The sequence below is a fragment of the Sapajus apella genome, unplaced genomic scaffold (assembly GCF_009761245.1).
Source record: "Sapajus apella isolate SASKATOON/1434 unplaced genomic scaffold, GSC_monkey_1.0 scaffold13, whole genome shotgun sequence".
In the NCBI taxonomy this organism is placed as follows: Eukaryota; Metazoa; Chordata; class Mammalia; order Primates; family Cebidae; genus Sapajus; species Sapajus apella.
This window is the reverse complement of record NW_022436953.1, coordinates 26,789,455-26,861,091: the sequence shown is the minus strand read 5'-3', so window position 1 is coordinate 26,861,091 and position 71,637 is coordinate 26,789,455. Positions and strand designations below refer to the sequence as shown.

At 47.4% G+C, this 71,637-nt stretch overlaps 1 protein-coding gene across 1 annotated transcript; it reads right to left on the bottom strand.

The window, feature by feature from the left end:
- Nucleotides 1-36,835: 36,835 nt before the first annotated feature.
- On the bottom strand, nucleotides 36,836-60,592 carry GPR26 (G protein-coupled receptor 26). Its single transcript, XM_032281932.1, has 3 exons — nucleotides 59,427-60,592; nucleotides 51,603-51,716; nucleotides 36,836-38,215 (listed from the first exon to the last, which is right to left on the bottom strand). Exons 1-3 carry the CDS (start codon nucleotides 60,092-60,094, stop codon nucleotides 37,984-37,986), a joined length of 1,014 nt encoding a protein of 337 aa, XP_032137823.1. The 5' UTR covers nucleotides 60,095-60,592; the 3' UTR covers nucleotides 36,836-37,983.
- Between the last annotated feature and the right edge of the window lie 11,045 nt (nucleotides 60,593-71,637).

Genomic DNA, 71,637 nt, shown 5'->3' with positions numbered 1-71,637 from the left:
GAGGGCATCTTTATTTGAACTTTTGTTGTTTGATACAATGTTTTTAAAGCATGTTAAGTCAGTTGCAGCTTAAGTTAGTCCCTAAAATGCTGTCATTTTAAGAAATAATGAGCTCTAAGAGATTAGATTACAAAGATCACTTTTTTAAAATTAACTTTTGGGAGAACAAGTTGCATTCATCTTAAAGCAATTCAAAGAAAGAATGTTTTGTGTTACCCCCTTTTTTTGGGTAACTCTCACTGTTTACCAATTCTCAATAGGAAAAACTGTATTGTACATTTGTTGGAATTTTTAATTTAATTTTATTTTTTGCCTTTTTGTCCAAGAAAATGTCCGTAAGAGACTGTTGTTTCTACCTGGCTTTCCTCTCCTGGCAGGGGGGCTGGGTGGGAAGGGTGTCCCCTGTGGCCCGGGAAGGGAGCAGGAGGGAGGCCTTTCCCAGAGTTGTGGTATCTGGCACCAAAAATCATTCTAAGGGAAAGGGACAGAGGCAGGTACATCTGGCAAAGTAGAAGGACCTGAACAGTTAGGATTCCAGTGAGGGCCAGTCTGGGAGGAGAAATAGCACTGGTTTTGGGGGAATGGAGAGGTGGAAACTAAAGCTGGGGGTGGTCTAAGTATAAGTGGAAAACTGGGGTACCACAGGTGGGAGGGGTTTGACTTGTTTTTTGACTTTGCTTGCCAAAGGAGGCTCCATCTGAAGGGGAGTACCCAGGGTCATTCTCATTATGGAGGTTAGGGCTCTTTCAGTTGGAAGCTACAGAAAAGCAACTGAAACAGGCTTAAGATACAAGGGAATTCATTGGCTAAGGCAACAGAAACTTCAAGGGGTATGCGGACATCAGGCGATGGATCTGGGCATAGATGATGTCATTGAAAACCTCTATTTACATCTTGTCTTTGGTTTCCTTAGAAGTTGCTTCATACTGAACGAATTCTCAAAACATAGCATTAGATATAAGTCTTAGCAGCACTAGACTTTCATCCTACCGTCTTAAAAAGACCCAGAGAGGAAACCATTTCATTTCAGTAATTCCAAGAAAGACTTTGGGTTGACCGGGGATTCTCCAAATGTGACCCATCTCTTACCCAGTTTCTTTGGCACAGAGATTGCAATTTTCCAAGTGGCCAGGCCAGAGTCATGTGCCCTCCCCTCAGGGCTGGTGAAAGGAGGTTACCCATCCTAAGAACATGGGTGGAGGAGAATGGGAAAGAGGGTGCTTCTACAAAGGAGCATTGGAGCGTTGCTCCCAGACAAAGGTGATTGCTGGGCTGCAAAAGCAGCACACAGCTCTGTGGAGACAGGGATTCTTGTTGTCTTGTCCACTGCTGCGTCACTGGTACCATGTGGTCAAATGAGTGTGTGTTTCACTGACAGCGCACTTGACTGGGAGCAGGGACAACGTGATCTGGTCATTGCTGCATCACGTTATTATAAGTGATCTAGATAAAACTACCTTACATAACAGGCTTCTGTGTTCCCTTTAAGCACTAAGTGTTTGAGTCTGATTCATAAAATTTTATTAGCACCACAGGGGAGTTTGTCTCCTGCCCTGATGGATACGCCCCATGCTATACCCTGTTATGTGGGGGGAGGGGGGGTGTCTCTGTACTGATCCCTAAGTTAACTACACTTTCCAAAATTGAATGACACCATATTGGGTACACAAGAGCAGCACCTGTCAGCAGACAGTCCACCCTATTTTATCTCTGCTGGCCCCCTTACAACCTAGGGAAAATCATTTCCTCCTTTGACTTTCTGTGGCCTTAAAGGAAATGCTGCATTGAGGGGAATGGGCAGCCGGACTTGGGGACTGCTGGATGCAAGGGACCAAGCTCAGCCGACACATTTCTTTGATTTTGATCATGCGTATGGCTTTAGCTCACAGATGCACTTAATTTGCTTACGTTTTCCAAATCCCATCAATCTCTTCATGAGCCTTTGTGTTGCTGGTTAAGTGTCCTTCCTCAGTCTGCGTCTGAGAAAATGAGAAGAGGAGAAGAAGCCCTTGTACATGTAATAGTACACTTTTGCTACCAAAACTCAGGCAGTGGGGTTTCTTTTTTCATTAAGAACATTTGTGTAAAACTGTACTCTGCAATGTCAAGATGACTCTTGTTCTGGGTTGGGGCACAGGAGGGTCTGATGGAAGACTTTTCTCGAGGATCTAGTGAAGGATAAAAGCATAGGCATGAATGATAAGGTAGGTCATTCTGTCCTCCTCTGATCATGTGATGATTTCTCTTCTTATTACCTGACCCTGAACGTGATCAACGTTTTAGGTTTAGGCACTAGAAACACAGCTTTTTCATGATCCCTATGGAGATGTCTTGGCCATGTTCAGGAACGCAGGAGTCAGATATTCCAGGGCAGGGAGGTCTGGTGTTACCTCTGATTTGGAGCCAGCTGGTCCCTACAGGAGCCTGAGATTCTGGCAGTCTTTGGTGACAGATGATAGTCTGGGTGCTTGTTTATTTTCAACAAAGAGCCAAGTCCAGGGAGTCTGGGAAGTGGACATCCGAGGTGTCAGCATGCTGGACCAGACTTCCCAGGAGCACATGGACCTAACTCCCCCAAGCAGGAGAGCCTGACTCTTCCTGAGCCACCAGAGGACACTTCATGCCTGAGGCTGGCTTGCAGCACTTGCAGCAGTGAGTCCCAGAGTGAAAGCTCCATGTCACCCACCCTTCATGCCAGGCAGCATGACCAGAGACCTAGATACCCTATGATATGCTCCCAAATTCCTGTTCCCCTCTTCCTGTGGAAGCGGCTCACCCACTCTCAGCCACCCCATTGCATCCTCTGCGCCGCCCACCTGTCTTCTGTGGGCTCCCATTCAGTCAGGGCTGTCTTCTTTCCGTGTGAAATAGGGCTGTGTCTGCTTGGCCCTGGGAGCCTTCCATTTATACTAGTGACTTTCATCACACTTTAGGGCAGAAACATCCCTTTGGTACAGAGGAATGGTTGAATTTGAGTCTGGATTTTATACTTCGTTAAGCCTGAGATCCTAACCTCTATGAGCTTAAGTGTTTTCATCTTTTAAATGGGAATAATAACACCAACATTTCAGGGCTGTTAAGAGATTAATTGTAATAATGTTTATAAAATTATAAAATGCCTGCCATGCAAAACACTTGTTAATTACTGTGAATTCTTCTCTGAGAAAGGTATATCTACAGAAAGTTCTTTAGGACTAGCGTAATCCTGACGAAAATGCCATGTACACAAAGGCAGGCACTTATTAACAGTGGCTCCTCACATACTTCACCCCTATTGCACTTGTGTTTGTCCGCTGACCTCTCTTGAGATTTCCCCGTTAAGGGAACCCTTGATGTTCTTCTTCCCTTCCCCTTCCACCAGCTTCCTCCACAGACTCCCCATCTGTGCCCTCCTTTCCCTTTCATTTTTCCCTTTCCCTTTCCCTTAAATGATTAAGACATCTTTTAACTACTTTAAGGCTAATATGTTTACCTTATTTACCTTATCTTATTTAAATAAGATATTTACCTCTATTTCCAAACCTCCTTTCAGAATCGCCTTTGGCACTTATCTCAACCTTGTTTCTTCTGTACAGGAGCTGAGTGGAGAGGACTGTGTGGGAAGCACTCAGGTTTGTTTCTTAATCCTGGCGCTCATCCCCAGGGGCCAACCTGGCCAACTCTAGAGGGTAAGCCCGGAGCCTCAGAGTGGACTCTGCACTCACAATGAGACCCAACTTTGTGCTGAGGAATTAGAAGTAAAGTTAGGGAGAGGCAGAGAGGTGGATTCCTCCTCCAAGGGACCTTGCTGTGGGTGTCAGAGGGAGTCAGCCAACTTTACCCAACCAAGTCTTTCCTGGCAATTCTTCACCAGACAGGCTTAGAACTTTGGTCATTTTCACCAGCAAACACAGTGGAGGCCTCGGTGACTATGAAGGAAGACACCCCTTTGGAAGGCTTGGTTGGAAGCCATTTCTCTAAAGTAGACCTCACCATTTCTTTCTAAGGGGCTGAAGGGATTATTATTTTTAAGGGTTAAAAAAGTAGAGACAGGGTCTTGCTATGCTGCTCAGGCTGGTCTCAAACTCCTAGCCTCAAGCAGTCCCCCTGCCTTAGCCTCCCAAGTAGCAGAGAAAACAGCTGGCACCCTGATGATACAATATTGAGTATATTGATGAAGTTTTTCTGAGTATTTAAGTTGTATGTGTGGGTGGTTTTTTTTTCATCCCTTAAAAATGTGTTTTTTCAAAAAAAAAAAAAAAGTGTGTTTTCTTTTTTCTTCTCTTTTTTGATTTTGGAAACATTTCTTAGTGTTTTGCCCTCTCTGAGTTACTGGAAAGTAACTTACAGAGCTGCTCTCATTTTCTAAAGAAATGGAAGCCTTTGTACATTTCCAAGAAACACTAGAAAATAACTAAAAGCATGTAATTTGGAATGATTCAGACCCAGACCCAGGCTTGGAGTCTCATTTCCTAGGTAAGTTAAGCAAATCTCTCAATCTTTATACAACTCAACATATTCACATATAAAATGAAATAAAAATAGTGTCAAGTTTTTGTTTTCTTAAAATTTTCCTCTGAAAAACAATTTTTAATTTTGATGAAATTCAGTTTATCAACTTGTTGTTTAATGAATCATGCCTTTGGTTTTGCAGCTAAGCAATGTTTACCTAACCTGAAGTCCCAAATATTTTCTCCTCTGTTTTCTTCTAGAAGTCTTATGGTTTTAGAGTTCACATTTACATCTATAATCTATTCCTGGGAGAAAATCTTTGCAAAGGATACAGCTTATATATATTTAAAAAACTCATAGAACCCTCAAAACTCAACAATAAGAAAACAAAGAGCCCAATTAAAGAATGGGGAAGAATTTGAACAAGCTGCACTGTATGGAAGGCAAATAAGCCCGTGAAAATAGAATTAATCCTTAGGAAAATACAAATTAAAACCAACTAAGATGCTGCGAAACAACTATGATAATGACTATAATTTTTTAAAAAACTTTACCATACCAAGTGTTGGTGAGGGTGTAGAGGAGCAGGACTTTTCATATACTGCTGGTGGGAATGTAAAATGGCACAACACTTTGGAAAACAGTTTGGTCATTTTTTAACAAGTTAAATATAAACCTACTAAATAATCCAGCAATTCTACTCATAGGTGTTTAGCCAGGATAAATGAGAAGGTATGCTAATACAAAGAGGTGTATGGGAATGAATATTCAGAGAAATTTTGTTTATAATATCCCCAAACTGAAAAGAACCAATATGTTCATTAAGAAGTGACTGGATAACAAAATCGTGGTCCATCCAAACCATAGAATACTACTCAGTAATAAAAAGGAATGAACAATTGATTCGCACAGCAACCTGGGTGGACCTCAAGGTCACTGTGTGAGTGAAAAGACCAAGCCCAAAATTACATACTGTATGATTGTACTTATATACTATCTTGAATTGACAAGCAGAAGCATGGTAACTGCTTGCACATTGGGACTTGACCTTTTGGAATGCTTGATCTTGGAGCTCACTGGCCAAACTATGGAGCCCAAGCCACATGGGGAGGCTACATAGAGAACAGAGAATCTCCTGTCAGCAGCCCCGCCTGAGCTCCCAGCCAACAGCCTGCATCAACTGCCATCTGGTTGCTCCAACCCAGGAAAGCCCCAGCATGGCTGCAGCCCAACCCTCATGACATGCAGCAGATGAACTTCCCATCTGATCCCAACCAAGCCACAAAATCATGGAAGTTAATAATGGAGTCGTTCCTTTAAGCCACTAAATTTTGGGGTAGCTTGTTACAGAGCAACAGTTAAATAAGTTCCTAGGAATTCCAAACTTACATCCTACTAGCTTACTGACTCTGGTATAACACAAGGCCTACTTATAAATATTATCTACAAATATCCTGGTGTTGCTCTTCACAGGATTGACTTGGGCCAAGTGTTCATCTGTGAAATAGTATGACCATGACCAAGAAAGGTGCTAGTCAGCCAGACCTTGGCCATACATCCAGCCATGGAGCTGGGTTGAAGTCAGCTCCCAAACAATACCACCCAGTGAATGGGGAAGAGCTTTCCCAAAAGAAAGTAAAAGTGCAGTTACCAGAAGAAGGGCAAATGGGTGCAGGACAGAGAAGCCCAAAGCAGCAGCCCCAGAACATCTGGACCACAAGGAACTGTCAGCAGAGGGAAGAAATGAATGGATTTGGGAATCTGAGGATATTTACAGAAAGAAAGATTAATATTTTGTGTAGATTACAGAGGATAATTTTAGGTAGAGCCTTTTGCCCAATGGCTGGCACATAGGAAGTGCTCAACTAGTCATAGCTATGATTATTTTATTTTTATTTATTACCAAAGGGTGGTCCTATAATATTAACAGATATTCCTACCTCTGCAGGCATCAGCTCATATTTGGTCCCAGCGCTGGCTATGTTGACAGAGAAGTACATTTGGTTCTACGTGAAGGAACTGTCCCTAGTCTACATGGCCCCAGTATTTAAAGGTGGAGAAGTGTTGTGTATGTCTATTTGAAAAGTTCTTGTCTTATTAACTCATAGCCCTAGGGGCTGGTCTCTGATGTAGCTCCTTATTTAGAGACAAATAACTCAGCTTGGCCTAGTCCTGTCTGGTTTCAAGGTTTCCATGGAGACTAGGATGAAGACAGACTGAGCTTCTGAAGCCTTGACACCTTTCCTCTGCAGTCAAGGGAGAGTCAGGGACTCTTCTGCGAGATCGCAGATAGGTGGTGTGTGGTGTGTGGTGTGTGTGTGCAGGTGTGTATGTCAGAGGCTTGACAGTATATACACACATGTGCACAGTCCTCTCTTATGAGAAACAATGTACCCCTGGAAATCACAGTGAAAAGCCACCCCATGTACCCGGGGTTAACCCAGGACAAACCTCCAGGGCAGCCTGGGCTCCACCAGGCTGGTTGACCACAAATCCTCCTGTGAATGGGACCTCACTGCTCAAGGCTGGATGGGGCCACTTGGTGGCTGGCATCTGCTAACCTTTAAGCTCAGAGGCTAGACTGCCTCAGAGCTTCAGCTGTGTGAATGCAAATGGCTTGGGTGCAAGTACTTGGGCTGAAGCAGAAGCAAAGGTAGGAGCTATGACCTGGGTCTCTCGGAGTTTGGTCTTAGTGCCATCACGAGTGTGAGGCACTTCTCCTAATGTTGGAATCCCTTTGACTGACTTGTTTGGGAGAGGAAGTTAAAATGAGATGATATCTGTGTGTCTCTACTATGAATGTCTCTAGCGTATATTCTCTATCTAGGAATCTATTTCTGCTGTTTCTCTGTAAACCTTTATACTGAGCACGTGTCCCTTGCTGGGCACTAGTCCACATGCTGTGGAACATGATGCAGTCCTTTTCCACAAGAAGCTCACAGTCTAGGTAGGGAGGTGGATAAGTAAACCAGGAATTGGAGCATATGGAGCCTAATACTACAAAGTTCTGTAGAGCCACAAACAGAGCCACCTCTGATAAAAATAATATTGTTACCAAAGATTGGCCCCATAATATTAACAGATATTCCTACCTCTGCAGGCATCAGCCCATATTTAGTCCCAGCACTGGCTACGTTGACAGAGAAGTACATTTAGTTCTACGTGAAGGAGCTGTCCCTAGTCTACATGGCCCCAGTATTTAAAGGTGAGACTCAGACATTAGACCTTTTCTCTCTGACTCTACTCAATCTGTGTGGCATTGATAACTTCAGAATTTGTCCCTGTGCCCAGGCCACTCTTCTGACCTCAGGCCTGCCCATCCATTTGCTTCCTGACGTGTCCACTTAATTGTTCGGGGGCTCAGGAAAGGCTTGGGCTGTTTGGAGAGACCTGCTTAGCTTCCTTTCTGCCAAGGCTGGCTCCTTCTAGCCACACAGAGAATGGGACATTTGTCTTCCCATAGCGCCCATCCCCTGGTCAATGTTGATGGCCATATGATCCATGACCTGGCCAGGTACCTCTCCTTCCTATCTGTGGTTTGGTTACTTAAGCCAGTAACACCCATCTTCCACTCTTGTCCCAGCCTAGGTGGAGTTTGTCTCCTGATACCTTCAGCCCCTGCAGTTCAGCACATCCAGGAGGTGTCTGGTGATCTACTTCTCAAAAAGGCATCACTTGCCAATCAGTGAAATGGGAAGAGCCCTTTCAGGAGAGGAAAGAGAGTGTGCCAAGAGAAGGAGGATCACGTGGAAATGGCCTGATCAGAACTAGACAGAAATCGACTTGGTTGGTGGGGGCCGGGCAAGGCTGGGAAGATAAGTTAGGACTGAAATGTGGAGCTTTTTATCATTGGCCACACAAAAAGTATTCCAGTGGTGTCTGCCAAAATAGTAGTTACAAAGACCTTTGAATTGTTTTAAATGAAGACTATACCCATGTCCAAGTACTATTATTGCATTAGGCTCTTGAAGCTCATATCGCAAGTAGGTGTGGAGTGGGGAGGTCAGGACTCAGACTTTAGACCTCTTCTGTTTAACTCTACTGGATCTTGTGACATTGATAACTTTAAAATTTGTCCCTGTGCCCAGGCCACTCTTCTGACCCCAGACCTGCCCATCCATCTGCTTCCTGGACATGCCCACTTAACTGTCCTTATGTATCTCAAACTCAACAAGCTAAGCCCAGACCTCTCCTTGTCCAGTCTGTTCCTCCACAGTTTTCCCTCCTTCCACTGTTCTGGCAAAAACCCTAGAGCTGTTCTACTGGACTCAGCTCTTTCTGTCATACCCCCAACCAATTTCTCAGCTCCTCTCCTTGGTGATTCTTCTCAAATAGAACCAGAGTCCCACTGAGAAATACCACCTTGCTTTGAGCCTCCATCAACCCTAGTCAAGACCTTGGTTTCCCTGACCTCTCCCCCTGTTTCTACTCTACTTTCATCTATTCCCAATCCAACAGCCAGAGGAATTCCATTAAATCTAAGTATACGGGGTCACTCTTCTGCCTCAAACTCTCCAGTGGTTCTTGTCTCATGCAGAGGAAAACCCGAGTTCTTGCCATTGTCCACAGAGGCTTCACAGTCTGGTGTCCTCTGACCTCCCCAGCTACACTCCCTCACTCCTCCATTCCAGCCTCAAGGATGCCAAGCCCACTTCCAGCTCGGGGCCTTTGCATATGCTGTTTTCTCTTCCAAGACATTAACATGGGCCATTGCCTCACAGGTTTTAGCTTAAATGGCATCTTCTCAATGAGGTCTTTCTTAAGCACCTTTTGAAATATGTGCCATCAGCAGTCTGAAAACCCTTTTCTAGTTGAGTTTTTTCTTAATATATTTCTTGCCCTAAAACCTCCTACGTAATTTCTCCATTCATTTTGTCTTTCTTCTCCTTTTAGAAAGTAAGCTCTATAAGCATAAAGATTTTTTTTTCAGGTTTGTTCACTGATAGATTCATTTGTGTCTAGAAAATGTAACTGTATATCACAGGTGCTTGATAAATTTTTATGGACTAAATGAATTGGGACCAGAAATACAGGCACGGTTGACAGATTAGCTCTTAGTTATGTCGCCAACTCAGTTTCAAAGCTCTTGAACATTTTGCAGTAGCAAAGAGTTCCTAAGGCTAGGGATAGGGTGGGAGCTGGAGAGCAGGCAGATAACAGAGCACAGCATCGCTACTGCTGCTCACTTGGGGTCACCTGTTGCTCCATGTGGTCCACAGCTTCCAGGCTCCATGCAGGGCAGGGCCCAGACTGAGATGTTCCCGCTGGAAGACTGGGCTCAGTAAAGCCACGCTATGAGATCATGTGTGAGCTAGAAGAAAACCTGCCCCATGGGACTGAACACTGTGGAAATCCATCTAGTTCATACTTGGCTCCAAGAGGGACTATCTTTTTTAAAGCTTCCCCTAAAATATCGTTGCCAGAAGCTGACCCTTGGAGAAATTACATCGTTGGTGTAATTCAAGAGACCTAAGGGAGAATGTTTCATTTAGAGTGCACCCAGGTCCTCAGTGCCCCCTAGGACCTTGGCAGAAACAGACACAAGTCCTCCCAGGAGGGACATGCTATGTGATTGCTTGGAACTCCCAGAAAGAGAGTGCCAGTAAGTATGAGTCCCCTGTTTAAAATAATTACAAAATATGCAAGATAACAAGCCCTTTGAGCCAGAGTGAGACCAAACAACACATAACAGAACAGAGCTACGATGACTCTGAATAATGAAATTATCAATTCCAGAATATTCACTAAGTATATACAGAGGGCACAGTTAACATGAGTAAGGCTACAAGAGACTATCCAAAATGACCAGAGGCAAGTATAAATTTTGAAAAATGAAAATATAATAATAGGAATTAAGATCATAATGGAGAGGTTTAAGACCAGAATTGACATAGCAGAAGAGATCACTGTGAAATGGAGGCTAGATCTAAAGGATTTACCCAGAAACCATCACAGAGACAAAAAGAGATAAAAAATACATAAAGGGAAATTAAGATCTGTGGAAGGTAAAGTAAGGCTAGTAAACAGATAGGTTTTGAAGTTCCAAAGGTGATCATGGCAAGACTGGGGGAAAGATGACATTCAGTGAGATCACTGCTAAATATTTTCAGCAAATAATAGGAGGAAAAAGTCTGAATTCATAAATCCTTTAAGCTGGTCTACTAAAAAGAACTCACTTTTAGATGTGTGGCAGTTAGACCTCAATACCAAGGACAAATAGAATGGCTTAAAGCAGCCTGAGAGAAGAGACAAATTACTAACAACAGAAACAAAAAAGGTTATACTGAGAACAGATTTCTCAATAGCAACAAAAATATTATTTGCCATCTTTGGAAACCAGAAGATGGTAGAATAATATCTTTGGATAAATAAAAGAAAGTTAACCTTGTATAGCCAATGAAATACCTACACTTACCACCCAGGGCTGGAACTAGGTGAGGCAAGTGAGGTGCCTGGAACATACAATCTGAGGAGGAACTCACTCTCAGTGTTGTGAAGTTTAGGGTTAGTGCCTGAGAATAAGAGTTAACACTGATATGGTTTGACTGTGTCCCCGCCCAAATCGCATCTTGAATTATAGCTCCCACAATCGCCATGTGTCATGGGCGGGCCCCGGTGGGAGGTAATTGAATCACGGGGACAGGTCTTTCTCTTGCTGTTATTATGACAGTGAATAAGTCTCATGAGATCTGATGGTTTTATAACGGGGAGTTCCCCTGAACAAGCTCTTTCTTGACTGCCATGTTAGATGTGCCTTTGCTCTTTCTTCATCTTCCACCATGATTGTGAGGCCTCCCCAGCCATATGGAACTGTGAGTCAAATTACCCAGTTTCAGGTATGCCTTTATTAGCAGCGTAAGCAAACACATTTCCTTTAATTTTATCCCCTAGGTGCCTCATTCTAGTCCTGACCCTGTTACCACCAAAATATCCCCAGTGAGGAACTTCTAGTGGACATATTTCAAGAAGAAGGCAACTAACCCCAGGAAGAAGATATGAAGCATAAAAAGAAAGAAGTTAATGAAATACAAAATGTCTAGACAAGTGTAGATATTTTGAATGTATAAAAATTAAGAAATGTTTAATATTTGGGCTAAAAAGGAAAAGATGGAGCTAGACAGCCAGATGACAGCAGCATCTGAGCCAGGAGGGGCTGACGGCTGTTAAAGCAGTCTGAGATTCTCATATTGTACGAGAGGGTGATGATTGACCTAAGACATGTGCCTCTTGGAATTTCTCTGGCAGCTGCTTCCTGCTGTGACCTTCCACTGTGACCCTTGGCTTTCTCTGTCTTGCATTTTGGCCTCATGGGAACCCAGCTGCTCTCTGACCAGGGTCTACTGGGCTCCTCCACATGAGAGGCCACATGACCTGCATCTTCAAGCCCTCCTCAGTATCTTTGTAAAGAGCATGTACCCAGAAAATATGTGCTTTAACACCTTAGACTCACAGTTTTGGTGTTTTTTTTTCTTTTGGCCCAAACTGAACAAAATTGTTTGTTCTAGACTAAAAGAAGTAAAAAAGAAAAACAAAATTATTTGTTCTTCTGTGGTGAAAAAGCTTTGTGAGGGTAAACTGAGACTCTTTGCTACTGAAATTCTATTTCCAGGCACATCCCTCAGCCCACAGTAAGTACTCAAAATATCTTTCTTGAATGGCTTTATAACCATTTTTTGATGGAGAAATGTAACATATGGTTATTACCCTTTGGTTTTTCATTTCTCTAGTCTACATATATTTGATGAGCACTGATTGTGATGGTTAATTTTAGGTGTCAACTTGTCTGAATTAAGGCATACCTAGAGAACTGGCAAAGCATTATTTTTAGGTGGTTCTGTGAGAGTGTTTCCAGAGGAGATTGGTACGTGAGTCAGTGGACTGAGTGGGGAAGATCAACCATCAGTGTGGGTGGGCACCATCCAGTCATCTGGGGGCCGAGAGAGAAAAAAAGGCAGAGGCATGGTGAATTCTTTTTCTCTCGCCTGGGGCTGGGAAACTCTTCTTCTCCTGACCTTGGACCTCAGAACTCTAGGCTCTTCAGCCTTTGGGCTCCAGGACTTACAGCAGCCCTCCCTGGGTTCTCAGGCTTTTGTCCATGAACTGAGAGTGACACCATCAGCTTTCCTGGTTCTGAGGCCTTCGGACTTGAACTGAGCCACACTAGTGGCATCCCTGGGTCTCCAGTTTGCCCGATGGTCTATTGTGGGAACTCTTCATACCCATGTGAGCCAATTCTCCTAATAAGTCACCTCTCATGTATCTATATCTATATTTTCTATTGGTTTTATCTTTCTGGAGAAGTCAAATACACGTATTACCTTCAAGTGGTATTCTAAGCACTGCAGGGATAGGCAATGATGAGCAAAATAGAGACATGATTCCTGTTTTTATGACCATTGCTGTCCAGCCTCATGATTTTTAAACTTTCAACTAGTACACACTCACCACACAATAATAAAAGTTTGATGTATCTTTAGTACACATAATGTACTCTGATATTTTCTATTTTACTCTTTTTTTTTTTCCTAAAGAAAAAGGGTCATCACAACCTGCTAAGTTGATTTTATGACCCATGACTGCTAGGATTATTCTTGCAGTTTGAAAACCATTGATCCAGTGCAGAGGTTTGAAGTCTCTTCTCTATCATGGATTCCTCAGAATCATATTTTACAATGCACAAAACAACGTACATAGGTTTAGAAAGGAAACCCATTACCTTGAAATGCAATTATAAGAATATTTTAATAAACAAATGTGTGATATAGTAGTGTGCTTCATTATTAATGCATTATATATAAGATCTGACAGCCAACTCATATTGCTGTAATTTTGAAGTAGTGATGAGCAGAAACACTATTTTTAGAATTCTGCAACTGTAATATTTGAAAATACTCATGATTATTATTAGTGACAAAGTCATAGGCACTGCTAATACTACTGTTGAGTGTTGCCTACATTCGTGATTGAAGGAATAGCTACATTTCAAGTTAGCGAAAACAAAGAAGGGTTTTTTTCACCATCCAAATTCATAAATCCTAAAATGTCTTTGGATGCCCAGATAGGAATCCCTGGTCTAATGGATCCACATCTTATCTCAGTAATCCCCACTGCTTTGTTTTTTTAAAACGGGTCTCACTTTTTCACCCAGGTCAGAGTGCAGTGATGTAAACACAGCTCACTGCAACCTCGACCTCCCAGGCTCAAGCTATCCTCCTGCCTCAGCCTGTTGAGTAACTGGAACTACAGGTGCACGCTACCACATGAAGCTAATTTTTGTAGTTTTTGTAGAGACAGGGTATCACCATGTTGTCCAGGCTGGTCTCGAACTCCTGGGCTCAAGCAATTGGCCTGCCTCAGACTCCCAAAGTGTTGGGATTATAGATGTGAGCCACTGTGCCCAACCCTAATCTGAAACTTTATTGCAACAGGATCAGAGGTGCTACTCTTTTCTTGTAATGCTGAAATGAGAGTACCAAACAGGAGAAATGTTTGCTTAGCAACGGTCGGAATCAGCCAGGGGCGCCCTTAATTGCCCAAGGTTAATCATTTTCCCACAAGCCACTGAGTCTTTCCGGTAGGTCAGATTGAGAAATGAAGATCCACGTCCCAGGTAGACCCACAACCACACCCCTTGTGGGTGCTGCTCACTGGGGACCTACTGATTTTAAAAGCCAGGAAAAGAAGAACAGCTGCAAGGAGGTAAAGGCAGCAAGCCCACTGGTGAGGAGCTCCCGGGGAGCTCCCTGCAGCCCCTCCACCTGCTCCATCCTGGCCTGGAGCCAGTGGCCCGCACAAGGTGGAGCTGGTCCCGCTGCCTGGTTCACTCCTGAGTGGCCAGGTTCAGTTGGATGAAAGAGCATCTTACGGAGGCAGCTGTGTGGGCATCTCAGCGGCGTCTCATTTCCATCGTGATAATACCTGTGTGGCCCTCAAGGGACATCCCTTCAAGCTGCCAATAGGTTGACATTAAAAGAAGGAGGGGAAATACCAACAAGCACTCTGAGCCAATTTAGTGTTGTTAAATCCACCACAACAGCCGAGCATGGGAGAGAGCGTTTTATCAGCTCCCCGATGTTTGTCACTGAGAGGGCGCCTGCCTGCTAACACGTGGTGGAGAAAGTCATTTTGAGAGTATAACTGTTGGGTACATAAGAGGTTTCCTTGTGCCTTATAGGCCATGGGAGGTGAGTTCCAAAGGAGCTGAACGTTGTCTTAGAAAGCACAGTTATTGCAGCCTCCTCTGCTATCCCATGACTTATTGAGGGACCAGAGGAGGACCCTCCACGCCAGGTTCTTCTTCCATTTTCCAGTATCTTGTTAAACAGAAATGAAATTGTCAGTGATAAAGCTTAGGTGGGAAGTTAGCAGTTTGCATTATTTGGAAATTATGAAGTTTAGTTTTAGGCATTAACTTGGCTAGGTGATAGTAGCCAGTTGTTTAATCAAACAAGAATCAGCCAGCGGGGTTTTAACTGCACAAGGTTGATCATTTTCCCACTGAGGGATCCTTGCCACTGTCTTTCTGGTAGGTCAGATTGAGAAATGCAGATCCACATCCCAGGGAGACCCACAACCACACCCCTTGGGGGTGCTCCTCACTGGGGACCTGCTGATTTTAAAAGCCGGTTAAAGAAGAATGCCCGCACAGAGGTAAGCGTTAAGATGCTGTGAAGGTGTTTTGTAGATGTGGTTAGCATCTATTCTCAGTTGACTGTAAATCAGAAAGACTGTTATCCTCAATAATGGGGCAAAGCCTCACCCAAACAGTTGAAGGCCTTAACAGCAAAAACTGAGGTTTCTTGGAGAAGAAATTCCGTTTCAAGACAACTGCATTAACTCCTGCCTGGGTTTCCAGCCTAAGTCTCACACTTGCCACCCCCACAATCACATGAGCCAATTCCTTAAAATACATTTCTTAATATATATTGGTTCTATTTCCCTGGAAAACCCTGACTGATACAGGATGCATTACTTTTTTTCCCCCCTGTTTTAAATAGTTTTAAGGCAAGAACCTGAAAGCAAAGTGACTTAAACACAACACACAGGCTCACAGACACACACATACGATCTATGAGGTTAGACGAAGAGGCCTCCGGGCCAGTGAGGGGCTGGAAAAATAGGGACATTTGTCTTTCCTTTTCTTTTTCACTTTATTTAGTGTGCAGAGAGGAGAGGTCAGTTTTTATCCATCCAATGACCGATGAGGAAGGACCTCACGTCTGTCTTCTGTGCTGACTTTCCCCGCCACCCTGCTGCTCAAACCACACCTGCCACAGTCCCGTAGTCCCCACCATCTTCTTTCCTCTGTCCAACATCATCGAAGTGGCCTGACCTGACTGATGCTTTCTGCCTCATTTTCACTGTCCTGGAGCTTCTCCATCCTGGGTTCCTGTGGCCCTGCTCCTTCTAGTTCTCACCGAACATCTCTCTGCATCTTCTCCATCTCCACCTGTTCTCCTTCCACCCGCCTCATCAAAGGCTCTCTGAGTCTCTCTCGCTGGACACATAGTTGCTGGGCAATTTCTTCACTTGGACAGTTTCAGCCACCTCCTAAATCTATATGATTCCCAAATCTTTCTCTGCATCCTACAACTCTTCCTCATCCTTTAAAACCATCAACCAACTATCCCCTGGACTCACCCACTTCAGACTCAAGGTATCCCCAGATGGACCCATCATTCCCACCTCCCTCTTCTTGATCTCGGTGGGTGGAATTTCCATCTGCTAGCCACCCAAGCTACTCTCCCTAATAATAACTCGGTCATTTCGTATGCCTGATCTTAAGAGAAATATAAAGTCTTTTACTTCGCTCAGGTGAATGGGATTGGATCACTCTGAAGCACAATCATTCCAAGTACGTGTTTCTGCAATGGGATAACTGGCTGCCCCTGGTCTTAGCCGACACCTGAAGTAAGTAACAAGTACAGCTGTGTTTTTAATCAAAGTGAAAAAATAATAACCAAGAATAGTCAAGAGGCACAGTGAATGTGTTAGTGGTGCTTCTGATAAATCTGTGGCACTAAGCAGTTGGACTCCGACTTAATCTATTTGAGCTGCTAAAATGAAATATCAAAAACTGGATGGCTTAAAAACAACAGAAATGTATTTCTTACAGTCCTGGAGTCCAAGATTAAGGGAAGTCCAATATCAAGGAACTGGTAGATTTGGTGTCTGGTGAGGTCCTAATGCCTAATTTATAAATGGCCATTTTGGTGTGTCTTTACATGGCAGAAGGGGACAGGGGAGCTCTCTGGGTCTCTTTTATCAGGGCACTAATCCCATTCATGAAGTTTGCACCCTCAGGATCTAAGTACCTCCCAAAGGCCCTGCCTCCTAATACCATCCTCTTGGAGATGAGGATTTCAACTTGGGAATTTGGGGGTGACATGAACATTCAGGCGATAACAGAACACATCCTTGTGAGTGAGTGTGACAAGATGTGACTAAAAAGGCCGCAAGAGGACTCAAGGCCTTAGTAAGGATATCATCTTTGTCCTGAGTGCGATGAGAAACCATTGGAAGGTTCTGAGCTCCATTTGGAGTAAGATATGAGATGCGGCCAGAGTAGAGCTCATATTCCTTATTATGGTTCAGTTGGTCTGGGGTGGCCCTGGCACCAGTGGGATTGACAAGTTCCCCACATGATTCCAGCTGCTGCCGGGGAGGACTTTCTGCACTGAACAAAATCCTTCAGAACCTGATACTCTGCTGTGACCCCCATCAGAAAGGTTCATCTGGTCTCTGCCTCAATAGCCCCAGCAGCCAGGGGCCATGCACTCCTCACTGGGACAGCCTGGTTCTTCTTTAGGCGGCTCTGATGGTCAGAAAAGTTTTGTCTATTTCAAGTACAAATCTTCCACATTGGTTCTGTTCTCTGCCTTGGGTAAGCATTCCAGTTCCTTTAACAGCCCACGCATGAGCTGGGTTCAGGGACTTTGCTCCCCCCTTTTTCAAATTCATGAAGTTTGCACCCCAGAAAAACCCACCAAAAAACCTTTGTATCTTTCTTTACTAGGTAAGTTCATGGAAAAAGAAAATGCAGAAGACTGTAAGGGGAAGGGCAAATGACATCTCATCTGCCATGCCCCCGATCCCTCATTCTCCTTCTTGAGCCAACTGTGTTCCTACTTTCTTGTGTGTCTTTTCAAAGGAACTCTATGCATTTACAAAGTCTACAGATTTTTTTTTTGGACAAAAAGAGTAAGCACACTATTCTGTAACTTGCTTTTTAAAAATACAAATAATAAAATTTGGAGATTATTCCGCATCGGTGTATAAGGCTTCATTGGTGTATAAGGCTCTGCTTATTTTAAAGGCTCCATAATGTACCATTGTTTATTAAACTAGTCCCATGTTGATGGGCATTAGGTAGTTTCCAATCTTTTGCTCCTACAAACCAAAACCAGGCAGTTATAAATCTCTTGCATTGTATGTGCTTCTTTGAATAGCTTATCTGTGTGATAAATTTGGAGCAATGCAGTTGCTAGGTTGAAGGATATGTGTGTTTAAAATTTTAATGCATGTTGCCAAATTGCCATCCAATGAGGCAGTACCAATTTGTCCTCCGCCAGCAAGATATGAGTGCTACTGCTCTCTCACAGCTCTTAGATGTGCCGGTGTGTAATGCCCCGCTAGAATTGTTTTGTCCTGAACTGAACCCACTATTTCTGTGACCCAATGACTTTGGCAAATGTGGGCCACTTCCTCTTCTATTCCAGTCGCTTCTCATGGAAATCTCAACTCTAAATCTGCCATTGTGATCGCCACCACATCACGACACATGGCCATCACGCTCTGTCCTGAAGCTCAGCTGTTGAACCCATTTTATCCCATTTTGTACCTGCGATATTGGATTTCCGTACACAAGCTGCAGAAGCTTTCATTCATCTATGAATTAATTCTTTTTGCTGCTCTAACAAATAGCCACAAGTTTTGGGCCTTAAGAAAGCACATATTTATCATCTTACAGTTCTGTTGTTCAGAAGTCCAAAATGAGTCTCACTGGGCAAAAACCAAGGTGTTGCAGGGCTGCATTTTTTCTGGAGGCTCCAGAAGAGAATCCCTTCCCTTGTCTCTTCCAGCTTCCAGAGGCCATCTGCATTCCTTGGCTCCCAGCTCCTCCTCACATCTCAAAGCCAGCAGCACAGCGTCTGCAAATTTCTCTCTGATTCTGAGCTGTGCTTCCATCTTCTTAGCTCCCCCTCTCACTCTCCTGCCTCCCTCTACCATCCTTTAAGGACGATGCAATTACATTATCCACCTTGATAATGCAGAGTAGTATCCCCAACTTAAGCTCCTTTGCTTAATTATAGCTGCAAAGTCCCATTGCCTTGTAAGGTAACGTGTTCACAGATTCTGGTGAGTGGGGCATGGACATCTTGAGGGAGCCATTATTCTGCCAGCCACGATCTTCATTAAACATTGCCTTGTTAAGGCTAATTGCTTCAAATGATGCTTGAACATAAGTGGGTTTTCAGTGAAGATCTGTGTATCTTTCCTTCTACGGGAGTTTTAAATTAAGTACCAACAAGTGAGTAATGGTGAAAGCAGAATTCCCTGCGGTTAAAGAGTTATAAGAACAAGTAACATGTGGACATGGCTTTGTAGTTCATAAAGAACATTTACATTCCTTATCTGGATATAATCTCCACGATCAAGTGAGGAAACCGAGGCTTATGGGGTTTGGGCCACGGCTGAAGTTGCACAGTGGGTTAGTGCCAGCATGGTTCTTCCAGCTCCAGAGCCATCACCCTCGCCACTGCACCAGTTGCATGAAAGTCATGTTGCCAGCCCTCAGGAAGTCCCCAGGAAAAGTCCCTGAGAACTCTTCCTTTTTGGGTTTCCAGAGATGTCCTAAGGCACTAATTTGGGATGGAGTTAGGGCTCGCCTTTAACAGTTGATAGAACTTGTTTTCAAGCTTAACTCCTCAGAATTCATGGCAGCCTGATCAGCTAAGCTGTGCAAGCAGACATATAGATGTCTCTGTGTATCCCTGATGGCCCTGGGGAGACATGGGTCCAGAGACACTGGGGCCATGACCAAGGTCACAGAATTAGCAACCAGAGTCTCAAACCCATGGGGTTCCTCTCATGGACCACACCGCCTCATGCTGCCCCAGGAGGGCTAGAAGTTCTGAAAACTGTGAACACCGCCCTCACCTCAGAGAAACTAGAGGCTAAGTGTTAAACTAGCACAAATGCTTCCAGAATCACTCACTTAATCTAAGGGTTCAGCTACTGTTGTCAACAGTTTGCTGATGAAGGTTAAGGCCAAGAAGATGGCAAGCAAGGGACTCCATTCTAGGTCTTTCTGCTTCTAAAGCTCGTGGCTTTTCCACTCACCCATGCTGAAGTTGCTTCTAAGCACGTGTCCATGTTAAAAACAAAACTAGCACCTGCTACGTGATAGTACTGTATAGGTTTAGGAGCCCCACGTGTCCTGGGTGGGTTTGCAGATGGTTAGATCAAAGTGCACACAGCTGGTAGGAGATGCAGGGAAGCAAAGTGTAGGAAAACAGTCTCTTGGATGATGTCCTGTGACCTGCAGCCCCAGAAGCAGTTGCCAGAACTCTTCCCCCACCAACAGGAGAGAGAGGAGGTGCAGCCGAGTGACATTGGGGTTGGAGAGAAACAATAGAGCCAATTAACCAGGTAAAGTCATGAAGCAAGTAACTAGCTGGAGACTTGTCCAGAACTTCTCATGGCTTGCTTTGATGATCGTTTGTCTGAGTTGCATTTCATTTCGATTTCTCCTTCAATTGAGATCCCATCTGCTGCTCTGTGTGCCTGAGCCCACCGCTAGAGACACAGGCATGCAATTATCCAGCTCCTACGCATTTTCTTCTTCTCTTCCCTTTCTCTTTAGGTTTAATTTCTCTGAAAGGCTCTGCCTTGAGCTTGCGTTTAAACCTGCAATTATGAGGAGACACCTAATGAGACCAGGAGGAGACTTCTGTACTAAACAGCTATTTTTAAAAAATGAGATTAACAGGGGAAAATGTTAATCAAACAGGGGGATCTCCATGTTTCTACACTGCATGACAGGATATCCAGCATTCCAAATAAGCATCCTGTCCTTAGCATATGTCTGGGGGGCTTCATTCCTGGGGTCCCTGGGCTGCCTGACCTTGCTGAGGTTTGTGACTAGATCTCAGCTGGCTGGGGGCCCTCTGGCTGGTGCTCCCAAGCCTGGAATGCCTCCTGGTCATGATCAACAGAGAAGTGCTCCTGGAAATGTCGTGGAATTTGGAGGCAGAGCTTTGACCCCAACCACTCCACAACAGCATTTCCAAGAGAGGTTTGTTTTCCTCCCCAAGCACATTATGGGTAATGACTTGGATTGGGGAAATTGCAAACAGCATGTGTCATAATGAATATTTTGACTTGGAACACAGCATTCTCTGTGAATACTAATGTCTACAGAAACTTAAGGGGTGACGGAAAAATCTATCATGAAAGTATCATTCCCACAGTGTAGCTATTAATGGGAATTCAATTAAAGAAACATTTATTTAGTGCCTGCCGTGTACCTAGCACCGTGCTGAGCACTTAGGATATGAGGAGGAGGGTAGGGGTGGGAGAAGAGACAGACTTGGTACGTAAGCATGTGAGTAAGCACAGGTGCTTCTGCACAGGACAGTGAAGTAGAACAATGACCGATGTGGTAGAAGCGGATTGGGACTCAAGACCTAGTGTTTTCCAGCTGAATCAGCAAACACCCCAATCTGGTGGCTCATTGCTGATCAGTCTGCCTCCATTAATTACAATCCCCAGGGATCACTGTCTTCGTGGCGGAAGCAAACCCCAAGAGTGCAACTGCTCTAAGCTAATAACTGTGCTCCCCTACTTCTGGGAAGGCAAAACCAAGAAGGTGAGGACATGTGGGGAGGAGGATGGGGTGGAAGAGAGGACAGAGAGAATCAACATATAAGTAAACACAGTGGCCTCTGCACAGAACTGAGGATAAAAGTATTTGCGTTTTATGGGGCTTCTGTATGTGTTTTGCATTTGGCCCTCACAAACAACCAAAGTAGCTATTACTGTTTCATTTATACAGTTGAGAAAAGTGACATTCAGAGAGGGGAAGTAAATTGTCAAGGTTCACATAGTCAGCAAACCTCCAAACCAGGGCGGAAGCAGGTTTCCTGTCTGTGGCCTGGCAGGCTGCATGCTCCAGCGGGGAGCTCCGAGCTTCCTCCATGGTTCCCAAAGTGTCTTTCCCCATCCCGCCTGCCCAGGGCTCTTCCTCTTTCCTGGGGAGAGCTCACCACAAAGTCAGTGTCATCTCACATGTTGAGGAGGCGAGTGCCCCTCTCTTCTACCCATGACATGACAGTCCTGGTTTGTTATCTGATAACTGATTTCACTCCCATCCCTTCATTGTCAATAACTTAAGACACACACAAAATGCCCTCCAGCTGCTGAAAGCACTACGAGGGCAAGAAGGCCAGGTGAATTGGGGGAAACAATGTCCTACTCACATACCTCCTTGAATTTCTATGCTAGCCACTCAAGTTTTATGGAGCTAAGATGTATGCCCTGCATTCATTCAAAAGGCTTGACATAGCAAGTTTGGATGCGTGATAAATTGATATTTAAGGATGAAATAGAATAGATATCACCTAAAAGCAAGAGGTCCATGAACTGATTTCTGTCATCTAATGCTAAGCTTTTTGGAAACCAAGGAAAATTTTGAAATGTCATCTTTCAGTGAAAGAAGAAATTCAAACTCATGTCTTGGAATAGGGAGTAAACTCAATCCTGGACTCATCACAAGGGTCTTTGGATAAAAACTGGTCTCTAACCCAGGGGACCACAGCTTGGAGTGCATGGATACCCCTTGTATCCCATTCCCCACTGGGTGCCTCACTTCTCCATAGACAGCCGCACTGCAGGAAGGAGTTTTTCACCTGAGGCCTTGGTGACACTAACACCACAAGAGAAAGCAGAGCCTAGAGCAAAACAGGAAGCTGGGTCCCAGTGGGTGATCCAAGGAGGAGACACAAGCATATTGCAGCCCTAGAAGCTGAGAGGCAGGGACCTGGGGGTGGGAGCTGTCAGTGAGGAGGGCATGCTGGGCGAGGTGGAAGGGCCGAGCTGTGGGACACATTTGATTCCATGGACCACTGTGGAGATGTGATGGGTGGGGAGCTAAACTGAAACTCAGAGGTGCCTTTCAGTTAAGACTGAGCAACAGAATCCCTGGCGATTGAGTCAGAGTGAAGACAGATTTTGGAGAACACAAACACTGACCTGCAGGTCTGGCTGCACTCGCCCCACTTATGTGTGGGCTGAGTCCTAAGGCCATTGATCCAGCCCAAAGCTCTGCGCAGTTTTGCCCCTTGGGGCTTGAGGCCACAAAGTCCAGCCCTGTGACCAGGTTGCCATCTCTGATAGCCACTGAAGGGCAGGATAAGGGTGGGGCAGGGATGGGAAGTCTGCATGCTTCTGCCCCAAGTCTCAGGGCACACTCAACTTGGCCCCGAGCTCACCTGAGGCTAAATTCTGGCACCCAACCCAGCCACCCATCCTTAGTTTTAGATGTAACCAATCAACAAAAAGAAAGGGTGAATCAAGTGTCTTGAGCCAGGAGCTCTCCCTGATCTCTTCCCTCCCTCTACCCACGGCTCAGGACCTCTTCTGAGGCTACACTTGGGAATGGCTCAGTGCCGTAGGACCTAAACCTGGCCCCACACTGGCGCTATCTGGGCTGCTCATTCAGGGTGCTGGTGCTAGGCCCCTCTGCAGAGCTGCTGATTCCGTAGGGTCAGGCCTGGTGCCAGCAGGCATGTTTTGAGTGAGCAATCCCGGTGACTCCGATACATGGTCAGCTTGAAACCACGGACCCAAGGGCTAATGTGCAGTTTCACCACCTACCAGCTGGTGGTGTTGACAGGAGCCTGTACTCTTTGCCTGGCCACATTTTTCCCATTTATGAAAGTGCCCTGGATGATGTCCGGTTGAGCTGCCTCTGACTACTTGCGTGTCCCCAGGGTGGCCTCACTGGTGCCTGTGGTCCTCCTTTCTTCACATTCCCATGGGAGCTGGTCTGAGGGGAGGAGAGGGCAGAAGCCCAGGCTTGGTGGGGCACCAGCATGTTCCTGACCTCCTGGTGACCTCAGCCAGGTCCCTTCCCCTCTCTGGGCCTCGGTTCAGGGTAAACCGGAGTTCAGCAAGTAACCACCCCTTGTCTTTCTTTTCCTGGGGTATTTTTTCTGGGCAGAGAGCAAAGCACCCCGAAGCAAAGCCCAGAGTCCTGGGTGGAAGTTCACCCTTGCAGGAGTGAGATCTCAGAGGACAGCTTGGGGTTTTGCCCTGCCAACAGCGGCAGCTGACTGGAACTGTGTGAGTTGGAAAAGGGGTTTTGCTCTGTGTCCTGCCCAACCCTGGAAGCCTGGGCACAAGGGTGTGCCCATTCCTGTCTCTGCCCATCCATCCTTCCTCTAGTACCTCAGTTAGGGCCCATAGGAGCTGGGCACTCCACTTTGGGGAACCCAAAGAAAACCTTCCCTTTAGCTCTGTCTCTGTAGAGCTGTCAGGAGGAGGAGAGACGCTAAACCAGGCCCCCCACCACCACATCTGTGAAAGCTTGAGGTGGCTCCTTCCCATCTTGACTTTGCATCCATTCTCCAGCTCTGCCCGCACTCAAAGCCCACCCTGTCCTCCCCATCCTCCCTACCTGGTGCTACAAGCCTCCTTACCACCTTCATGTGGGTGTGGGGCTAGTCTCAGAGTTAACTGAAATAAATCGTATTAAAAATTTCACACTAGGTATAAATCACTCATCAAACTAGGGGTTCTAGAATTGGGTTCCATAGACATAATTCAATCTATGAAGTTGGACGGAAAATGATGTCTTCATTCTCATTAACTCCTAATTAAAATTTAGTTTTACTTTCCATTACAAATGAGGAATATATGCATGTCATCTGGCCTGTGACTTCATCACCAACAGGAAGCATATGCATCTTTATATCACTTAATGGTTGCAGGCATTTGAAATATGTTTCAGCTCATGTTTTGGAATGATGGTGATTTTTAGACTGCCATTAGATCTTGTCATTTAATGTGCTAACAAAGCACAAATATTATTATATTGCAAATGCAAATATTTAAAAATATGTTGATATCTATATTTTAATGTAATTGGCTTCCTTTGAAATCTTACGTATTTTACCTCCTTCTTTGAAATGAGTTATTTGGAGAAGTCCATTGGTTTCACAGGCTGGCAACAGGCTCACATAAAAGGTTGAAGACCTCTGCTCTAAAGGAAGATGAGTTTGCATAGATGAATTTCATTTTATTGGGAGAATTTGAGGCAGTGTGTAAAAGCGAAGAATTTTCGTAATGAGGAGAAGGTAATTCTGCAAATTTGCTGAGGTTTCCAGGAGCTAGAAGGAAGTGTAGAGAGAAACAACTTTCCTTGTTGTTAAATCAACTTTTTTTTCTGCCATAATTTATATGCAATAAAATGCACCCATTTAAAGTATTGCAAGCCTGTGAGCTCTAACAAAATGCTTGCATAACCACCAGTACAATAAAAGTACACAAGATTCCCGTCACCCCCAAATCTCAGTCTTGTGCCTCTTCACAATCTCTGCCATTCCACACATAAGTAACCATTGATTTATTTTTTGTTACTGTAGATTAGTTTCATCTTTCTTTCTTTTTTTTTAAACATTTTATATAAATAGAATAAAACAGAATATACCCCAATTATTTGATGGACATTTGGGTTGTTTTCAGTTTTTGTTTTTTATAAATAAAGCTACTGTGAAATTCTTTCTGCAGACACATCTTCATTTCTTCTGGAACAAAACCTAGGAGTAGAGTTATTGGGAATTACAGTAAGTTGATGTTTACCTTTAAGGGAAACAGGTTTCCTTGTTGTTAAATCAACTTTATTCTGCCATAATTTATATACAATAAAATGTACCCATTTAAAATGTTGCGACCCTATGAGCTCTAATAAGTGTATATACTTGCATAACTACCAGTACAATTAAAACGTACATTTGTTTATTACAAATAAAGCTACTGTGACCATTCTTTCACATGATATAAAATGATTGTATCATTTTGTATTCCCAAAAATAATGTGTGGGAGCTTCAGTTGTTCCACATTCTTTTCAGCACTTGGAATTGTCGATCTTTACTTTTAGCCATTTCAATGGGTATGTACTGGTATCTCATTTTGGTTTTAATTTGCACTTTTCTGATGGCTAATCATGGTGAGACCTTTTCATGTGCTTGTTGGCCACTGGCGTATCTTCTTTTGGAAGTGTCAGTCTAAATCTTTTCCCCATTTTTAACGGGTTATTTGTCTTATGTATTCTGGATACCACTCTTTTAACAGTCGTATAAATTGCAAATATTTTCCCCATTCTGTAGCTTGTCTTTTCATTTTTAAAACGATGCTTCAAGAGCAGAAGTTTTTTATTTTGATGAGGTCCAAGTCATCGATTTTTAATTTTACAGTTATGCTTTCTGCATTCTATCAAAGACAACTTTGCATGTCTCAAAATTGCAAAGATTTTCTCCTATGTTTTCTTTTGGAAGTTTTATATTATCCATTTTACATGTGGTTCTTGAGACATTTCAAGTTAAGCTCAGCATATAGGGTGAGTGATGGGTGGAGGTGTGTTTATTTATATTTGTATGTGGCTATTCCAGGACTACATGATGAAAAACTATCCTTTTCCCCCACTGACTTGTCCTAGCATCTTTGTTGGAGTCAATTGGTTATCTATGGATCAGTCTATTTCTGTACTCTATTGGTTACTATGTTGAATCTTACACCCAGCTTTATTTTTAAAGTTGAGAAAATTGCAGCTAAGAGAGTGAAGAGCCTTGTATCAGGCCAAATGAAATAAGTTAGAAGCCAAGATGGAATGCAACTCTGTAAATACCGTCTTAAACTCTTGTTGAAAGTCAGCAAAGAGAGAGTAGTAAGTCGCAGCGTGGATATTGATGCTGGGACAGTGGTTCCCTGGGTGCCCTCCAGCTTGGCTGGGGAGTCCCTGCAGAAGGAAGAGGCCAGTAGGAGCAAGAGAGATGGAGCTGGCCTTTCCGGGAGCAGTTGTGTGACCTTGCACAGGTTGCTTCATCCCTGGAGGTTCCTCAACTGTAAAATGGGATTAGAATGACACTCATCTCATAGGAGTATTGAGAGATTACATGAGAGGGTGCTTTTGGAGTATTTAGTGCAGCTAAATATCTGGGACCACGTAGGAGTTCAGGGTAGGCAGCCATGCACAGCCTTAGTCAGCATAAGGGTCTTCCCCCGGAGCTGACAGTAGAGATGCTCCCATGGTGGGGAGAGTGGCCCCCCACAGACTGAAGCATCCCATTCCCATTCCCAGGCACAGCAGCTTTCCTGCTTCCTTTTTTCTGCTGGGGGCTGGACTGACCTACAAGGAATGTCACAACTCCCCTGAAGACAGCCAGATTCAGCACTGGAGAGCAAGACAAGGTCCGCCTGCTCTGAACAGTGGCCTGGACCCCACCCTAAGAGAATGTTTGTGGTGCCCCTGCCAACTCCTTCACTTCCCAGGAGTGAAGCCCCATATACAATATCCATTCTCTATGGGCCTAGTGAAGTTAGAACCAGGTGTGTCAGTCCCGGGTGGGTGCTGGGTTATCGAACACCACAGGATGCCTGGCTGCATCACATCTGGATCTTCTTGCTCAAAGACCTGGCCCCAGTGTCAGGCTTGAAATTGCTGTGCAAATTCACTCAAAAATGGATCAAGCTGCAGTGTTGCAAGCACTATGGGTGTGAGCAAGTGTGGGAAGTAAAAAAGTTCCTCTTTAAAGCTTCCTTTCTTGTTGAGGGATAAATCACAATGTGCTTATAACTCTTTTGTTAAGCCCTATCCTATGTAGCTATTAGACATACCATGCTTACAGGCACATAGTACCTTCTATGTCCTTGTACTTTAACCAAGATATCTGTGCTGGACGTGCTCACAGGCATGTCCCAGCTTTCCAGTGCTTTTACCTGTTTAGAAAAGTTTTAAGTTGTTAGCCAATCGGGTTTTAGTTTAGATTGTGAAGTCTGGTTCCAGCAACGGAGATCAGACACAGCAGTAAGGACGACCCCAAATGCGTAAGAGATAAGTATGTCTGTTTTCCTTTGTTCAGTGTACTCTAGTGGCAAGATGTCTAGCTCGGGTCCTGCAGTCCAAGAAGTAAAAATTGCATTGCTGAAAGATCTTTTGTTTCAGTGCTAATTTTTCTTTGTGGCACCGAGCATCTGTTTCCAACAACAAGATTAAGGAGCCCCAGCCCAGTTCCCTCATCCACAATCTCTCCCATGCCTGCCTTTATGCCCCCTCTATGGAAGCAGAGTGCTATCTAAAAAGGCAGCGCTAAGGCTAAGTGGCAGTGTTGACTGTGAGGCTTTGTGTCAAGTGCTGTTTTGAGTGCCTGAAACATGATGACTCAGTAGTGCTGCTAGCCAGTGTTATCCACGAGGAAACTGGGGCATAGAGAGGTTAAATCAGTCATTCTAGGTGGTACGGTCAGCAAGCGGCAATGCTGGTAATTGGGTCACGTGTGCTCTGGCTTTTAGTTGCTGCTCAAATTAGGATGTTAATTTTATGTTAGTTCTTTGGTTGAGCAGGAAGTAGTGTCCTAAGGAAGCAGCAGCTGAGGCCTGGGGGATCCCCGTCCCGTGAGAGCCACTGTGATGTGGACTGGGCATCTGGTGTCTGCAGATGTGAGGCACCTGCCATGTGCTTTATGTGCTGATTTAATCCTCACAAGACCTTGAGAAATACAGAGACCTCCCCATTTGAGGAGGAGGAAATGATACCACAGAAAGGGGCAGAAAGAGGCAAATCTGATATTGGAACCAGAACATAGTAGAGAGTTTAGAAAGAATGGAGTGACTTGCTTAAGATCCTAGGGCATGTGAGTTGTAGTATCTGGTGTCAGGTAGTCAGTTCCTTCTCTATGCATCCATCTCCCCAACTGTAAGAGACGCCTTTGCTGAATCTTCAGGAAGCGTCTTCATGGATTTGGTAAAAATAGGAGTTTAGTATCAGTCACACCTGGGTTCAAATCTCTGCGCCCCCTTACTGTGTGATCCTGGGCAAGTCATTTAACCTCTCTGAACTCAGTCCCTGCATTTACTCATTGAGAAGCCCCACCTCTGGAGCTCTTCAATGAGAAACTGTAGCCAAGACCCCTAGCAACATGCCAAGCACACAGCAGGAAACCAAGAAGTCTGGTCCTCCTCCTCCTAGGCCCCTCCTACTCTGTTTCTGAGATCCAAGGAGTTAATTAGTCATCTAACAAAGCCTGAGGAACTGGGCCAAAGTGGCAAAAATTACATGGTATTTGAGATGGTGGGGCACACGCATCCCCCTGGCCAAGGTGTTTGGAAAGGGGAGGGCTGCTGTGGTTTTGGGCAAGTTAAGAGATGCCCCCTCAAAGGATGAATACCTATTACTCAGAAGGCTGCAGGGAGCCAGGAGCACCTGGGGCAGTGGACATGGGGGAGAAAAGGGTACAATATTGGAGGACAGGAAAGAGAAGAAATAGAAACTTTGGTGTCACCATGAAATTACGGGAAACTAACATTTCTGGCAATTAACCTGTACCTAAAAATGTATTTACATCAGGTCATCAAAAGTGTGCATGAGATTTTATAACAGGAGGTTTTATTGGACAGAATCACAATATATGCTTTTTCCCTGTATTAACCATCAATTCTATCATAAAAATATATTACAACATTTGATATGTATTCACGAAACACAAACCATTGTAAACAGAGCAGGCAGCATTGGCCTTGGATTCAAAACTCTTGAGTCCCATTACAACAGGAAACAGCTGTTGGCAAGTGGATTACACAGAAGGTAATACTGCCATTGTGGGAGGGCTTCTGGTAATATTTAAAAAAATAAATGGAGCCATACTTACGTTTCATAGATTAGAAGAAGGCAAACGTAAAACCACAATGTTAACACACACGAGAGGATGCTAAACTCTTGAATCATTTGTTTTCTGCTCCGTGTGCAGCTATTTGTGTTCACGGACGTTCACCCATATGCATATAATCACAGGCACACAGTCTCATGAAAGCGCAGGGTTATGGGAACATTCATTGCAACACAACACACAGATGTCCCACCCATTTTCCTAAGAATCTGACATTAAGGGATTGCAACGTTGTACAGAAGCCAATCATTTGCAGGTCACTTTGTTCCCAGGAATGAAATATCTTTTATTTTTCTAAATCCTGGTTTCCAAAAGTATTCTTCAAGTGTGCAAATATAAAGTGCATTTCCATATGGAATGCTAAACCAGCTGGTACATACCTTAGGTTTCCTTGATGTGGATTCCCTTCTATCATCTGTCAGCCACTCTCTGGATCCTCCAAGCTATGGTTGGTGTGAGGTCCCCCACCCCACTTTGCACAGACGTGAAAAAATGGAATCTATGAACATTCAAAAAAAGTATACAATTGGAGTTCAGTGCTCTCATTACTAGGAGCCTCCAGGAGCACGGAGGATACCATTTAGCCTCTCACTAAAGGGAAAAGATGGTTCTCCCATTGGACACTGGGCAGAGTGAAGCCTCTGTGTGGGGAAATGGGCATGTTCCATGAAGAAGGATGGGAGTTGTCTACTGGCATCCACTACACACAACATACCAAGGCAGAAGGAGAGATCTATGCATTCTTAGGAGTTTCCTCAGCAAACACCAGCATGAATAATGCACATCCAGATGGCAGGATTTGATTCTTCTCCCAGATAAGCCTGAGAAAATTAAGTCTGGCCTACTCCAGTGTCTAAAAAAACCACCCTGGGTGGTAGTGGGGGTCAGGCAAGGCACCTTTTCAATTTGTTGCTGGACTTCCAAGGCTGTTTGTGATCCAGAGTTAGCCACTTTGCTGTGGGGAAATCCTGATGAGGCTGGCGGCACACCAGACTCCACAAATGTCTCTGCATGCCAAAAAAAAAAAAAGTTGTATTTACATGTTTGTTGTAAAACAGGAGTGTTGAGGTTTGGAACAATTTCAGCTTGCAAGCGAACTTGACATTCGAAGGTTGTTAGAGCAGGGGGTTTGGTTACTATTAATAACTCAAGCAAAGATTTAGTAATACATGAGTTGAGAGTAATGCAATGTCAGGCTGAGTCTTTGGGTGCAGGGTGTTTAGTATTTTAGCGGATGCATGAGCCATCACTATGGTCTAGTTCTTAGGAAACTGACCATGTTGGGTCATCCAATCAACTGAGTGTCAATATGATGACATCCAATGCTCCCCCAACACCAAACCCAATCCCTGAGGATTGTCCTGGGTATGACTGAAGCCTTGGGCCTTGATGGTGATATTCTAAGTCTCACAGTTGAAAGTAGACTTCCTGTCTCCACATACAGATTTTAGTCTCTTGAAACCAACAAATCATGGACTTTGGCTTCTATTAAAGCTGTGCAACAATTCTTCCATGCCAGGGAATGAGTACAACACTGACATGCTGAGCATGCGTGAGAGGACACAGGAAATGCCACACACTGGTGTTCCTAAGAGCTCACGCATGCCCCAAGGGGTACACATCCTCTTTTGAGTCAAAAATCCAAATTACTTTAAAAGTCCTTAAATATAAGTATACGTGATGAACCAGAACACTGCTAAGACTGATTAGACTCATAAAATTTGACCTTTAAATGCTAGATGCTATTTACATGACACACTGTATGGGCAAACTGTGCAACACTCGGAGATAGGCGTGGGAGTGAAGGAAGGGTGACTGAATTGCCAAGTAGCATGAGGACAGCTTTTGCCAACTGCTTGATTCTGCTGCGTGGATCTTTCCATTTGTCCCGGGGGTATGTGGTAGTGCCCATTGGGGCCCTGCATTGATATTAAACGTGTGGCAAACATAAACATTCGCTCACCTCAGGATATTGTCAGATGATGTGCCCTGGCTGATGTGGTTGGTTTCTTGAGAGTGAATTATGCTTCCCTCCCCAAGCTGTGTAATGAAGATGCTCCTCAAAATGAATGAGATTTGTCTTCCTTCCTTCCTTCCTTCCTTCCTTCCTTCCTTCCTTCCTTCCTTCCTTTTTCTTTTCTTCCTTCCTCCCGCCCTCCTTCCTCCCTTCTTCCCCCCTCCTTGCTTCCTTCTTTCCTTCCCTTTTTCTCCTTCCTTCCTTTTTTCCCATTCTTCCTTCTCTCTTTCCTTCTTTTCTATCTTGCTTTTCTTCTGCTTTCTTTTCTTTCTTGCCTCCCTTTTTTTAGTAGCTAAGAATAGAGGATTTTCTCCATATCCTCTTTTCTAAAAAAGACCTAATTCTGATACTCCCAACTTCAAGACTTCTATTACCTCCCACTGGCCACAGATCATCATCATCTTCAGCCCATCTCAGGAGGCACTTGCCCTCCCTCTCAGCCCTCACCTGACACTGTCCTCAGACCCACATTGAACCCTGTCCCCTCTCCAGGCAGGCCCCCATCTCTTCTGTGTCTAGCCACATGTTCTTCCCTACTATAAGTTCTGACCCAATGCCACTGCCTCTGAGAAGCCTTCTAGAACCCTCCTTTCCCACCAGCCACATTCTCCAGCCCTTCCCCTGGACCCCACAGCACTGAGTACCCACTTCCAGGGCAGCCCTGCTTCCTACACTGCAGAGGAATGACTTCTCTCCCCCAGAGCGTGACACAGCAGAGGGCCTGGCACATAGTAGGTGTTCAGTAAATGTTTGGAAAGCAACAGGCAAGTCTGTTCACAGCTTGCCTGGAACAGACTTCAGGGACTGGAAGCCCCCAGCTGCCACATGCCGCCGTCTCAGCGGCTCCAGGACTCCACTCCTCCGGACCCCTGACAGATCGCTGCTTCTGCACAGTGATGCCTCGGCCAGGCTGAGCGAAACCACCATGTGTTCTAGCCGCTTCTTTCTCCTGATGCAGATTCCCTAGGAAGTTGCACAGTTGTATTCCTTGAGACCTCTGATTCCTCCTTTCTAGATAATCAACTTCCAAAAGTGTCTGGCTCCTGCCGTTTCACTCCATGTTTGTGGAAGGAGATGCGAGGAGGCAGGCGCAAGCCTGAGGTTCCTGCCACCTTCCTTTGATCAGGACGGTCTTAGGCCACAGCACAGCAAAGGCAGCTGGCCTGGGGTTGGACTAACTTTCTGGGGGCTAATAAGCCGTTGGTCTGGGAGACAGTGTGAACCACCTGGGAAGGTGGGGAACTTGCAAACTATAATGCTCTCAGACCACTTTCTCCCCTGAATCTGTAAGAGCAAACTGTAGAGGCCAAGCTCCACCTAGCCTCTCCCCAAATCCATCTCGGCTCAGGTCCCAGAGCCAATACCAAAGCCCTGTAAGTCAGTCCTCCTGGCTGTAAGGCACAAAGAGATCCACTTTGGTGCCAGGGAAAGATGCTCCTAGGGGCTGCTGGCCCAGAGTTTCAGGGAAATCCAGATTGACAATGAGCCTCATACACCAAAACAATTGGATAGATTCCCTGTCAGCACAAAGGGCTTGTGAGCCGTATGTTCTGGGCACAGAGGTTGCTGCAAAGCATTGTTCCTCAGAATTCCCCTAGAAACACATACAGAGTAAGAGAAGTTTAGAGAAGTCCTTTCCAAGCAAGTGGGAGCCATCTGACGGGAGAGGTCCCAAGGCCCAGCTGGTGGGTATGGGTGTTAGCCCAGGAGCTGAGAGTGAGGGGCTGTTTCCTGATGACAGAAAAACATCTGCTGATCCTAGAGTTGCCCAGAGCGGGGTGCAGGTGAGGGTTTCCCCATGGTCACTGGTCTGGTCTGCCCTCCTTGAGAGCATTGCCCTGTTTTGCAATCTCCCTCAAACCTCCCTGCCTCCAGGACATTCAAATCCTCCCAGATCTGTAAAATGGAGATAATGACAGCACCTACATCAAAAGATTCTGATGAAGATTAGTGGAAAACATTACCTGTAAACACTGATCTCAGACAACTTTCTCCCTTGAATCTGCAAGAGAAAACTACGGAGGCCAAGCTCCACCCAGCCTCTCCCCAGGTCCGGCCTAGCCCAGGTCCCAGAGCCAATCCCAGGGCCCTCCATGTGAGTCCATATCCTGGTATCTAGTATTTCCTCCATACTCACCAGATGTTAGGACACTGTCATTACTGGCAGCCCCACGGGATGTACTGGGAGCCAATGAGAGACTCACACCCAGGGACTGGCATGCAGAACTGTCTCTCACTGACCCTGCCTCAGCCTGAGTCAGCTCCTGTGTATGAGGCTGGCTGGGAAGAGAGCAGGGCAAGCTCTGGGTAGTGGCAGAGGTGTCAGATGTCATAACCTCCCACAGCCAGGCTGCCCCAAGCAGAGTTTGATCTAAGACCAAAGCAAGTGCTCCGAGGGGACCCCTCTGAATGCCATGATCCCTTCCTCTAACAAGGCTTCCTGGCTCAGAACCAGTCAGCACTGCCACCTTCTGCCAGTACCCCAAATACGTCTCATCCCATGACCTGGGAGCTCCATAGAAAGGAATGAAGACGGGTTTTTGCGATTTCATGGAGAGATCAAGATCGTCCCTCTGAGAACAAAATGCCCCAGCCCTTGAATAAAGCTGTAGATTGAACTGTTTGGAGAATTAGGGAAAGATATAAGACAACTGAAACTTAGATACTCATTAATAGAAACACTCAGTTTTCTATAGAGTTTATCCAAGTGTCTAAGATCATTTTTCCATAAGGGATGGTTTGAAGACAGCTCCTATCAGTCACCTGGGCATCAATGATTAAAAGTGCCAAAACCCAGGTCCTGCCTGGCCCTGCTGAAATTGATCTCTGAAGAGGCGATGCTGGAATCTGCATTTTAAACAACCTTCCTTGGTGACTCTTGAGAATAGTAATTTAAGAGCCAATGGCTCCCTTTCAGACACGTGAGACCCTAAATATATGGTGTTCCCAGTCCAGAGGATAGGAGCTGACCCAAGGGATTCCTGGCACCTGATAAAATGTCCTCATTAAACTCAGGCAAGTTAGTTTAACCTGCATCTAGGTTAAATTCTAACAATGCACAGTCTTTGGTTCCTCCAAGGGTCACATCACAGCCATGGGAAGGCCTCATCTGCCTGTACCCAGGCAAGTAAAAGGCTGACAACCAGGACCTGAACCTGGCCCCACTCTTTCCATATTTTCTTAGAAAGAAAGGCACCATGAAAAGTAAGATGAATTTCACAAACACGAATAGAGAGTTTTATTGCTCATGGGAACAGAAGGCTGAGCTGAGTCCTAGAAATGTATACAGTTGGTCTGAGATGACTCCAATCCATTTCCCCTCCTGCCCAATCCCAGTTTCTAAGTAAAAACAGGCAGTCGATTGGAGAGCCATCTTTGAGAGGAGAGCTGACCACGAGACAAACCCTAAAAACCACAGCACCAATGCAAACGGACTTTCCTTTGGAGGTCCCATGGCTGTCAAATCCCCTCCCTCAGAAAGGTGCCATAGAAAAAGCTGGAATAGTTGCAGGGTGACTTAAAAAGGCAAATTCTGATTGTATAGGACTAGGAACTCAGCCCTATATGTGGATTTAGGAATTTGAAAGCCTCTCTTTTATGGGCTTTGTTTTCAAGCTTCTTGAAAGGTTTTCACCCAGTCCAACTGTTCAGAATTTGGGCCTTAAATGTCAAGTCTCACCCTGGAGTGAAGTCAAGCAAGTAGATTTAGTTTGATTCAGATGCTGAAAATCTTGGTGTTTCTATGTATCTCAGGTGTTTGATATCTCGGAAAACAATGTTACCTTTGATAAATTAAATTAACAAAATGAGGTAGTTAATTCAATTGGGAGTAAGAAAGCCGGGGGCAAATTTGATAGACTGTATAGTGATGAAAACAAACATTTCTCTAACTGTAATTACAGCAGAGTTGGCTAACGCTGGCTGCCAATACAGTAATTTTCTTATCACTTTCCCTTGGTATTTAATTCCTGTGTCCAAATAATAATGAAAATGCCCAATCAACGGACTTATCTGGAGTTTTTGTCTACGTGATGCCAGTACATTTAATTGGTTTTAGAAGTATAGTGAAAATTATCAAAAGCATCTTTTCCAGATATGTGGTGTTGTGGGTGACAGATTTTGCTTCTTGGCTAAAGAAGAGGTAAAAGAGGCCAGGTGCAGTGGCTCATGCCTGGAATCCCAGCACTTTGGGAGGCCAAGGAGGGTGGATCACGAGGTCAGGAGTTCGAGACCAGCCTGGCCAATATCTCTACTAAAAATACAAAAATTAGACGGGCATGGTGGTGCGCGCCTGTAGTCCCAGCTACTTGGGAGGCTGAGGCAGGAGAATCCCTTGAACCCAGGAAGTGGAGGTTGCAATGAGCCGAGATGGCGCCACTGCACTCCAGCCTGGGTGACAGAGTGAGACTCTGTCTCAAAAAGTTAAAAGAAGAAGAAGAAGAGGTAAAAGACATCTAGTTGCTACTGGGAGTACAACATGTGCCTTTACAGCACAGAGAAAGCAAACAGAGGATGTGCCACAGTTATTCTCCCAAAGTGATATTGATGCACATGTATTTTGCTGTCGGCTGACCTCAGGCACTGGGCCACTACTCCTCTTTTGCCCAGCTTTGAAAGCCTTTGTGTGAGAAGTGAGCTACTGTCCTCCGATTCAGCTAAGCATCCCGTCTTGGCTTCTGCTGGTTTCCATCCCAGTGGTACTTCTGGGGTTGGGGCGATGGAAGGTGCAGGAAGCAAATGTCTGTTGCTATTGGAACATGAGTGGCCAAAGGAACTCTGAACCAGAGCAATTTTGTTTCAGTGATACACAGAGTCATGTCTAGCAGTGAAGTGATAGTAGATGTTTCACAAGCAGCTCTCTGTGGGGCAGATGGCATGATTTACAGCATTTGCTAATTTTCATGGTGTAAGCACTCCCACCGTGGCTGATTTTCAGCTGCAACATGGCACCCCAGATCAGAAAGCTGGGAAGGGTCGTGCCCCACTGGCTTCCCCAAGCAGGTATGAGCACATCTCTGACAGCAACAAGATGCCAAAGCATCCTTGAAAACTACACCTGTCTCCATTCTAGTCTCTTTGAAACTTTGAAACTAGACAAGACTAAGCCAGGTGAATTGCTTTCTAACGGAGGCACTAAGGGTTAATAAGACATCTTTTCAAATAAACACGCACACACTTCTCTTTAAAAATTGGGGCTGCCTAGAAGAAAAAACAATAGACCCTTTTAACTTCCTTCCTGTTGGACCACACCCTTCCCTCTATACCTACAGAGTTAGGACGTAAAGAGCTGGAAGGAGAGAAGGAGCCGTCTGATTCCATTGCTTTCCATGCTTCCCACCCTGGAGGAATCACTTAAGAATCGAGGATTGAAAGGTAACTGCTCTGAGTATTCGCAAGTCAATTTGAAGTGGTAGACAAAGAAGAGAGGGCCAGAAAGCAGGGGCTGCTCTCCTTGGTTTTTATTAAATCAAGTCAGGGCTGCTAACAGATTGGCATGTGTATTACAGGTGCAGTACTCTATAAAAATTTCATGGTCTCATCATTAGCACAGGGCACTCTCTTGAACAGCCTCTACTTTCTGTTAATAGGCTTACAGAAACTAGGGAGATGGAGGCGCCAGGACAATGGAACCCAGTGACTTAAAATCAAGGCAAAAATCCCTGCTCAGGCCAGCTCTTGCTCATCCATCTCCCAGGACATGCCAGACAAGATGCATAAGACAAGGTGAAACACTTCATGAAAAACCAGGTCACAAACAGGGGAAGGGGGGACCAACTAGCCACCTTCCTCCTGCCTTTACTGAGCTCCAACAATGAGGACTTGTAAATCAGAAGGTGACCTCCCAGTCAAACTTGAAAGAACCTAATACGTGTAGGACCAGCCTGTTTAAACCATTTTCATGCTAGGATTGTCTGCACACATAAACATTCGCTTTTAGGGGGAAGGAGAGGACAAAGTTGAATCCAATTGACCATTTCTAAGACAACTGGCCAGCAGCAATTGGGCAGCCACTAGTTGTGAAACATTTTCCCTCAGGCACAGAGCCCAAGAGTCCCAGCTGGGCACAATGTCGTTAGTACCAGCTGAATAATATTTGGATTGAAGCAGTCACCACTACCCTGTGGAGAAGAGGTGCCATGTTAGATCCGGGCCAAATGACCACTGCCAGCCTCCCTTTGGCATGGCTGAAATGTCCCCTGGAGACTATCACTTTTCTTCAGCATGGAGCAGCATCCAGTGGTCAGCAGGCAGGTGGACACCATGCTTCCCACCTGCCACCAGCTCTTTGCATCCTTGACAGTGACAGAACTGAGTGTCATCCCCCAGGGAGCCTCAGGTGAGTCCAGGAGCTTCTTAGAAAGGCTAGCACATGGCCCATAGTCATCCTTTGGTGACAAATAGGGACTGTCCAATGTCTGCCCTTGAGGAACCAGGAAGCAGGCTCTGGAGCCCCTACAAGCCAGGGAACCAGGATCACTGGGTACGCCAGGGGCTGGCGGCCGGTGGTGTTCACCCAGGGGCCCCCAAGCCCTCCCTCCCTTCTTCTCACCGCTGCCTCATTCTAAACTCTTCAGCAGGAGCGTGGTCCTTCACTCAGACACCGGCAGAATGTTCTGGCTGTGAGAGTCGCCGGTGAGGCCGGAGGAATGGATGGAGCGTCGGTGCAGGAGCCTGTTCAGAATCTCCTTGCAGCTTTTGCGGTATTGGTGTCGCAGTAAGGAGTACACAAAGGGGTCGGACGCGGCCTTGCTGTAGGCCAAGCACTTGGACAGTACCCCCCAGTGGGAGCCGATGGGCACCGTGGAGAAGAGCTCCACCAGCCTGCGGAGAAACAGGGAAGCCGTTACTGAGGACACAGCGAGGCACGGCCTGGGATGGCCATGGACCAGGGCTCCAGTCTGTGCCCCTGTGGACCATCATTTCCCAGCCCAACCCTCAGTTCATCTGAGACTGGCCTCTTTTTTTTTTTTTTTTTTTTTGAGACAGAGTCTCACTCCATCACCAGGCGCCAGGCTGGAGTGCGGTGGCGCGACCTCGGCTCACTGCAGCCTCCGCCTCCTGGGTTCAAGCAATTCTCCTGCCTCAGCCTCCCAAGTAGCTGGGACTACAGGCGTGCACCACCACGCCCAGCTAATTTTTTTTGTATTTTTACTAGAGATGGGGTTTCACCATGTTGACCGGGATGGTCTTGATCTCTTGACCTCGTGATCCTCCCACCTCGGCCTCCCAAAGTGCTGGGATTACAGGAGACTGGCTTCTTAAATAACAATCATAGCAGTTCACACCAATAACGATGATGGCAGTGAACACTTATCAGGCTGTATTTTATTCTACACACTGTGCTAAGCACTTTCCATATGTGATTTTGCTGAGACCTGGGAGATACAGCCAACTGTGTTTTACATGCAAGGAAGCAGATGTCCCAGGAAGTTAAATACTTTGCCCAAGGTCACATGGCCAGTAATTATAAAGGCAGGATTTGAACCCAGGTCTGTCTGACTCTGAAATCCAAGCCGCACTGAGAACCCAGCTAATAGCTGGCTGTCCTGGCTTTGGTGCCAACTCTGCTACTGACTTGTCATGTGGCCCTGGGCACCTCTGTTCATTCCTTTGACCTGTATGTCTTATGTGAAAAACAAAAAGATGGGACAATATCATCTCAATGCTCTTTTAACTAGAAGGGTCTGATCCCACTGTCTGCTTCCAGTCCTGGCTCTGCGTTCCTCAGGAGGTTGCATGGGAGGAAGAGCTGAGAACAATTTTGAAAACGTTTTGCAAAGCTCAAAGTATGTTGTGAACAGGAAAGAATGCTAGCAAGGAAGTCCTCTTCCCTGGGTTGGGATCCTGGTGGTCTTTGACAATGGCCGTGATCAGGGGATCCTAGATGGACCCTCATTCTTTGGGGGAGGGGCAAGGGAAGACCCAGCCTGCGTATCTTAGAGTCTGCTTGGTGCCATCAGACAGCTCCATTCCGTGGTGCTAACACCATGTTGTGAGGTCAGGGAAAGCCTTCTTTCTACCTGACCACCCAAGAGAATTCTACCCTCCACCCAAATCAAGCCATTTATTCTCTCAAGTGTGTCCAGCACCCTTGGCCACATTTGGACATCACCCAGCATTAACATGAAATAGAAAAGACCCACAGAGCTGGGAGAGAGTCTAGAGATCATATATACTGCCCTCTCTTCCACTCTTTATCATATGAAAAAATTGAGGCCCAGAGAGGGAAAGGGGTTCAGACATTACACAGCAAGTCAGTGGCCACGGAAGGTGCAGCACCTGCATCCGCCTCTGACTGGAGGTCTAGAACCTGATTCTACCTGGAGCCCCTGCAGATAGAAGGCAGTGGTGGCTCTCAGCTTGGGGGTCTGCCCAGGTGAGGACCCAGGTACAGAAAGAACTGAGCTTGAGCCGGAACTCAGTGCTGCTATCTTTAGATGGTTATTCTTAGGCCTTCTTTGGGCTGTAGAGCTGGCGAAGAGGAGGAGGAGGAAGCTGGTGGGCTGCGATCCTCCACTGAAATGCCTCTTTCTGGAGCAGACCCTTAAGGAGTCCACTCTGAGGCCCCTCTAGTTGGCATCCCATCTTCCTCACCACTGTCTACCTTTGCCCTCTGACCCTGTGGGGGACTGTGGCTACGTTTCCTCTCATATCCTTGAGAGCCTGAATGGGGAAATGGAGCTGTGAACATTTAGAAAATCTGTACTTTTAAGAAATCTATTTTGAGAAGTGATGAATTCAAAGGGAGAAAAAAATCTGAATTTAGAATTCACACCTAATAATAATAATGAAACAGCTGAATGCCAATACATTGTTGCTATGCAATGCCAAATTGCTTTTCCAAAATGTCTATAGTTTTTCATACATTGCTAAATTCAGGCTTAGCATTTTAGCGCTCCCAAAAGGATTTATGAAAAGAACCAGATATCATCAAACCATCCAGCACAATCGAAATTGTTATTTGCAGCTTCTGTAGATTTCACAGAATAAAATTATTCACAACAATCTAAAATTTCACCATTTAGAGAATTAAGAGGTTAAAATCTATTGCATTTGCTTCTCAGAGATTTCACGGCAAGTTTGAGCTCCCCACCTGGCACAGACATCATGATTCCCAATTGAGTGTCTCCTTTGGGCTAAGCACTTGTGTGTACAATCTCTAACTGTACAGTTATCCAGCAGCATGAGAATCACTATTCCCATTTTACAGGTGAGGAAATTGAGGCTCAGAGAGGTAAGCAGCAAGTTAGGGTCTCCTGCCTGGGAAGACCAGCTCTATCTAACTGCAGTCCAAGTCCTGGCTAGCGGCCACACCAAGATGTGAATCTCAGCACTGCAGACATGACAAAGGAAGCTCTGGGGTCCCTTCCAGCTCCAAGAACCCCTTTTCCATGAGGTCACTGTAAGCTGCCTGGAACTTTTGTCACTTGCCCCTCCTCACAGTGCACAATGACAATTTTTGTGTTGAAAAGCTAATGTCTGGCCTTTGTCAGGACCTCCAAGAAAAGAGGCACTTTGGAGGAATACAGGCCTGGACACTGCTGCCACGTGGTCACTGGCATGGGGTAGCTGGGATGCCCCCTCCAGGCTTGGCTGCGGCTGGCTGGGCCGCTGTCCAGTGGCCCTGTGCAGGTGGCTCCCTGTGCCTGCGGTGGCTGGCTGCTGGCTATGCTCCACACTAGCTCCAACAACTCCCAGCTCCTTTTGTTGATGAGAAGAGCCAAGGGTTTCCGTATTGCCACAACAACTTCTTTGTAATTCCAGATCTGGGCAGGCATCTGGATAAGCACCAGATCCCTTCCAGGTGACCTTTTAGAGAGGGACAATTCAGCCCATGTTTTCCTACCAGATCTAGCTCTGCTCACTCCTTCCTGATGACCTTCCCTCCAGGAAAGAGGCGTTAGAATTTTGACCAGTCCCATGTCACTAGTGGGCAGGGTCACAGTGTGTAAGGGGAGCCTCTCCTCCTCCATGTGGTCAGTTTATTATGCCTTTTCCCCTCCCTCCCCTCGGCAGTCAGAGTTAGTGGATGGTCTCAGGACAGGACGTTGGAGGGAGGCAGCTCATAGAGCAAAAGCCTCTAGTGTAAGGCCCTGTCTCCTGCTTAGTTCTGGCCAACTGCCCTGTAGTGATGGTTATGGGGCTCAGGTGTTGACAGAGGAGGGTTTGGCTTCCTTTTGTCATTGCCCCTGTTATGGGTTGAATTGCGTCTCCCCCCAAAATGCATGTGTTGAAGTCCTAACCCCTAGTGTCAGAATGTGATCTTATTTAGAAATAAGATTGTTTCCTGTACAAATCAGGTTCTAATGGAATAGGGCGGGCCCCCTAATTCAGTACTGTTGGTGTTCTCAAAAAGGCAGAAACTTGGACAGAGAAGCACACAGGGTGAGTGCTGTGTGAACAAGAAGGCAGAGATCAGGGTGAGACACCTGCAAACCAAGAAACCCAAGGAACCCAGCAAACCACCAAGAGCTTGGGGAATGCATGGAGTGAGTTCTTCGCAGCCCTTGGAAGGAACCAAGACCTTGATCTTGGACTTCTGGCTTCGGAAACTGTGGGCGGTCTTTCTGTGTTAGAGTCACTCGGTTTGTGGTACTCTGTTACGGCAGCCCTAGCAAACCAAGACTCCCCCTGAAGAACTGCATGGGGAGCAGAGGTGGCTGTGTGATTGTGTTGTTGTTCTGGGGACCCCTGGCCATAACAGCATCAACCAGCCCACCACACTCCTAGAGCCCGTGAACCCTGGAAATATGACAAAGATGAGCAGCCCCGGGAGCAGGGTGCCGCCCCTCGCCACCCTCTGGAAAGCAGAGCCTGTCCCCACAAACATCGCTCCCTGCCACCTGTGCCGACCTTCCACTGAGCACAAGATGACTTTCCATGTGCTCTCTGGGGTACGAGCCAGAAAAACGTCTGTCTGCCAATAGCCCCCTTTAGGGGGAAATGTTCCTGCTTCTGTGCTCAAAAGGCACACGTGCCTGCCCTGACACAGCTCCCCCAGGAAAATCCCCTGGGGTGAGATCCATACCCTCAGTCATCAGATCAGGTTGGGGGAGGGGACAGAACTAGGGAGGGGGCCCAGACCCCCTTTTCCAAGCATTTCAGAAAATTCTGATGCAGGAGTCCAGCCCCTATGGGAGCCTGGGGTGTGTGGGTTTGGGGAGGATAGAAAGTGCTGCAGGGTGCACAGCCTGTTGATGAAAAGGAAGCAGAACACAGAGATGTGAATTCTTCTGACTTAGGGTGAGACACAGAGCAGATACCCACAGATCTTGCCAGACCTCCAGACCCTGTGTGCCTGCAGCCCTATGTTCCGATAGCTGTCCAGGGAACTCTTCCATGGAGCCATGGCTCCTCTCTCAGTAACAAGCCCCTCTGATGTGGGTCACTGGAACATCTGAACTGGCTGCCACAGTCCAGGGCTGATGGAGATAGGAAGCTGCCCACCCTTGCCCTTCTCACCCATGGGGACTTCATACTTCCACCCAGCAGCCTGGGAAGTCCTGGTCCCGGGAGGGAGAAGGGAAGCATGTCTGCCAGGACTCCAAGGCATTCTCTGAGCCTCTGGAGAAACCAGCGTCCTGACCTTGCTCCACAATGGGAATCCCGAAAGGAAGCAAGTTCCGAGGTGAGAACGGTACAGGTAACCCCTGTGGCTCCTGACCCCAGCACCTCTTGTGGACTGCCAGGGGCTCTGTGTCACCTTAACTGCTTCACAGATATCATCTCAGGACCCCAATATCACTCTTCCTGTGGTACAGAAGATGGAACCAAGGCAGAGAAGTGTCAAAGTGACACAGCCTGAACATGCAGGAACCAGGATTAGAGCCTAGAAGATGGGTGCTGGCAACCACGTGCCTTCCTTGTGCCAGGCTGTCCCACCAGCCTCCTTGACTCGGGTTCCTATTCCTCAGCGAGATCAAGCACTGGTACTTTCAAATCCTGAATTTAAAGCGACAAATTAGCACCCTCTCTTTACACTTTCTATGCCACCATCATCTCTTCTCTCTTCTTCTTTCCCTCTCTCACTCACTCTCACACACACACACAAATGCACATGCGCGCACACACCCACATAAACGCATGTACACACATACATACATACACATGTATACACACACACATACATTATATACCAAATGTAACATGGGCCACAGAACATTCCTTGGAAAACCAGTCCAGTGTTTTCTCAAGACTTCTAAAGAACTTGGCTTAAGTATTTGAAGACCTACATATTTGAAGTAATAAGCTGATGCTTTAAATTTTCATGAGACAGAATGGAGAAGTCATCTTATTAATAGAATATCTATCTTTGGGAATCCCCTGCCTATGAAACCTCTCTTCCATCTACACATTTTCCTTACTTTGAAAAACCACAATAATGGTGCTGTCAGATTTGTAAGTGCCACAAAGCCTGATTCCAATGATTTATGACAACCATAATTATTTGTAAGCATAGATTGCTGCAGAGAGCATAGCCTTGCAAATGCTTCTAGACATGTGGATTTTAATTCAGAAAATATGTAATTTGAGCTTTTGGATGAGAATCTGTTGTGGATCTGCAGACCCTGCTCAAAGACTCTGGGAAGAGTCCTATGTGACCTAGGGCTTTGAGGACACAGAGCCACTGTGACTGTGAATTGGAGGTGTCAGACTTCTATTAAAAGTGAAGGTGCAGCTTTGTAAATATGTTTCCCACTGTGGCCTTACGTGCCCCCATACACATGTGCAGGCGGCCTTTGGCTGGTAGAGTTGGATGTCCTGTCTTTCTGAAATGCCAGCTGCATCCCCCAGTGGCTCTGCCTACCAGTGCTGATGGTCTCTTGGGAACTCCAGCTACACAAACTGCTGCTGTCAGTGAGATTGGGGATGACTCCATGAGAACTCATCATTTTTGCTAAAGAAACTCAAATGCCTGCTTCACTCACAGGAGCTTGAAGGCCATCTGCACTCAGCTCATGGTACTTACATGTGGGCCTATTGGAAGTTGGGCAGAAAGCGTACAGATGTGTGCATCTCTGTGTTTCCAGGGCCCGCCCCAGTCTTTGGAGTTGTGGCATGGCCTAAAGGCCGAATTATAGCCAATTGGCCTGACATTGACCTTTAACTCTTGGCTTGGTCACTCACTACCCATATGTCCTTGAGCAACTCATCTCACCTCTCTGAACTTCTGTGAGACTAGGATTCTAGTATTTACCTTGTTAGAGCTGTCTCAGGTGCAATAAGGTATGCACTGATAGCCCCAGGTGGTTGGCAGGTGCTCACTAAGTGGCAGGTATGGTTATAAAGACTTCATGCTCTCCAATAGAAAGCTTGAGAACCTATAGGAACACTTGAATGATTCTTTTACTTGATTCAAGAATGATGCTTCCCTATCTGAGAAAGTTATCAGGCAAATGTGCATAGATGGGGGACAAACAGAAAGGAAACCCATGCCCAGCCAGTGGGATCTACTCTATCAACTCAAAGGGGTGGCAGGTGTTACAGCAGTACCCTTCTCTCTTCCTCAGTATCCTGGCCTCCCGGCTGCCAGCATTCTCAGCCGCCATCTGACGTCAACCCACACTCTTGAAACGTCTGCATTTATAAGGTACAAGGCGGGTGGAAGTGGCAAAGCCAGCTGTCTAGATACAGCCACTGCAGAGTTGTGGGGAATATTAGTTTCTGTGCTGACAGCCCAATAAAGGGTATAAGTGACACATGAACAACTTGGTCTCAATCATCTCAGAAACTGCAGCATTTCGTTTCTGAGTGGGTCATGCCTCAGTGTGTCTCCCCACATCCCACTGGGAGAAAAGTAGGAACCTCTGCTGGTGGAGCTGGATGTCCTGTCTTACTGAGAAGAGAAGCAGAATGATACATCGTGAGGGGCTGGGCATGGGTGCTGGTTTCAGGCAGACTCACACTAGAACTGAGGCCAAGTCACTTGTTGGAACTGGGCAAGGCTGAACCCTGACTGAGCCTCAGCTTCCTTGTCTTTAAAATGGGAATGTTAGTGCCGGGCATGGTGGCTCATGCCTTCAATCCCAGCACTTTGGGATGCCGAGGCGGGCAGAGGACCTGAGGTCAGGAATTTGAGACCACCCTGGCCAACATGGTGAAACCCTATCTCTACTAAAGATACCCAAATTAGCCGGGTGTGGTGGTGCATGCCTGCAGTCCCAGCTAATCAGGGGGCTGAGGAAGGAGAATTGCTTGAACCTGGGAGGCAGAGGTTGCAGTGAGCTGAGATCGCACCATTGCACTCCAGCCTTGGTAATAAAGTGAGATTCTGTCTCAAAAAACAAAAACAAAAATCCCCAAGAGACTGTTAGCTAGGTGCAGAGGGTCCCTGGACAGCTCTGGTACAGCTTCAGGCACAGAGTGAGGACTTACAGGATTAAAAATAAAGAGACCTTCCTGAATTAGTTAATGAGATAGAGCTTTTCCTTACTTGTCCTTTCTGAATTCCCCAGGATCAGCCTGTCACTGACTCAATGGGTTTTGATTTTTATATCTATGGACAGTGAGGAGGCAGAGAACAATGAGGAGGCGCTGCATGCAAGGGAGACAGCTTTCCGCCCAGGGGCCCTGGAGCTGCCCAGTGGCATCCACAGATGGGCTCAGGCTGTCTGGTTCCCCAAGTCTTTCTAGCTAAACGACCCATGCAATCTCTTCCCTCTCTAAGCCTTGGTGCCCCCATCTGCAGAGTGGAGCTCATATAGCTCACCCAGTCCATCTCTTGGGGGTGGTATAGGGCCCAGGGAATAACATCTGAGCAAACTGCGGAGTGCTGTGGAAGGCACAGCGCCGTCAGATCCAGCTGAACCTGTTGCAGTAATACATTTGTTAGCTCAAATAAGCTCCACCCAAGGGCTGCCTCCTGGTCCCCAACAACACCATCTAGGCCAGGAGCCCCACATCTTAGGGATCTGACCCAGAACAGGGTTCACACCTGCCACATCTTCTGTGTTGACTCTTTGGTACTGGGGCTGCAGCTGAGCTCAATGCCCCTGAGCCACCACCACTGAGCACCTGGCAGGTTAGAGGGACAGAGCTGCAGGGCTGCTGTTCTCAAGAGAGCCTGTATGTGCAGCCAAGGAAGTAACCTCCTCCATTTGGAGCTCCAGAACTGCCCAGGGCCTGCCCCTGGCCATTCCCCAGGCTTCTGCCTGCCCCAGGGCCTCACTCCACCATTACAGCTGCAGTACAGTGGGCTGACGGGGTCCAGGAGCATAACTCACTCAGCAAGCCTCAGGAGATCTGCCTTGGGAGTGGGTAGAGGATCCTGGGGAAGTGGTTTGGGAGCACTCTCTGTATGCCATGCACTTTAATGGCACAGCCACAGACCCACACAAGACAGCAGGGGAGGGCTGGGTCTGCAAAGACTCCCCGGAGGCCTCTGAAAGCCTGAGGAGTGGGCAGAGAGCCTAATGAAGTTGGAAGTCCAGTTCCACTGCCAACTAGATGAGTAGCTCTGGGCCATTATTCAAACGCTCCCTGACCCCAGTCCTCAGTTACACTCCAGCAGTAAAATGGGTTGGGATGCACTAGAGACATGGCTATCAGCACACTGGTCATTAGAATCATCCGAGGTGGTTTAAAGCTACCCATGCCCCCAGCCCACACCAAGGGAGTCTAACTGAACTGGTTCAGTGTGAGGTCCAGACATGGGTTTGGATGTAAAGCTCTCCAGGTGATTCTAATGAAGCCAAGATGGCAAGCCAAAGAAAACCTTCAAGTATGCACGTCTCTCCCGACTTTCCCACTAATCCCAGCCTGGCTTCAGAATTGCTTTCAAAACAGCACTCTGCTAGTCACCAGCAGTGGGCTCAAGTTGGTGTGCATGGTGCAAACAGCTCACCCTTCCGGCATGAGATGATAGCTCAGGGGGTCCTTTGCCTCCAAAACCCATGGCTCTTGGTTCTCCACAAAGACTCATTTTCTACAAGAAGTTAAATTCTCAACTACATTTCAGCAGGTCTGTCTTCAGCTTCTTCTGAGACTGGTCGTGTCTACACTTGGAAATCATCTCGAAAAGAACAGCAGAAGAATCAAAAATTGCACCAGGAAGTGTCAGTGATCCCGATTCCAGCGTGGATGATAAGTCCACACTGTGCTGAATGCTTTGCTGGGATCATCTTGTTTATTCCTTACCATTGGTTGGCTTCTCCTCACAAGCAATGTGTGTTTCTCAACCCTGACTCAGAGAAGATGGAAGAGTTTGCATCAGGCTCCCTGGAGGTGGGTGTGAGACTAATCCTATCCCCTCTGCACCCTGACCAGCCCAGCAGTCCATGTCCTGGCAGGGGAAGTAGAACCCTGATGGGGTCCTGGCCGTGCCCATGCACAGCTGGGGCTCATATGGCCCCTGGTGCAGTGAATATAAATTCACAGAAGCCCATCAGAGGGTGCCGGGTCAGGGGGAAGCTCCTAGCCACCCTAAAGACTAAGCATCTTGTTGGACATTATGTGAGCCATGTGGGGATAGAGGGATTGGCAAGGTCAGGTGCTCCAAGAGGGGTGTGATTCAGGAGGACCCACCAAGAGGCTCTATTTGCCATGCACTCCCTTCCCTGCTGCCTTGTTTCAGGGCCGGGTGTCCCCTCCCTTCAGGCCTCCTGACCCTAAGGAGGAAGACACTGATTTGGCCTCTCAGGAAACATTCCCAGATAAACCCTGACTTTGAGCAGGGTCCAGATAGGGGAGAAAGGTGGAGGAGGAAGTCCCGAGCATCCTCTCACAGTGGCTGGCATGGAGGTCCTGGCCACTGAAGAATGATATGAGCAGCTCGAGGTCTAGGAGGAGTGGGGTGGGGAGCAGGGCTTCGGCACACCTCACGCCCCAGACTTCCCTGACTGCAGGCCAGCAAGGTCCAACAGAGAGAGAAGGCAGGTGCAGGTGTCACCTGAAATGCTCTGCCAGTAAATAGAAACAGGTGCAATTAATTTTAATTACATATTACATTTAACTTCATCATTTCACTATGAATTCTATATAAAATTACCAGTTCTTATTGTCAATGTTTCTGTGGAAAAAGAGGTCTCACTATGTTGCCCCAACTGGTCTTGGACTCCTGGCCTCAAGTAATTCTCCCCACTTGGCCTCCCAAAGCCCTGGGATGACAGGTATCAGCAGCTGAGCCTGCCCAGAAAGGTATTAATTTCCTACATAGAGTATGTAATGCGAAGTCTCAGGACTTGTGCGTTTTTAAACCTATAGCATATCTGTTTGGACAGGTCACGTTTCAAGTGCCTCGTAGCCACCTGTTGCTGGTGGCCTCCTTGCTGGACAGCACAGCTCTAGATCTGGCTCATGCTGTCCCTTCTCCCGGGACAGTCGCCCTGACTAGCCAGGTCCACTTGACAGGTCTTGTCTGTGGAGCCTCAGCCATGAGAGCTCACTCCTGCCTCAGAACCCATGGAGCCTGTGCCTTTCCCACAGCATAGTGCTCCATCTGAGTGAGAGGACTGCAAGGTCAACGTCCCCATCAGAGGGGAGCTCCTGGGGTCGCACCAACCCTTGCTTCTGCATCAGGGATTCTTTTATGCTCCAAAGAAAAGTTGCTCTAGAGACATGCTGAACTGGAATGTGGGTATGTGTGCTGATTTTAGGAATTTTTCTTAGGATGGCTCCTTCACACACATGAGAAGGCCAAGGGAGGAGCAGACGGGGTGAGGGCAGTGGGATCCGGGGAGGGGGGCACTTTGCCAGAGACATGTTTTGTACTCATGAGGTTTCCTGGGCATAGTTTCTCTCCTGGGTAGGTTGCTGCTCATCTCCGTGGAGGATGAACTGTTCTGTGAATATTTTTTAAAACCCAAGATGCATCAAATCCATTTGGAGGGAGCATATTAAGTTGTAATCTATCAACCATTTTACTGAAACATGACTTCCTGAGCACCGCTAGAGAGAACCTAGCTGTAATTTTTTTTTAAAAAAAGGAAAATTTTGTTGGGAAATGAAATTAAGCCAGAGAAAAGTCCAATAGCTTGAAATTGGAGTCATGTCACCTATCCTCTGAAGGCTCAAGTTCACCTCATTAGCCCACTGCTGCCTGTCTTCCGGTACCTAAGAGGAGGGGCTCTGTGTGGCCTCCCTGTCTGATGCGCCACCCCTCACTGCATCAAAGCCTTTCTTGTTGCAGCAGCCAGTCCTGGGCAGGGACACTGTGGGTGGTGCTGTAAGTGCCAGAGGGAAGGACAGTGAAGACCACAGGTGCCATCTGCCAGGGCTGTGCCACATGTTCCCAGGGTCCCTGTTCTTACAGCCTCACAACGATGTACTCCCTTCTGGAGATCCAGAGAGGCCACATCACTGGCCCAAAGTCACACAGCAGGATGGGGGGGAGCTGGGGCTTGGGCTCCAGGGAAGTGCACTCCAGAGTCATGATGCTAAGTCTTCTGCCACACCTCCCTTGGGAGCAATCTATTCTCCTCTATCACCATGCCCAGGCTTTGTGTCTTGTGGAAAACCCTGAATGACGTAAGCTCTGGCTTCCTGGCCGGATGTGGTGGGTCGAGACTAGTGGTTCTCAACCAGAGGTGATTCTGATCCCCAGGGAGCATTTGGCGATGTCTGAAGACATTTTTGGTTATCAAAACTTGGAGGGACCTGGAAGGGTAACCCTTCCTCACAGGGAGTTCTACTGGCATCCAGCGGGCAGATGCCAGGGATGCTACTGAACACCTCATGCCCAGGACAGCCCCTGGCATCAAAGAATTATCTGGCACAATGTCAGTGATGCTGAGGTCTAGTGGACAATTTTAGAAAGAAGAGCCAATAGTTCTGCTCTGGTCAGACCCATCCAGAGACCTGCAGCCAGGTGTTGGTCCCACATTCAAAGCAAGACACAGCTAACTAGATCTTCCCTAGAGAAAGCAGCATGCCACAGAAGTCAGGGGAAGGCACCCCAGAGGTGTCTATCTGGGGAAAAGAAGAGGGGAGCTGGTCTCCAGGAAGTCAGGCTCAGTGACTGCAATCCACAGGGGCTCTTGGGAGTGGAGGATGGCATTCTGGATGACAGAAAGAAGAGCCAGGAGCAGAGGCAGTGACCAGAGCAAATCACGCTTCAGCTCAGTGTAAGGACAAATGGCAAATGGGAGGAAACAGGGTGAACTGTCCACAGGGCCCCCTCACTGGCGCATGCAAGATACTGCTGAGCGATGGTTAGGCAGGGGTGCCCCTCCTGGTTCCTGCAGATGAGGAAACTGGCCACTGGGATCTGTTCTTTTTCTGGGTCTCTCCCTCTCTCTCTCTCTCTCTCTCTCTCTCTCTCTCTCTCTCACACACACACACACACACACACACACACACACAGAGAGAGAGAGAGAGAGAGAGAGAGAGAGAGAGAGAGAGAGAGAAAACCCTGCACAGATTATCCTTCCCAGATTCAATGAAAGCTTCCACAACCACCTTCTAATAACCATCAAAGTTCCCATCTTATTGTCAACTTCTCAACTAGTTAAGCCCCTTTAGATGCAAAGTTGTGGAGTTTTTCTTTTCCCTCCAATGCACAAAACTGATTGGGTAATATGTATTTTTCTTCTTTCTGGCTAACACATGTGGGGAGTGTTCCAGCTAGAGCAAGCTGGCTTGAGGGATGCACAGCCCCAGGTTGGTGTATTGCAACCTTGGCTGGCTCAAGAATCTGGAGATCTGGGAGAGAACACAACAAGCCTCACAGTGCCTGGCCTAACAGTGGAAGAGCCCCTGAGCTACAAACAGGTATGCCCACCTGGCTTGACACAGAGCATGCTACCTACTCTCTGTGTAGGTGGTAGGAGACCTTGCTGTTGACCTGAATGTTCAGGCTGGGGAAGCCTGGGGGTTGGGCTGTCTTGCATTCAGTGGGCAGTGAAGCAGGATGTGGGGAGCTGGGGTTTGGGGAAGAGGATGCTTTCCTCTGTCTTCTCTCACCTTCTCCTTCTCTTTAGGGCTTCCTGGGGGTTGGGAGCCTGGGATAAAGGGTTATAATTACATGATTTAGAAATCGAGTGGGAGAGAGTCTTTCACACCCTTTGGGTTCTGAGTCTAATCCAAAAGAATTCGAGGATGGAGAGGAAAAGCATGCAGCCTCCTGTTCACTAAATCCAGCAAGTTCATTCTTGCCCCCCTACAACTCACCCTGCAGAAGAACATGTGGCCAAGAGAGGCTGCCACTGCTAAAGGCCACTGGGCCCTACCTTGCTCTTCAAAGTCCCACCACACACCTGCCGGTCAGGCTCACCTGGTGATCACGTAGGGCGCGAAGCACACAAGGAAGGTCCCTATGAAGGTGCTGATCTTCTTAGTGGCTCGCTGCCGCCTCCGCTTCTGCTCCTCCAGACAGCGTTCCCGCACACTGCACGTGAGAGACGAGAAAAGGTGACCTATGGGACGCCCTTGCTATGCCCTTGAGGCACTATTTAGAAACACAGGCAGTGGTCTCTAGTGTGAGAACTTGACTATGGAGTCAGAAAGAGCCAGGGTCAAGTCTTGGCTGTAGCTATTGACCCGCAGTATGACATTGCTAAGCCTCAAGGTCCTCATGTGTAAAATAATAATATATGTCATATGTTTTAGTGTATTATACGTAATGTAATAAAATACTACAAGAGGCTATTTTGAGAATTAAATGCATAAAGCAGAGATGCATGAAATGCATTCCATGTGTGAAGTACACAAAGCTACCGGCGGTGCCCAAGTCAGTACAAATAAACGTTAAACGTTAAACGTGACCTCTTATTGCTCATATCATTCACTGATCATCTGCTGTGTGCTGGCTCCAGAGTGCCCCACTCTCTAAGTAGTATCTCAAATTCCTGTCTTTACCACAATCAATCCTGGCAGGTGTGTTTTACCTGCAAGGCAAGTTTTTACCTGCCCTGCTTTACAATAAAAACCATGAGCTCAGCCGGGCACAGTGGCTCACATCTATAATCCTAGCACTTTGGGAGGCCGAGGCTGGTAGATCATCTGAGGTGAGGAGTTCAAAACCAGCCTGGCCAACATGGTGAAACCTCATCATTACTAAAAATACAAAAATTAGCCGGGCATGGTAGTGGGCTCCCGTAATTCCATCTACTTGGGAGGCCGAGACAGGAGAATCACTTGAACCCTGGAGGCGTAGGTTGCAGTGAGTCAAGACTGCATCATTGCACTCCAGCCTGAGCAAGAAGAGTGAAACTCTGTCTCACAACAAACAAACCAAAAGAAAAAAAAAAAGCAAAGAAAAGAAAACTATAGGCTCTGTGAGGCCAAATGATTTGCTTAACTGGTAAGTGGAGGCAGGACTTGAACCTGCATGGATGACTCAAAGCTGGTCTTTTTCATCTGGGACAGCCTAGACTCCATGCACAGTGTGGCACGAGGCTTCCTTTCCTCTATGTCTTCAACCCTGCTTCTTCCATCCAAAGCCTCATCCCTGCCTGGAGCCACAGACACCACATGATGGGGTCATTGAAGGAAGAGTCACTTGGTTTCTCCTGGGACCAAGCTTGAAGAGACTAAGAGACTCCCAAGTTCCCATGGAATCAGGGACACAGCTTTGAGGATGGAATCAAGAGCCACCCACGCCTCTAACTGTGACTGTGTTTCTGCTCTACTCTGCTGTGGGACCTTTCCAGAGGATCAAAAATGAACAGGAGACTCTGTGACTGTGTTTCTGCTCCACTCTGCTGTGGGACCTTTCCAGAGGATCAAAAATGATCAAGAAGACTGTGGACACAGTTGCCCAGGAAGTGAAGATGCAGCACCAGGCATGGGCTACAGTGGCCTGGCTCCAAAAACAGGCCAGTCTATTGAAAGAATGCAAGCAGTGGTGAGAATATTCATGAGCTAGGTTCATGTACATCACTGATGCCAGGGAAGACTTCCCTGCCTGCCAGGAGACTCATGAGCCAGGTTCATGTACATCGCTGAGGCCAGGGCAGCCTTCCCTGCCTGCCAGGAGACTCATGATTTTGATACTTAATCAAAGCTCCTCTTAACTAGATTTCCTATCACAGATGGACAAGTCCATATTAGTTTAGACTGAAGCCTCCTAAAATTCTTCCAAGATTTTTCCCCCTGACTTCTGCATTTCCAGGAAGTTAAAGAGTTGAGAACTGGAGTTGGGCTTGGTACAAAGAGATTTCATCCTGGCTGAAGATGTATTACTCATGATTAATATTACTAATTAATTTCTAGAAAGTAATATTAATAACAATCCACATTTCTTGAGTCTATAATATGTGCCATGCTAGATACTGTGATGGGGATTATTCATTTATTTAAAACTCACAACATCTATGTGAGTGAGGGACTGATATCATTGTGGTCCCCATTTTTCAGATGAGAAGATATAACTCACAGAGAAGTGGAGGGCCCAAGGTCACACAGCTGGAAAACGGTGGTGGTAGCAAGACCAATTTGTCCCATTTTATCTGGGACTGTTCCTGAACAGTTTGCAGGAGACTATCCAAGTTTTAAAAGGGAATGGCTCAGATCTGAGAATCCCTCCTCTATCTTGGGCACACCAGGATGGTTGGTCACTCTAGGTGACAGCAGGACCTGAACCCAGACTTTCGGACTCTGGGGGCATGTGCACCACCTCCAAAACCACACAGCTCCTCCCACTGAGAAGCTGTCTTCCTGCACTGTGCATTTGACAGAGACAGCTGTAACCAGAGGCTGTGCCGAAGGTGCAACAAGAGTGAGCCAGGAGTCAGGAGACCTGAGGTGGAGACCTGACGCTTGTGCTGGCTCTGTGACTGTCTCTGGGCCCCCAGGGACCTGGTGGACATGGTTTCCTAACCTTAATGGCACCGGACCTGCCATGGAGCACTAAGGGTGCCTGTACAGTGGATGCTGTGCTGGGGTTCACATCCACATGGGCCTGGTCATGCCTCTGCTTTGGGACAGACCAGCAAGACACCACACCACACACCCCAGATCGCAGATGGGGAAACTGAGGCTCAAAAGAGAGAGGGATTTGTCCACCCAGAGAGTGCAGTGCAGGTGGGGCTAGCACCCACTCCTTGACTCCTAGTCTGGTGTTCCTAGTTGGGAGCCACGTCACTCCTTTCCTGAACTCTTTCCAAAGAAAAGGATGAATCCATTTCCCCTGCCTGAGGCTCTCCTGCTTTCCAGGTGAGAACAGGGAGGTGGCAAGAAGTGAGCAAGACAGGGCAGTCCCCAAGCTCCGAGGGAAGCAGCACAGCCCTCTTGCTTATTATTACGATTATTATTTAAGCACTGTATGAGAACAGTTTAACCGCTCCCAGAACACCACTTTGCGCTTGCTGCCTTTTTCCCCCCACCATAGCTTTGCAAAACTGAGCTCTTAGAAATCTTGCAGGCTTGTGCGCTGTAATTTTGCTTATTTTCAGATGAGAACACAGGACTGGGAAGTTTCCAACATGCCCAAGGTTACACTGTGCGTTCAGGACAGAGCCAGCCCTCTTCCCAGGTCTCCTGAGTGAGTTCTGGGGGTGGCTCCATGATTCTGCCTGCCATTCACTGAGTGGCGGGCATACTCAAACATCCCCTGGCCTGGTGATGATACCCAGAGTCCTTAGACCTGCAGGCAGAATCTGTGGTGCAGAGGGTGTGAGACTCAAAGTTCTCATGATGCAACCTGGCTAGGTATGTTCGGCCAGAGTGAGAGCATGTGTGGCAGGGAAGGTGGGGGGAAGGTCCTGAGGCTGTGACATGACAAAGGGCTTCCTCAAGACAAAAGGAGACAGACTCTCTAGCATTGTGACAAGTGGGGTTGAAGAGATATTCCCCAGTGGCTCCAGTCACAGGGCAGAGGGGATGGTACATTCAAGAATATCTGAGAAGTCAATCAATGAGGTGATCTCAGCTAACACCTTCCAGCCCTGCTCTCTGCAATAGGCCTAGGTCCTGAAGCATCCCTCGACAACTGGAGTCCAGCCAGATCCCATGCTCTGAGTACTTAGGGAGTGACTCAGATTGGTTTTTCTGGGTTTTAAGGCAAGGGAACAAGCTGACCGATGGAGGGCAAGAGCCCTGTGTTCCGAGTCAGGACACTGGCATAAGCAGTCTGGCCCTCAATACAATACAGTCCCTTAGCCCCACAATACAATAAAGAGTTCATGGGGCTAAGGGGATGTGCCTACCCACAGCCACCACCTTCCATTCCAAACCAAGCTCTAAATGCCTAAAACACGGAATTCTTTGCCCAAACGCCCTCATCCTGCCTGCAAGATGTGTGTGGGCACCTCCCCTGGTCCCACCCTCCTGAGGGTAGACCGTACCACCTGTGTGCTCAGCTAGATGCCTGAGGGGTGGTGTTTGTGAGCAACACATGTGCATGGAGCATGGGTGTGCAACCTGCAATGTGCTCCTTGTGCAAGGGAGGCCCCTCATGGTGCTGGGTAGAGCCAGGATGAAGGGCAAGGCAGGTGGGCCAGCTCGGCTCTCCCATTGTGTATGAGGCTGACCCCCAAGGAGCCTGAGAATTCTAAATATGAACCCAGACTTGCAGGTCATTATAAAGGTATATTCACCAAGGTAGGAGGGCAGAACACATTTCATTTAACAGTTTGTAAGATTAATGTAGAACTTCTAAATCTCTTTCTATATATACAGTTGGTGAGCCCCATTTGCACTATTGCTCCCTCTATAAATCTTAGGGGCAGACCTGGGTGTGAGTCTTAGCTTGAGACACTTTTTTTTTTTTTCCTGAGATGGAGTCTTGCTCTGTCGCCCAAGCTGGAGTGCAGTGGCGTGATTTCGGCTCACTGCAAGCTCCGCCAGCTTGAGACACTTTCTAGATCTGTTGAATTAGCTGAATGCTTCTCTTTTCTTCAAAAATTGGGTCTCCCATTTTCTCATCTGTAAAGTCAAGGGCACAGTGCAGTTCCTGTCTACTGAGCCACAATTCTGACAATCTCCAGAGTCAGTCACTCAGCCAACATGTGCAGACATTGCTCACAGGACAAGGAGGACATGCTGGGGGACCCAGCAGAGCCTCAGGGAGCCTCAGAGGAAGCTCCAGCTAGTCTCGGCACTGCTTCCCTTTTGAGATCTCGTCATCAATGTTCTGCTTCTGTTAATCACTAAGCCAAGCCGGTGAGTGGGGAAAGAGCAAGGTCCCTGCAACCACAGCCTGGGGCCCACCTGCTCTGCCATGCCTGGCAGCACCAGAAGAGGGGCTCCCTATAACTCTGCTGGGGAAAAGCAAAGTCCCTGCAACCATGCCCTGGGCCCACCTGCTCTGCCGTGCCTGGCAGCACCAGGAGAGGGGCTCCCTATAACTAGTCCCCAGCTGTGGTTTGGGAGAACTGAATGCTGCTCTTGCAGGTGGAGGACCAGGTGTCTAACAAATATTAGAAACTCCTAACTGCTTCAGAAATGTAACTCAAGAAATCGCCACAGAAAGGCAGGAGTGGGGGATGCCACCAAGGGTCCCAGATTGAATTTAGAAGAGAGGGTCCCAGGTGTTTTGGAGGTGGTTGAAGCAAAGGGGTGAGGACTGCTACTTATCATGCTAAACATCCTGTAGGCAGAGCAGACACCACCAGGGAGCTTCCTGACAAAGACAAATGCCACCCTGGGTCCTCAAACGGGTACCTTGTAATTAAGTCCCAGGAAGCCATCAGTGTGGAGGCTGACAAAACTTCCAGTGAGCAAAGGCTCCAGCTGCTACCCTGGCTGTCCAGGGGGAGAAGCTGTCTCCTGCTGCCCAAGACCAGCACTCCCAGGTCCTACAGGTTCCCAGCACAGAATGGCCCTGGGAGACTTAGTGGCCGAGACTGGTGGCACCTGGGGCAGCCCCTGAGCTAGCTCTGCACCTGCTCATTTGTAGGGAGGAAGAGTTTGGTGCTGCCAAGATAGAAGCTGGTGGACTGGCTGTCAGGGTCTCTTGTGGACTGGCTGTCCCCTCCTGTCCCTCCCACACACCTGGTGGGGACCAATGCCCCAGAGAAGGACAAATTTGTGTTCACTGAAGGGGCAGCGCTATCATGTCTGCCACAATTCCATGACCTCAGGGAGCATTAGTCAAGGGGGCCTGTTGGCACTGGGCCGGGCCCCAGAAGCCTTTCCTCTCTGCAACAAGACTGGGCCTGGAGGATCCTGGGGTGCTGGAAGCAGGGGCTCCTCAAAGCAGCCTGGGGCTAAGAAGAGATCAAGGTCCTCCCAGGGAAGTGGAGGGGAGACCGAAAGCGAGCAGAGTAACTGCCTCCACTCCTGAGACCCCAGGACTCTCTCTGCAGTGTCTGGACTGGTATCAGCCAGAAGGATTTGCCGGAGTGGAGCTGGCCTTACACCACGAATAGGCTGAGCAGGAACCACAGCCCCTCCTCTTCTGGAAGTTGGAGGAAGAGTGGGAATGCAGTTTGTACTGCTCTAAATAAGAACTGGTTCCACTCCCAGCTCAACCCTCCTCCGATGTTAGACTCATGGTGAGAGGGACCCCTCTAGGAATCTTTAGTTCTGGGAGTCAAATGACATTGCCCTACATCTTCTAAGAGCAGTCCCAGTGCAAGCACTAAGGATACACCCTCTAAGGAAGAGCGTCTCAGCCCTGAGTCACGGAAAGGGGAATAGCTCTGCAATTGTGGCTGCAGATATTTCCTTGAAGGACACTGAACCATGCAGAGACACGTGCTGTGAGAGCTAGCGTATATCTTTGTGGCAGAATGCACGCATGCCATGCCTGTCACCTGTGTGTGCATGGCCAGCTGTGTGGTATGTATGCAGTTTATGTGTGAACACATGAGACTGTGTGTGGAGCTCCCACATGTACATGTCCTGGTATCTATGTGCTCTCAGTCACTGACATGTACATTTTGTTCCTGAATCTGTGGGGATTCTGTGGTTGGAAGATTCATCCAGTGTGCAGTCAGGAATGGCTGTGCTCCGGGGAAAATGAACACGTGCACACTTGCCCTTCAATGTGCTGGCCCAGTGAAGGTCAAGGACTGCTTCTCACTGCTTTCGAGTAGGAAATATGCAGAATGCTCAGCCTGAAACCTCCCGTCTTTCCCTCAACCCTGCTGTGGAACATATACACCAGAGGATGGAGCCTCCTCTGCCCCAAGGCTCCCCTGGGTTCTCTCACACAGAAGGCCCTCACTGGCCCTGTCAGAGCCCTCTGCCTGCCTCACCTGCCATCTGGACCCCAGCACCCCCTTATCTGGGGTCCCAGAGACAGGGGGAGCCTGCCTTTCCCTGGGACAACAGGATGTAAAACAGCAGAGTCCAGACACTGCCAGATGTTTCCCTCCTCGATTTCCTATTCTCCCGGGGAAAGCTGAGGTGAGCTCAGGACAGCGCAGCTAAGAGTTCCCTCCTTTTCTCCCTGACAGGCTCCTGCGGATGGCAGGGGTTTGCAGAGGGTACCCATGCTTGCCGGGCTCCATCTGCCCTCCTGAGAACAGAAGCCAGCATGAGGACGCAGATGGGGGCAGGTTCAGCCCCAGCAGCCTTGGGGCGACACTCCTTCTGCAGGAGCCTCTAGGCACCAAGTCCGGGAGACACTGGATGGTGCTCTCCGGGGAGGGCAGGAAGAGCCCCCCGCCCCACCCCTCAGAGCCCACCTCAGGGAGGATGCAGCCCGAGTACTTCGGAATTCACACACACATGGTCAGAGACAGAGGCAGCGCCACACACCCGAGAAAAGACTAAGAGAAGCGACACACCTGGGTTTGGAGAGCTCTTAAGGAGCTCCCTGAGCATCAAGGCTGCCTTCTCAGGGCCAGATTCAAACACTTGGGAGGTCTTTAACAGGGAACAAAGACCACAGACTTCCCATGTGCCATTTAAAGTGAAAGCTACAAACACAGAAAATGAGCATGAAGAAGCTCTACAGAGTTCTGACTGTGATTTCTACCCTGATGCTTCACAAAACTATGTATAGATGGGCTCAGCCACATATTTTGTGGCCCTGGTTTGCTGTTACCCTAAGTACCTACTTAAGCTCCACAGCCTGGGCCGCTCCCCACCCTCATGTTCCCAGAAGACATAGAGGCTTGGTGGAAAAGAGCCCGTGGAGCTGGGGACCTCCCACTCCCGCCGAGATCCCACGCGGCTGTTCCCAGAGCCCTCGAGGGGCTCGGCTCACCTGGGGTGCAGGTCCACAAGCAGCACGAGCGTCTGCATGGTGATCACGTCGATGCGCTTGCAGTGGAAGCGGGCCACCTTGAGCACCTTGAGGTACGTGCAGCAGAGCACAACGAAGGAGAGCAGGAAGCTGAGAGCGTGGAAGGCGCCCGTGAAGACGGCGAAGCGCAGGCGCTCGTCAGGCCGCCGGCTGCACAGCGTGCACGAGGCATACAGCTGATGGAAGCCGAGCCACGACAGGGCGAGCGCGGCGGCGGGGAAGGTGAGCGCGTGCAGCCACGTGTAGGCCACCATGAGCGCCGCGTCGCGGAGGCGCATCTTGGCTCGGTAGCTCAGCGGAAAGACCACGGCCACCCAGCGGTCGATGCTGAGCGCGGCCATGCTGAGCATGGAGTTGGCCGCCAGGAAGGTGTCGAGGAACGCGGCCAGGCGGCACAGGCGGTCGCCCGCAGGCTGCCGCTGCGCCACGACGCCGGCCAGCGTGAGCGGCATGTTGACCACGGTGCACAGCAGGTTCCCGCACGTGAGGTTCAGGGTGAAGAGCGCCGGCGCCTGGCGGCGGATGTCCGCGCTGTGCAGCAGGCAGAGCAGCACCAGCGCGTTGGACAGCAGCGAGACGCCCATCGTGCCCACCAGCAGCCCCGCCAGGCCCGCGTCCCACGAGTTCATGGTGCGCGCCCCAGCCGGCGCTCAGGGCCCGCAACCCGGCGCCGCCATGGCGCGGCCCGCGGTCGTCTCAGCCCCTAGGCGCCGCCGCCGCCCGGCGACCCCCGGCCCTCGCCGCCATGGCTCCCCGGAGGGCGCGCGGCCACTCCGGAGCCTCGGGCCGCCTCCCGAGCAGACGTCTGGGCGCGCGGCCACCCCGGAGCCCCGCGCCGCCTCCCGGACAGAGACCTGGCGCGAGGCAGTGAGCCCCGGCCCCCCGCAGCACCTCTGGGGCCAGCGCAGGAGTGCGCCACCGAACCTGAAGCCTTTAGCGCCCGGGATCCTGGGTTGCAGGCACCTGCGTCCCCGCTCCGCCTCTGCCTCTGCTTCCTCCTGCTCTCACCCCATCCCCGCGAGCTGTGTCTCCGCTCCGCTCCGCGCACCCTCCCGCTCTCTTGCTTTCTCTCGCTCGCGCTCTCTCTGTTCTCCCCTCCACCTCTCTACCTCTCCCCGCGCCCCACCCCCCGCGCTGTTCTCTCCGTCTGTCTCTCCCACCCCCAATTTTCTCCTCCCCTCTTGTTCTTCCCCCTCCTTTTCTCTCTGTCTCTGGAATCTGGCTGCTTCTATCAAAGAAATTCCCACTGGTGCACACGCAGACACACTCACACTTACGGGCTCAGAGGGAACCAGCCCTAAAGGCTCCGGTGCAGGGTGATTGGCTCTCTGTGGCTCCCTTCCCCCCTCAGCCCCATCCCCCAGTGTGTGTCAAAGACAGGCTGAGTCAAGGAAATCTCTCTGAGAAAAGGAAAGGATGCCTGGACACCTTCACGCCCCAGTGCCACCTGTCCCCGCCTGCATGTCATTCTGCCAGACCTTGGCGTGAGAGTCCCAGCCTGCCTGTCCCAAGAACAGCTGCTACGTGCCTGGGGTTGCCCCATGCACAGTGCCTTCTTTCCCTCACCCAACAGCCGGAGCTTCAGTGGCATCCTAAGCCTGCTGTAGGGACCCCAAGGCTCTCTGTTACATCCCTTGGGTATATCTCCAGCTGGGAGAGGCCTTTATCTGACCCCGACTGCTCCCAGCTGGGCAGGCCAGGCTGTCCACAATCAGCCCTGGTGTGATGGATACTGGCTGTCCTGTCCCGAGTTCCAGCAGCTGCCTTCTGCAGCCCTAAAGCCACACACTCATCTGCCCTGAGACTGGTGAGGCAGCACGTTCTAATTTATGAGGGCCCTGCCTGATATAACATGCCAGAACTCTTCAGAAAATGAGGAGGGTGCCAGCTGCCAGGCCTGGTTCAGGCCACAGAGACCCTGGACACAAGGAACCCCTGTCTCCCCTCAGGAAAGTGTGCAGGGACTGTGGCCCTTCTGTTCTCAATAAAAACTCTGTGGGGAAGGGGACAGACAGGGGCAGCTCTCAGGGCCGCTGCAGCCCCCTTCACCTCCGTGAGATGCTGCCTTGCAGTGACCCACTGCACCATGTCAGCAACCTCAGGTCCCTGTCCTAGGCACAGACAGCCCTATCCCAAAGCTTCCTGGTGTGGCCAGTGATGACTGGACATTCCTGGGCCTCAAGCCGCTAGATAAAGTACGCCAAGCAAGGACCTGGTTGACTACCCCCGAAGGTAGAGCCCTCATTGTACTTAATCATCTCCCTTCACATAGTACCAAGCGCATCATAATACCAAGACGCCGTTATTATGCCATTTTCTTTGCCCTTAAGGAATACCTGAGATTGAGTAATTTCTAAAGGAAAGAGGTTGAATTGGCTCATGATTCTGCAAGGTGTGCAATAATGGCTCCAGCAACTGCTCAGCTTCCGATGAGGGCCTCAGGAAGCTTCTCATCATGGCAAAAGGCAAAATGGGAGCAGGCAAGTCACATAGCAAGAGTGAAAGCAAGGAGAAGGGGGAGGTCCCAGACTTGTAAATCACCAGATCTCTCATGGACTAAGAAATCATTCGGAGTGGTGCCAACTCATTCATGAGGGATCTGCCCCCACAATTCAATCACCTCCACCAGGGCCCACCTCCAACATTGGGGATTATGTTTCAACATGAGATTTGGAGGGGACAAACATCCAAACTTTATTAGATGCTCATGAAATGAGGTGCCAGGAGGGCAGAAACAAGATGCCGTCTCTTGTCTGTGTGTCCACAGATGACACTCATTGACAGCTATTTGAGTGACTGACAACTGCAGACAGTGGCATTCTAGAGCCAGCTCACACCAGCTCATACCAGCTCACACCAACTCACACCAGCTCACACCAACTCACACCAGCTCACACCAACTCACACCAGCTCACAGCAGCTCACACCAGCTCACAAGGGCCCATTATGGGCATCTCTCTCCATCTCTGCTTCAGTGACAGCATGTTGGTAGCTTAAAATCCAGCACAGGGAGAGTTTTTGCACTATAGAAATCAGCAAACTCCACAAATCAGGGCTCTTCCCACACCAGCCTGTGGTTAAACATTTAACAACACACCACTCACTGACTTCGTAGGACCCTGGGCAAGTCACTCAGCATCGCTGAGGCTAGGATTCCTTATTTACCTTTCAGACCTGTGGTGACGATCACATAAGGTAAGGTATGTTGAGTTCTGCTTCCCAGAGAAGGAAACAGAGCAAAATGCTAACAACATCTTCATCCCTTGGATCCCCTCATGTGGCCTACAGATTTCAGTGTTGTCTACATGTCTTCATTGAACACTTGGTATAAGACAGTAGAGGACCCTGTTCATCTGTGTGTCTTTCCTGCTGCCAAAGAAGTGTCCCCAACAAATAGATCCTGGCATGAAACAGGAGCTATTTGTGCTATAGTTTGAATGTGTCCCCCATAGTTCATGTGTTGGAAACTTGATTCCCAATGCAACAGTGTTGGGAGGTGGGGCCCAATGGGAGGTGTCTGAGTCATGGAGGCACTGCCTTCATAAATAGATTAGTGTCATTATCGCGGGAATGGATTTCTTATAAAAAGATGAGTTTGCCTCCCCTTCTCTTCTCTCTCTCTCTCCCCCTCCCTTTGCACTTCTACTTTCCATCAGGGGATGATGTAGCAAGAAGACCCTTACCAGATACCAGCCCCTCAATTTTGGACTTCCTAGCATCCAGAACCATGAACAATAAATTTCTACTCACTATAAATTACCAAGTCTCAGGTATTCTGTTTTATCAGCACAAAACAGACTAAGACAGTGCCCAAGTACTGTCTGTGGAGTAAATCAACAAATGCTTTGGGGTCACTATTGGATCTGTGATTCTCACACTTCAATGTATATCAGAGTCACCTGGTAAACCTGGGGTGCCAGTTAAAGAGTTTGATTCCTGGGTCATACCCCCAGATTTTCCATATCAGAAGGTCTGGAAGTCTGTGTTTTCATGAGCTCCTTAGGTAGTTCTGGTGAGGGTGGTCTGTGGTCATGCTCTCAGGAGTGTGCTCTCTGATTAGGGGTCAGAGTAAGAAACTGGATGCCTAACAATTACCTGGGTACATTCTCCAACCATGGCCTGATGTTTTGGCCTGGAGGCACTCACTGAAGGCTCACCATAGACTCTAGACACACAAGATGTCATTTATATTTTTATATATTTATATAAATGTTTATTTACATTTATATTGACAATATAACATGTCAATTAATATCCTCCTAGCACATTGGAGTTTATAAAACATGTCAACCATTATCATACTTTATTTAGTTCTTGCAACAAAGAGGAAGAAAAGCTTTTATTCCTGCCCCACATTTTCCAGATGAGAACACAAAGACTCAAAGAAGTTAAGTGACAGAGTTGGTGAGGAAGGAAGCCAGTACCTCTAGCTCCATGGCTTGGCTCTTTCTGCATACTATAGAGGTCTTCAGCCACCTTCTCAGGAAAGTGTCCTGGGACTGTAACTTAAAAGTATCTCAATTTTTGCAACACCAAAATGATGTTGGTGACCTGGTAACTAGGTCTAACATCAATAAACCAATAAACACACATACATGCACACGCACACACATGCATACTCACACATACACATCCCTGTACTAGCTCGTATCATTTTAAAGATCAATTTGCTTTCTGAATTCCTAAAGACAAGACTGAAAAGCTAAAATGCCAGAAAGACACTCAGAATATATTAACTCAGTTTCCTAAAGAAACTGAGCTCATTTTCCTCTAGTTTTGAGCAAACTTCCCTGCTCTCAGTTGGTCTATGGGAGGGCTGATATCCCATAATAACCAGGCTACCAGTCCTGTTGGCTTCAGCCAGGCTGAGCTTCCCCAAACATGTGTTCCAGCATGGCCCCAGATACCAGTTGGCAGTGAGATTATACTCAGCAAGGAGGGGAGATGCATGTCTCTATCCAGGCTTTGATACAAGACCTTACTCCACCTCCACGAAAAGCCACAATGATCTATCCCACCTGACCAGGAGCAAGAAGGCCTGGAGTGTGCCCACCGGGGGAACACACTGTGGCTGGATCTGCATGGCATGCTCCTTCAAGCTGGAAAGAAGTCAGCAGCAAGGGAATGTTCATGACAGAGTCAACATGAATCACTAAAAGCTGTTACTGGAACCCAAGGGAGGGCTCAGAACAGAACTATGGTAGAGGCAGATGGGTATGCACGTCATTGCCTATCCTGCAGCAACCCTGTGGCATAAATATCATGATTCCATCTTGACAAGTGAGGGAGCTGAGACTCAAGGAGGTCCAAATTTGTTTAAGGTCACTCCAAGTAGGCATCAATAGATAGAACAAAATGAATTGATGAAGAGTCAGGATTCAAATTTACTGTTATTTCCATTGTACTTCTGTCTTTATGCCATGCATGTGCCCAAATACACACTCCAATTAGAGGTTGCAGACTGCAGTGGTCCTTTCTACAGTTATCTTTAGAAAGAGATGAAATATTGATATAAACTGAACACAAACCGGAATGTCACCAAGGCCCCAAGGAAAGTTCTGTAAAAGTGCCATGGACACAGAGAGCACATCCCTTGGGTGAATCTGGAGTTCTGCAAGTGGAGTGAGGCCAGAGCCTGGCATTCCATGGGAAAGGAGGTGCCTGAGTAAATGCCTGGGGCCTGAAGCCTGGCAGGTGGTTGTGGCTCTTGAGCATCTTCTTTCTGTCTCTGGAATCTGGCTGTTACTATTACAGAAATCCTCAATGTCGCACACACAGACACACTCGTGCACACTCACTGACACTTACAGGCTCAGAGAAACTAGCCCTGAAGGCTCTGGTGCAGGGTGATTGGCTCACTTGTGGCTCCCTTCCCCCTTTATTCGCCATCCCCATAACATGGGTCTGTAGAAAAGCAGGAAAAAGGGCACTGGCAAACTCTAGATGCAAACTGTGGATACCAGCCCAATTCCAGGCTGAACAGGAAGGCTGGTCCCATTCAGATGACAGCTTCCAGGACCTGCAGCGTCCAGTCATTCTGGGATATGTCCCTTCTAGTCTCTCCACCTTGGCCCACCAACAGTTCTCTATTTTTTAAAGCATTTACACATCTGATTCTTCAGGGGATTCTTGCAGAACCCTAGAGTTGTAGGAATGACACAAAGATGGTCTCATTTTCCATATAAGACCTCTGAGACTCTAGAGGGGATGTTTGTTGCACAAGAACATGTGGCAGACCAGGGCCTGGAACCCAGGATCCTGACTGCTGTCTAATGCTTTCTCTGTTACCACTATCAGACAGGTAGTCTCTCCCCATAGGAAAGCTGTTTATGCACACCACTGGCCCAGCCCTCAAGTGAGGTAAGCAGAATCAAGAAACCAAATTCCTTCCAACAGGACCATCGAGCTCTGGCTGACTTGCTCATTATCAGATAAAACAAGAATTGGCTTGCTAGACAGGGCCTTTGCCACTCCTGAGTCTGTGGCTGGCCCAGGTCCCACAGGCCAGGCAGAGGGCCCTGCCAGAGAGAAGAGGAAGTCTGCTGCCTGGAAATGTCAGCTGGTGGTCTCCAGGAAGAAGGTGAGGACTCACTGTCTGATGGGACTCAGAATGTTGAGGAACATCCATTGAAGGTTTGCTAGGATCCCCTGCTTTATCTCATGTAAGTTTCACGGCAGAGATTCAAAGAGGCTAAGCAGCATTCCCAGGTGGTCGGAGCTGATGAAGGAGGTGATGTGAACCCAGGCCTATGTGTATAAACGTGGTGACTTGGTTCTAACGCTTAGGTTTGGTTCCCCCAGTCTCTCTGGATGATGCCCAAATGCCCATCTCTCCCATTCTTCTTTCCTGTAACTCTCTCCCCACATTAAGTGCTTGGACTGAATGCCAGCTGAGGAGTATAGAAACTCAGTGTCTATCTGAGGGCTCGCTGTGGACTAGACCTTCTGGTAAGCACTTTAACTTCATTTCTCCCCTTATCATTCATGGGATAGAGATAATCACCCTACTTTGGGACTGAGTGTCAGAAACTTGCAGCCAAGCAGCTTGATTAAGGTCTCACAGATGCCCTGTGGCAGATCTGAGATCAGAATACAGGTCTTCCTTCAGCCCAGGACTTCATCACCTACACCACAGTTGTCCCACAGTTGGACAAATAGAAGGAGTTGCAGTTCAGCTAGAGTCTACCTGAGTCAAAGCCATTCCTCTCCACTGAACTCACAGGCACACACAGCCAGCCAGTGAGTTTGCACCTTGCTTTGAAAATCCATTAAATGTGTCTGTGGTGGCAGCAGCTTCTTTATTTGCAACGCAGACTGACTCCAGGAGCAGAGAAGTGTGTGATTGATCTTCCTTAGTGTTAGACTGCGAGGCATTGAACCGGTTCATGAACAACAGCTTCTCTGGGTTTAAACTGACTTCTAAAGATGTCTGGCCCTGTTCATTTCCTGTCTCTGAGCTGAAGTGAGGCAGTGGAGCTTGTCTTGTATTCCCAGGACTGGAGCCTTCAGGGAAAGCTATTTCTCCTAGTTCTCTGTCCCACTCTAGTCCCCACTCACCCACAATCACAGCCTAGAAATTTACCAGTGAGTCTGAGTGGTTGCAAGCCTTCAGGGTCCTGCCTAGGCTGGAGTTCTCAGCAGGTCAGCACCAGGACAGTGGACAGCTCCTTCCCTCCCACTCATCCTCCCGCCCTCTGATCACTTTCAAGAACACTGGGTCTGGAGAGGTGGCTCGTGACTGTAACAATCCCAGCATTTTTGGAGGCTGAGGCAGGAAGATTGCTTAAGCCCAGGAAGAGCTTGGGCAACATAGCAAGACCCAGTCTCTGCAAAAAGAAATAAAAAAGCCATACTGGGGCCAGGCATATAGGCCCACACCTGTAATCCCAGTTTGGGAAGCTAAGGTGAGAGGATCGCTTGGGACCAGGAATTTGAGGCTAGTCTGGGTAATATAGCAAGACTCTGTCTTTACAAAAGTAAAAAATTTAATTAGTTAGTGTGATGATTAATATTGAGTGTCAACTTCATTGGATTGAAGGATGCCAAGTATTGTTCCTGGGTGTGTCTGTGAGGGTACTGACAAAGGAGATTAACATTTGAGTCAGGACTGGGAGAGGCAGACCCGCCCTCAATCTGAGTGGGCCCCATCTAAACAGCTGCTAGCATGGCTCGGACAAAAGCAGGCAGAGGAACGTGGAAGGACTAGACTGGCTGAGTCTTTGGCCTTCATCTTTCTCCCGTGCTGGCTGCTTTCTGCCCTTGAATAACAGACTCCAAGTTCTTCAGTTTTTGGACCCTTGGACTTACACCAGTGGTTTGCCAGGGTCACTTAGGCCTTTGGCCACAGACTGAAGGATGCATTGTTGGATTCCCTACTTTTAAGATTTTGGGACTTGGACTGGCTCCCTTGCTCCTCAGCTTGCAGATGTCCTAGTGTGAGACTTCACCTTGTGATCATGTTACTCAATACTCCTTAATAAACTCTCTTTCATATATGCATCTATCCTAACAGTTCTGTTCCCCTAGAGAATGCTGACTAATACAGCCAGGTATGGTGGTGCATGCCTGCAGTCCCAGCTGCTGGAGAGGCTGAGGCATGAGAATCTCTTGAGCCCAGAAGTTAGAAGCTGCAGTGAACTGTGATCATCAGTGCACTCCAGCCTAGGCAACAGAGTGAGACTCTGCCTCTAAAACAAAGAAAAAACAAAAATTACATATACTGGTTATGAAGCACCCAGTTGGCCTCTGGGTGCTTGTCTCCTGAGTTCTGAAACTAGATCTTCAAAGCAAGCCATCCTCAGGTACTGTGCACTGAGTAGATTCTGGGATAACTGCTCCTTCCTATTTATAGGCTCAGAAACTGGAGTTCATGGCCACATATCCAGTGAGAGGCAACATCCAGGTCTATTGGATTCCAAAGGCCATGCTTTTAATCACTGAACTATACTGTCCCATCATTTTGAAAGACAGAATATTTCAAAACTATGACTTCCACTTCCTCTGTCCATCCTCCTATAACCTACATTTCACTGAGCACATGCCATGCTGCTGTCAGTGGTATGGTCAGCCCAACTTAACCTGACTCCTCTGGGCTTCTGGGGGACCATAATCTGTATCTCTGTGGCTATGTTCCTGTGTACAGCTGAAACGGAGACCCACCCTTTACTGATGATTCTGAAGCTGCTCTAATTGTGCCCCAACACCAGGACCGGGAAAGCAGTCCTGGTGTGGGGGGCCTAGCAGGCCATTGGGGCAGCCTGTAGGCTGTGTACCACCTTCCAGTACTTTCCAATGGGAATAAGCCCCTTTTTCTGATGGAAAAGAGACTGTGGGACTATGGGCTGGCAGCACCATGTAGCAGACATCACCCTGGACTGCAAACCAGAAGTTTGGGATGCTGGTCTGGTCAGTGAGCTCGGTTGATCACATGCCTTTGGGCAATTCCTTCTGCTTTGGTTAACTCAGATACTCCACCTGTGAAATTATGTGGGTAGACCAGGTGATCTCACTGGTCAATTTAGGACCCTTGAAGATGCCACACAAGGAACTTGGATAAGGGGAAAGGGGACAGGAAAAGGAGACAGATACAGGCATCTTAGGGCCTTCCTTCCCCCATATAGCTGAAATTAAATCCCTTCCACCGCAGTGGCAGCTGAAGCCCATGCACCACTTTTGCTTTGGAGGTCTGTGTGGGTAGATGTGTGGGGGAGGATTCACTCTTCTCTGGCCGCGCTGCTGGGAACAGTTACTGGGCTCAGCTTTTGGCCTTCATTCCATGTAAGGGGCCTATGCGTTTCAGGATCCACTCTGTACATGCATTCAGGGAGTGAGCCTACCTAGAAGTCTGCTGGGGACAAGGGTAGTGCATATGTGCATGTGCCTATAAATGGGAAGGAGCAGTTATCCCAGAATCTACTCAGTGCACAGTACCTGAGGATGGCTTGCTTTGAAGATCTAGTTTCAGAACTCAGGAGACAAGCAGCCAGAGGCCAACTGGGTGCTTCATAACCAGTATATATAATTTTTGTTTTTTCTTTGTTTTAGAGGCAGAGTCTCACTCTGTGGCCCAGGCTGGAGTGATTAGTAACCTCACAGTGATATTTTCTTTTGGAAATTGGTGTAGGTACGCAGGGAAACCAAGGCACAATACATCTCTTTCACTAAGTGACTCAACTCCTAGGGGCTTAGCAAGATTTGGAAAGCAAAAAAGGTCATTTCTTTGTTTTGCCTGACTATTCAGGGCATTTTATGGAAACTGAACTATTTACTCATGGCAGAGAGGTTAGAGGGAGTTTGTTACAGAAGGGATTGCCAAGCTCATCCGGTGCCTCTCTCTGACTGCAGCCTGACTATGCATTCTCAAATACCACTTGCCAACCTCAGAAGCTTACCCTTCCAACCAGATGTTGTGATATTGACACTTGGAGTTTCCACCAGGAGGTGTGGCCTGGCCCAGCCAGATGGGAACAAAAGCCTTGGTTTTGCGCCCCCCTCCCCACCTCCCCTTTCTTTCTGCTCCTGGCAGCCCTGCCTCTCCTGTTGGTGATGCAGTCCACTAGTCAGATCCCCTGAGTCATTTTCTTCTGGCTCTTCATGGTTCTGAGAGTAGAAGCATATTTTCCCTCTCTACAGATTCAAACTTTTTCTTTATTATAAGAAGTTTTTTGTTTTTTTTTTTTTTAGCAAGGTGGGATTTAAATAGTGAAAAGTAAAAGTATACTATTTGATGAGATTTGATAAATACATCTTCCAAGTAACTCACATACCTGTTAAGATACATAATGTTTCCATCACCCCAGAAAACCCTCTCATGCCTCTTTCCAGGCAGTCCATGTCTCACCTTCCCCAGTTAACCACAGAGTTCTGCTTTCTATCATTGTAGATTAATTTTGCAAGTTCTAGAACCTCATTTGAATGGAACCATACAGTATGTCCTCTTTTACATTAAGTTTCTTTGACTCAGCATAATATCTTTTAGGTTTGTCCATGCTGTTGTTATTTTAGTAGTTCATTCTTTTCTCTATTTATACAACAGAGTTGAGCAGAAGTCTGTTGTATAAATATACCACAGGTTTGTTTGTTTGTTTTTTGCTATTTTCCTGTTGATGAACATCTGTGTTATATCCAATTTGGGGACATTTGAACAAAGCTTTTTTGGACATTCTTCCACTACTTTTTTTTCTTTCTGGAGATGGAGTCTCACTCTGTTGCCAGGCTGGACTGCATTGGCACAATCTTGGCTCACTGCAGCCTCCACCGTCTGGGTGCAAGCAGTCCTCCTGCCTCAGCCTCCCAAGTAGCTGGGACTACAGCACCTGCCACCATGCCTGGCTAATTTTTGTAATTTTAGTAGAGATGGGGTTTCACTATATTGGTCAGGCTGGTCTTGAACTCCTGACCTTGTGGTCTGCCCACCTCAGCCTCCCAAAGTGCTGGGAATACAGGCATGAGCCACCATGCCTGATCCTCTTCCACTGCTTTTTAAACATACATGTGTTTTAGGTTTTTTTCCAGTAAATACCTACATATATATTTAATTTTATAAGAAAATGTCAGTTTTCCAAAATGTCTGTATAATTTTACAATGCAACAAGCATTAAAGTAGGTTATCTTTCACGTATGAGTTTTAAAATATATTTTGATTATAAGTCATTTATTAGTTATAGGTGTTCTAAATACTCGCCTAATCTGTGACTTACATATTGCTTTTCTTAATGGTGTCTTTTGATGAGCAGAACCTTTTAATATTTGTGAAGTCCAGTCTATATTTTTATGATTCTTGGTTCTGCTAAGAAAATTCTTCTTATCCCAAATTGGCAAATATACATTTTCTACTAAAAGTTTTATAGTTTTAACTTTCATATTTAGGCAAACGATTCATTCAAATTGATTTTTGTGTATGATGGTGAGGTAAGGTTAAGGTCTTTTTTTTCAATTTGATAGCTAGTTTTTCAAGTAACTTTTGTTGAACAGATTTTTTTCCTACATTAAATAACTTTGGGGGCTTTGTAAAAATCACTGACTGTATAAGAGAGATTCTATTTTGCACTCTTTACTGTGTTCTCTTTTTATATCTTGACATCAATCTATCCTGTTTTGATTACATTTTCTTTATAGTAACTCTTAAAATAAACACCTTACAATAAATATCAACATCACATCCCTTAGTGGG

Bases quoted from the DNA above. Each gene is read 5' to 3' on its own strand.
- GPR26 (XM_032281932.1), bottom strand. From the start codon at position 60,094: ATGAACTCGTGGGACGCGGGCCTGGCGGGGCTGCTGGTGGGCACGATG. The intron at 51,717-59,426 runs GTGAGCCGAGCC...TCTCACGTGCAG, and splicing joins CTTGTGGACCTGCACCCCAG to TGTGCGGGAACGCTGTCTGG. The intron at 38,216-51,602 runs GTGAGCCTGACC...GTTTCTCCGCAG, and splicing joins GCGCCCTACGTGATCACCAG to GCTGGTGGAGCTCTTCTCCA.